We start from the raw sequence: 59,343 nt of genomic DNA on the forward strand, positions 1-59,343 counted from the left end.
TGCATAGGAACTACAGTTTGCAACCTGGACTTGCATATTCTACGGGTTCTCTTTCTGCTGGCCTCCAGAGTCTTGGGTTTCTTCCGGACACCAGAGAATGAGCCCCAGCCCCAAGGACAAGCCCCACCAGGGGATGTGGTCTCTGTTTCCATCAGAATCACTCTCTGTTAGGACATACATAGCTTCAGGGGCTTGTTCTGCATCCTCTCAGCTTTGAAACAGAATATCTCAGACAAACCGCTTTCCCTTTCATAGCATGTTTTTCATTGTGGAAACAGGTGTGAAGGGTTGGTCAGGATGCCTCCTTTGCCCTGCAGTGGAGGAACAGTGATTTCTCACTAAAATTAGCCACGAACTCTGACCTCTACCAACTCAGAGAAAATCCATGGTTCTTTACATGAAATTAGATGTTTGGAATAACGTTTTATCTTTTTATATGTTAGAGTTATGCTATTGAATACCAGAAGTTACAGACAAGGTCGAGTTTTCAACAGGAATTTCAGAATCCCATCAATACGCCTTGGGCTTCTGAGCCCAATAACGATGTTCTTTCCTACCCTAAAGGAGTTTTCTTGTTTATGGCCAAAGAAAATTAGAGCTAGAAGAGATCTTAAGAATCACCTACCAGTGAACAAAGATAATTTTAGGGATGGTAAAGATCTTAGAGGGCGGCTGGTCCAACCTCTTCATTTTCTAGACGAGGAAATAGAGGTCAAACCAGTAATGTGTTGGAGTCATCCGGTACTGGCTACCAGATGCAAGCTGGACCCAATGGTAGCTTGAAAGTGGGATAATATACACAGTAGAAACTGGCAAATACTAAAATCAGGGATTTTTACCCCCAAGAGTCAGTTTATCAACACTGGATGTAACATAGTTCGTAAGAGCGTTGCCTCTGAAACCAGCCTGTCTGGGCTTCAATCCTGCCTCCGACACCACCTGTGTTTTTCTAGTCGTTTAACTCAGTGCGTTAAAGTGCTTAGCACATGGCCTGGCACATACTACGTGTTCGATAAATGTTAATAACTATACTAATTATTAAGGTCTCAGAGATAATCTAAGTTTACAGATTATAAAACAGAAACTCAAGAGAGTTGCTACGAGTTGTCCAGGACATACAGCCGGTAGGTGGCTGAACAAGAGAGTTCCCTGGATTACTTCTCATGACCCCACACAACAAGTTTTGAAATTGCCTATGTGTTTCCCTTCTTCATACCTCATTTTTCTTCCTTCGTACATCTATCTTTATGTCACCTATGCTGTTTCATAGTAATAAAACGGTGTTTCTTTGCTTATAGCCTATAATTCACAAGGTCTAGCTGGCCTTCCATCCATATGACATAGCCTTTCCTGTATCTTCAGCTCACTGACAGGGTTTTCTCTGTCTACCCTCATTCTGTAGAGGATCCAAAGTCAGGAGGGGAGTAAGCTGTGCCTTCCTGAATAACATGGAGAAGAGGCAACTTCTGACGGGCAGACATTTCCAGAGAGAACGCCAGCCTCTCCTTGCCGAGGTCCTCTTTGTCTGGCTCTTACTCACCACTTAAAGACGAGGTTGAGCCAGTCTCCAATCACAGCTACCCAGAGGAGTTTGATGCCCACAGCTTCTCGGAGATGGAACCAGATGGGGAAGAGGACATAAAAGGCATTCCTGAGGTCTGCGATCACGGACACCAAGATGAACCAATCCTGGGAATTCTGATAATTCACCTGGAGGTAGTGCGTTGACTGGACCCCAAAATCGTGCAGAGCATTCATTCCCTCCTCCATCCTCACTCAGGAAGCCTTTGGCTGCGGCCTTGCAGTTATTTCAGACTTGGTGGTGATTGCTCTGCTATCAGCCTGTGTCTTGCCTCTGTTTTATACACTCTGTATCCAGTCTGCAGGTCAACCCAGCCCTGATCTTTGGACTCAAAAACCGCTTTTGTCTAAAATCTATTGATCAAAGGTGCATCACCAGTAGGTTGATGCAAACGTGTTCAGTGTGATTTACGTAAAATAGGAAAACAGGCACAGAAAAACAGCCTGATCGTCCGTGGGCTGGCACGGCCAATGATTAACTTTGGCATTGTTGCTTGACAGTGCAAGGGGCTGCCCTCCTGGTTCCGAAATCCGGCCAGAGACACAGGACAGAGTCTAAATCTGCCATGGTTCTTGCAAAGATGCCTGATTTCCTAAGTCTGCAACTGCACTTATTTTGGAACAAAGAGAAGTCTTGGTGCTCTAGCTACTCAACTTTTAATTTATTAATTTTAAAATATAGTAAGTTCTATTGTACTGGGAACTGCCATGTTGCTGGGCATTTCTTAACTGCATTAGGGTCTAGGAAATGCTTCTGATTTGCGAGATCAAACCTTCTTCACAGAATTGGCTCTATATCTCTTAGGGCCAGAAAATAATCATCTTTGAATGCACTGATTAATTTTGTTGTTGTTGTTTTTTTGGCAGTGCCACATGGCTTGTGGGATCTTAGTTCCCCGACCAGGGATCGAACCTGTGCCTCCTGCCGTGGCAGCACAGAGCGCTAACTACTGGACAGCCAGGGAATTCGCCCTTTGGGGTTTTAACACATAAGTTTAAGCAACAGAGTGAATGCATGTTCATGCAAAAACAATATGATGAATATGTGGTTCTAAATAAAAACACCAGCAAACTGGGGACTGGGGACTCTGGAAAGGGCTTTGTACTTCGAGCTTTCTTTCATTTGTACCTGGAGATTAGATACAGATATAGATATGATATAGATATAGATATAGATACAGATATATCAATATATACAAATAATCACCAGGAAGTAAATACAATGTTATTATAACCATGGATGTAGACAAGGAATAAAGTAACAAACACCAAGTTATGAGAAGCAATGCTGCCTGCTCACCCCTACAAACAGAAACCATCCTGCAGTCGCCTAGAGACCAAAACCTCACACTCAGATGACCTAGGACTGCGAAGGGAGCAGGGGCTGACTCAGGTGACAGACTGATGCATTTTCAAGAATAAGAGCCAGTGGGAATAAAACTTGTTAAAACCCACACGAATTCCCCATTAGGAAGTCCATGGTTGCTTTGTAAGGGGTAGTTTGGGGACAGGGAAAAGAAATTCAGAGCAAATGAGTTTGTAGCAAAGGTTGACCACATTCCGTGCTGGAAATGATTAAAACCTCGTCCAGGAGGTATGAGCTGGAGTCTCATCCCCACTCCACCCCCTGGGCTCCTACCCAGCTCAAGCAGAATCCAACTGCCCTTGACCACATTGTCTCTGCTGGTCCAAGCAACCCTCCCCTGCCATGCCTTACCTGGAGAGCAGGGATGATGGTGGTGGCGGCCTGGTGGGCTGCAAATGACACATGTACTCGTAGTGTTGAGGGGGAGGGTGTTCTGCATCATCGGGACTGCCTGGCCACAGGTAGTGGGCCCCGCAGAAGAGGTGACCCCTTCCCTCTATCCAGATAAGCCTTCCTAGAACGTATTGAGTAACTCTTGTGTGATCCCTGGGGACTGAAGTTTCTGTGGTCTGAGGTGAGTCAAGGGCAAATAGGCCAGATGCTCTGACACAATATTCAAAGGCCACTGTCTGGGTGTCCCCTGGGCTGCTAGGAGCCAGCGTGTCTGAGTTGGGCGGGGTGCCATCACGTGCTCAGCATATAGGGAGCCAGGGGTAAACCCTACCTTCTGGAGGAGACTCAGGGAGCATACTCGTGTTGATAAGGAGTCCAGATGGAGCTGATATCCCATTCTGGGCACACTGGGCAGTGGGGAATCCCTCTGGTAGGCTGCCCGCCAGGCAGGGGGACTCTCTTCATCAGAGCAATTGCATACATCATGAGACTACTTGCCAGTCTCTACCTTTCTAACTTCCACCCCCCGTCCTGCTGCCTCCAGCAAAATTTTATCGCGTGAGGAAAGAGGTGAGGCCCCAAAGGACTTGAGCCTACTAGAAAGCTGACTGAAGAGAGAAATGGTGGAACTCTAAGTCCTCAGAGGACTTGTGGATAGTTGTGGCGAATACAGTGGAAGAAGCATTTGAGTTGCTGGAGGTTTTGTTGAGAATTCTCTCATTTAAAGAACTATCTCCAGGACTTCCCTGGTGACGCAGTGGTTAAGAATCCGCCTGCCATTGCAGGGGACATGGGTTTGAGCCCTGGTCCGGCAAGATCCCACATGCCGCAGAGCAACTAAGCCTGTGCGCCACAGCTACTGAGCCTGCGCTCTAGAGCCTGCGCACCACAACTACTGAAGCCTGCGCGCCTAGAGCCCGCGCAGCCAAAATAAAGTTAAAAAAAAAAAAAAAAGAAGTTCCCCAATTTAATTCAACAAACATTTATTGAGCAAATCGCCTCGCTTGGCTCTCTGAGGAATTCAACGTTAAATCCCAGTCGTCCTTAGGGATTTCCACACCCTCTCTAGTTGGGCAGGGAAGCCATTTACTTAACTATGTGGACTGGGGGATCCTTCGATGGAAACAGAATCCATTTATACAAATACCAGTGAGCTCCCTATTATTTTGTCCTAATTGCAGATGACTCAAGACTTCTTAATGCCCTCTGGGGAAATGACAGCTGAGTCTAGGAATCAATGAAGATGGAAAATTATATGGGTCCCTCTTCACCAGGCACATTAGCTGGGCACTCCCCAGGCACTCTCTCCACAAACAGAAATTCAGAGGCTTGGGAATCTTGGTTTGGGAAGAACATGAAGGCAAGGTTCCAGAAAGTACAGTCTGGTCTGCCATTAACTAAGTGCAGCTGGTTCCAGTGTATCTGGCAACTTCTTCCCAGAGCAAGGTTGAATCATTCAATCAGACAAGCTTCTTTGCTGACAGGAAAGCAAAAGGGAGGGAGCTGTAATTGACCATGCACCTCATCCAAAAATTACATTTATTACCAAAAAGAAATTGTGACTTTATCTACAGCCAAATCCTCTATTCTGACTGGGGCTCTGGGTTCTATTGAGAGAGGAGCTGCCTTTCTGCTCAGTGATGATCACGAGAATGGGTCTTGTCTGCTCAAGGTAACAGGGAGGCCAAACCCAGCTTCAACCCAAGGCTTTGTCTGAGTAACAGCATAGATGTCTCTCAAGGGCGACGGGCTGAACTGCAAGATGTATAGTTTTATTTTTTGAAAAATTTATTTTCAGGTGCTTTTTTTTCCTACAAAGTGATCATTGGTGGGGTGGCGGGGGGGTGGTGTTTAGGGGTAGACAGAAATTGGCTGGATCAGCTGCTGTCACCTTTGACGTGAGTGACCCAGATCATTTTTCACAAAAACATGTTGGTAAAAACAGGTGGAGAGACAGGTGGATTAATCATTGTTAGCCAGTGAAAATGGCTGATTTATCTCCAGCGTGGTGGGAAAGTTCAACTGCAGGACCTTGAACTGTGCATCTATTGACCAGGTGGAAGGAGCGTGGTGCATGTCTCAAGATGAGCTGGACATTTTTTAAAAATTAATTAATTAATTAATTTTTGGCTGTGTTGGGTCTTCATTGTTGCGCGCGGGCTTTCTCTAGTTGCGGCGAGCGGGGGCTACTCTTCGTTGCGGTGCTCGGGTTTCTCATCGTGGTGGCTTCTCTTGTTGCAGAGCATGGGCTCTAGGCGTGCGGGCTTCCGTAGTTGCGGCACGCGGCCTCAGTAGTTGTGGCTCGCGGGCTCTAGAGCACAGGCTCAGTAGTTATGGTGCACAGGCTTAGTTGCCACGGCATGTGGGATCTTCCCGGATCAGGGCTCGAACCTGTGTCCCCTGCATTGGCAGGGGGATTCTTAACCACTGCACCACCAGGGAAGCCTGAGCTGGACATTTTGTCCACAGAAAAATGCTGGAGGGCATTTGCTTCATCGTAAACCGTTAAGAATTCTTGTCTCATTACCTTCCTCTTGTCACCCCAGGGTCTGCCTTCTACTGAAATCAAATGAATCATCCGAGCCATTATGGGAAGCACTGACCAACCATCTTCTTCCTCTCCTCCCTCTTCCTTAACCCCCTTCCCCAAAGAAGCTGTTTTTCCCTCCAGAGATTATCCTGTTTCCACAGACGGTCAACCAGTTCCCTCACGACCAGAGGGTAGACATTTCTACCACCCTCCATCAGCCCTTCGGGGGTGACAAACCACCCTAGCAGCTGGGACACATTCTTGCTGTCAAATTCGATTCTTCCTGCCAGGAGTTAAACTTTGCTGATGGTGCAGGGCAGAGGCAGAGGCAAAGGAAGGAAGCCTCCAAAAAAAGTGCTTAGGACTATTTGAAAAAAGCTCATTTTCTTCTTTGTCCTGGTCTGTACTCCAGAGACAAAGATGCACTAGCTAAGGAGAGACAGGAAGGTGACTCAAGCTAAGGATCCAGCCTCGACTGGCTGTTCCTCCTTGCTTCAACTCATGAATTCTTTGGAAGAACTGGAACAAACTAAAGGACGGGAGGAAACTGAGGGGTCATCAGTTGCACAGCGCTAGCTCAGCCTGTTGCGGGGGGGTGAAGTGAGGTGGGGATTGTTGAGTGGGAGGTGGGTGTGGGGCAGAAGGAGCATCTTGGTTTTCCTTAGAAGATTCAGAAATATCCTCAAGCTTCCAGCAGGCAACCCGGGAGACTGTCCCTCCTGCATTGCCATCACTAGGATTAAAAGGAAAAAAAAAAGAAGTTAAAGATCTGTGTGACCTTGGCCAAGTCACTAGACTCCTCTGGGTTTTACTCTTGTCAACTGTAAAACTGAGACTTGGTCACCCTCACCCACCATTCAGTTTTTTGGTTTGGGGTTTTTGTTTTTTTTTTTGAATTTTATTTTTTTATACAGGAGACTCTTATTAGTTATCTATTTTATGCATATTAGTGTATATATTTCAATCCCAATCTCCCAATTCATCCCACCACCACCCCACACCACCACCCCCGCCACTTTCCCCCCTTGGTGTCCATACGTTTGTGCTCTACATCTGTGTCTCTATTTCTTCCCTGCAAACCAGTTCATCTGTACCATTTTTCTAGGTTCCACATATATGCGTTGATATACAATATTTGTTTTTCTTTTTCTGACTTACTTCACTCTGTATGACAGTCTCTAGATCCATCCATTTGTCTCTACAAATGACCCAATTTCGTTCCTTTTTATGGCTGAGTAATATTCCATTGTATATATGTACCACAACTTCTTTATCCATTCATCTCTCAATGAACATTTAGGTTGCTTCCATGACCTATTGTAAATAGTGCTGCAATGAACATTGGGGTGCATGTGTCTTTTTTAAAAAAATTTGTTTATTTTATTTATTTATTTTTGGCTGCATTGGGTCTTCGTTGTTGCGCATGGGCTTTCTCTAGTTGCATCAAACAGGGGCTACTCTTCGGTGTGGTGTGGAGGCTTCTCTTTCTGGTGGCTTCTCTTGTTGTGGAGCACAGGCTCTAGGTGCATGGGCTTCAGTAGTTGTGGCACATGAGCTCAGTAGCTGTGGCTTGCGGGCTCTAGAGTGCAGGCTCAGTAGTTGTGGCGCACGGGCTTAGTTGTTCCACAGCACGTGGGATCTTCCCGGACCAGGGCTCGAACCTGTGTCCCCTGCATTGGCAGGCAGATTCTTAACCACTGCGCCACCAGGGAAGCCCTGCATGTGTCTTTTTGAATTATGGTTTTGAATGGGTATATGCCCAGTAGTGGGATTGCTGGGTCATATGGTAATTCTGTTTTTAGTTTTTTAAGGAACCTCCATACTGTTCTCCATAGTGGCTGTATCAATTTACATTCCCACCAATAGTGCAAGAGGGTTCCCTTTTCTCCACACTTTCTTCAGCATTTGTTGTTTGTAGATTTTCTGATGATGCCCATTCTAAGTGGTGTGAGGTGATACCTCGTTGTAGTTTTGATTTGCATTTCTCTAAAAATTAGTGATGTTGAGCAGCTTTTCATGTGCTTCTTGACCATCTCTTCTTTGGAGAAATGTCTATTTAGGTTTTCTGTCCATTTTTTGATTGGGTTGTTTGTTTTTTTAATATTGAGCTGTGTGAGCTGTTTATATATTTTGGAGATTAATCCTTTGTCCGCTGATTTGTTTGTAAATATTTTCTCCCATTCTGAGCGTTGTCTTTTCATCTTGTTTGTAGTTTCCTTTGCTTTGCAAAAGCTTTTAAGTTTCATTAGGTCCCATTTGTTTATTTTTATTTTTATTTCCATTACTCTAGGAGGTGGATCGAAAAAGTTCTTGCTGTGATTTATGTCAAAGAGTGTTCTTCCTATGTTTTCCTGTAAGAGTTTTATAGTGTCCAGTCTTACATTTAGGTCTCTAATCCATTTTTAGTTTATTTTTGTGTATGGTGTTAGGGACTGTTCTAATTTCATTCTTTTACATGTAGCTGTCCAGTTTTCCCAGCACCACTTATTGAAGAGACTGTCTTTTCTCCATTGTATATCTTTGCCTCCTTTGTCATAGATTAGCTGACCACAGGTGTGTGGGTTTATCTCTGGGCTTTCTATCCTGTTCCATTGATCTATATTTCTGTTTTTGTGCCAGTACCATATTGTCTTGATTACTGTAGCTTTGTAGTATAGTCTGAAGTCAGGGAGTCTGATTCCTCCAGCTCCGGTTTTTTCCCTCAAGACTGCTTTGGCCATTCAGGGTCTTTTGTGTCTACATACAAATTTTAAGATTTTTTGTTCTAGTTCTGTAAAAAATGCCACTGGTAATTTGATAAGGATTGCATTGAATCAGTAGATTGCTTTGGGTAATATAGTCATTTTCACAATATTGATTCTTCCAAACCAAGAACATGGTATATCTCTCCATCTGTTTGTGTCATCTTTGATTTCTTTCATCAGTATCTTATAGTTTTCTGAGTACAGGTGTTTTACCTCCTTAGGTAGGTTTATTCCTAGGTATTTTATTCTTTTTGTTGCAATGATGAATGGGATTGTTTCCTTAATTTCTCTTTCTGATATTTCGTTGTGAGTGTATAGGAATGCAAGAGATTTCTGTGCATAAATTTTGTATCCTGCAACTTTACCAAATTCATTGATCACCTCTAGTAGTTTTCTGGTGGCATCTTTACGATTCTATATGTATAATATCATGTCATCTGCAAAGAGTGACAGTTTTACATCTTATTTTCCAATTTCTATTCCTTTTATTTCTCTTTCTTCTCTGGTTGCTGTGACTAGGACTTCCAAAACTATGTTGAATAATAGTGGCGAGAGTGGACATCCTTGTCTTGTCCTGATCTTAGAGGAAATGCTTTCAGTTTTTCACCATTGAGAATGATGTTTGCTGCGGGTTTGTCCTGTATGGCCTTTATTATGTTGAGGTAGGTTCCCTCTATGCCCACTTTCTGGAGAGTTTTTATCATAAATCGGTGTTGAATTTTGTCAAAAGCCTTTTCTGCATCTATTGAGATGATCATATGGTTTTTATTCTTCAATTTGTTAATATGGTGTATCACATTGATTGATTTGTGTATATTGAAGAATCCTTGCATCCCTGGGATAAATCCCACATGATCATTTTATATGACCCTTTTAATGTGTTGTTGGATTCTGTTTGCTAGTATTTTGTTGAGGATTTTTGCATCTATATTCATCAGTGATATTGGTCTGTAATTTTCTTTTTTTGTAGTACATTTGTCTGGTTTTAGTATCAGGGTGATGGTGGCCTCATAGAATGAGTTTGGGAGAGTTCCTTCCTCTGCAATTTTTTGGAAGAGTTTGAGAAGGATGGGTGTTAGCTCTTCTCTAAATGTTTGATAGAATTCACCTGTGAAGCCATCTGGTCCTGGACTTTTGTTTGTTGGGAGATTTTTAATCACAGTTTCAATTTCATTACTTGTGATTTGTCTGTTCATATTTTCTATTTCTTCCTGGTTCAGTCTTGGAAGGTTATACCTTTCTAAGAATTTGTCCATTTCTTCCAGGTTGTCCATTTTATTGGCATAGAGTTGCTTGTAGTAGTCTCTCAGGATGCTTTGTATTTCTGCAGTGTCTGTTGTAACTTCTCCTTTTTCATTTCTAATTTTATTGATTTGAGTCCTCTCCCTCTTTTTCTTGATGAGTCTGGCTAATGGTTTATCAATTTTGTTTACCTTCTCAAAGAACCAGCTTTTAGTTTTATTGATCTTTGCTATTGTTTCCTTTGTTTCTATTTCATTTATTTCTGCTCTGATCTTTATGATTTCTTTCCTTCTGCTAACTCTGGGTTTTGTTTATTCTTCTTTCTCTAGTTCCTTTAGGTGTAAGGTTAGATTGTTTATTTGAGATTTTTCTTGTTTCTTGAAGTAGGCTTGTATTGCTATAAACTTCCCTCTTAAAACTGCTTTTGCTGTATGCCATAGGTTTTGGATCATCGTGTTTTTGTTGTAATTTGTGTCTAGGTATTTTTTAATTTCATCTTTGATTTCTTCAGTGATTTCTTGGTTATTTAGTAACGTATTGTCTAGTCTCCATGTGTTTGTGTTTTTTACATTTCTTCTCTTGTAATTGATTTCTAACCTCATAGCATGTGGTCAGAAAAAAATGCTTGATATGATTTCAATTTTCTTAAATTTACTGAGGCTTGATTTGTGACCCAAGATGTGATCTATCCTGGAGAATGTCCCTTGTGCACTTGAGAAGAAAGTGTAATTTGCTGTTTTTGGATGGAATGTCCTATAAGTATCAATTAAATCTATCTGGCCTATTGTGTCATTTAAAGCTTGTGTTTCCTTATTAATTTTCTCTTTGGATGATCTGTCCCTTGGTGTATGTGAGATGTTAAAGTCCCCCACTATTATTGTGTTACTGTCGATTTCCTCTTTTATAGATGTTAGCAGTTGCCTTATGTAATGAGGTGCTCCTATGTTGGGTGCATATATATTTATAATTGTTGTATCTTCTTCTTGGATTGATCCCTTGATCATTATGTAGTGTCCTTCCTTGTCTCTTGTAACATTCTTTATTTTAAAGTCTGTTTTATCTGATATGAGTATTGCTACTCCAGCTTTCTTTTGATTTCCATTTGCATGGAATACCTTTTTCCATCCCCTCACTTTCAGTCTGTATGTTTCCCTAGGTCTGAAGTGGGTCTCTTGTAGACAGCATATATATGGGTCTTGTTTTTGCATCCATTCAGCAAGACTGTGTCTTTTGGTTGGGGTATTTAATCCATTCACATTTAAGGTAATTATCAATTTGTATGTTCCTATTACCATTTTCTTAATTGTTAGGGTTTGTTTTTGTAGGTCCTTTCCTTCTCTTGCGTTTCCCACTTAGAGAAGTTCCTTTAGCATTTCTTGTAGAGCTGGTTGGGTGATGCTGAATTCTCTTAGCTTTTGCTTCTCTGTAAAGCTTTTGATTTCTCTGTAAAGCTTTTGATTTCTCTGTTGAATCTGAATGAGATCCTGCTGGGTAGAGTAATCTTGGTTGTAGGTTCTTCCCTTTCATCACTTTAAGTACATCATGCCACTCCCTTCTGGATTGTAGAGTTCTGCTGAGAAATCAGCTGTTAACCTCATGGGAGTTCCCTTATATGTTATTTGTCGTTTTTCCCTTGTTGCTTTCAATAATTTTTCTTTGTCTTTAATTTTTGTCAATTTAATTACTATGTGTCTCAGCATGTTTCTCCTTGGGTTTATCCTGCCTGGGACTCTCTGTGCTTCCTGGACTTGGGTGGCTATTTCCTTTCCCACGTTAGGGAAGTTTTTGACTATAATCTCTTCAAATATTTTCTCGGGTCCTTTCTCTCTCTCGTCTCCTTCTGGGACCCCTATAATGTGAATGTTGTGTTTAATGTTGTCCCAGAAGTCTCTTATGCAGTCTTCATTTCTTTTCATTCTTTTTTCTTTATTCTGTTCCATGGCAGTGAATTCCACCATTCTGTCCTCCAGGTCACTTATCCGTTCTTCTGCCTCAGTTATTTTGCTATTGATTCTTCTAGTGTAGTTTTCATATCAGTTATTGTATTGTTCATCTCTGTTTGTTCTTTAATTCTTCTAGGTCTTTGTTAAACATTTCTTGCATCTTCTTGATCTTTGCCTCCATTCTTTTTCCGAGGTCCTGGATCATCTTCACTATCATTATTCTGAATTCTTTTTCTGGAAGGTTGCCTATTTCCACTTCATTTAGTTGTTTTTCTGGGGTTTTATCTTGTTCCTTCATCTGTACAAAGCCCTCTGCCTTTTCATTTTGTCTATCTTTCTGTGAATGTGGTTTTCCTTCCACAGGCTGCAGAATTGTAGTTCTTCTTGCTTCTCCTGTCTGCCTTTTCCTGCCTTTCAGTTTTAACATTGTTTAAGTTTTTGGGTGCTCCTTTTAAAGTAGCTCCAATGATGTGGTGCCTGACTTTTAATGATTTAATAGAAGTAAATGATTCATTATTGCCAGAAGGAAAAAGATAAATGTGTTCATATCTTTTTTTAATTAAAAAAAATTTTTAGGGCTTCCCTGGTGGCGCAGTGGTTGAGAGTCCGCCTGCCGATGCAGGGGACACGGGTTCGTGCTTCAGTCCGGGAAGATCCCACATGCCACGGAGCGGCTGGGCCCATGAGCCATGGCCGCTGAGCCTGCGCGTCCGGAGCCTGTGCTCCACAATGGGAGAGGCCACAACAGTGAGAGGCCCGCGTACCGCAAAAAAAAAAAAAAAAAATTTAAATTGAAGTACAGTTGATTTATAATGTTTCAGGTGTACAGCAAAGTGATTCCGTTAAGAATATATATATATATTCTTTTTCAGATTCTCTTCCATTATAGGTTACTACAAGATATTGAATATAGTTCCCTGTGCTATACAGTGGGTCCTTGTTGTTTATCTATTTTGTATACAGTAGTGTGTATCTGCATATCTTTTTTAAAAATAAATTTATTTTATTTATTTATTTATTTTTGGCTGTATTGGGTCTTTGTTGCTGCGTGCAGGCTTTCTCTAGTTGCAGCGAGCAGGGGCTACTCTTCATTGCGGCGCACGGGCTTCTCATTGTGGTGGCTTCTCTTGTTGCAGAGCACGGACTCTAGGTGCTCAGGCTTTAGTAGTTGTGGCACGTGGGCTTCCGTAGTTGTGGCTCACGGGCTTAGTTGCTCCGCGACATGTGGGATCTTCCTTGGCCAGGGCTCAAACCCGTGTCCCCTGCATTGGCAGGTGGGTTCTCAACCACTGCACTACCAGGGAAGCCCACTGCATATCTTTTTAATTAAAATATTTTCATAAGTAATGTATCCACATGGTTAAAATAAAAATTCAGAGTTTGAAAGATCATTCAATGAAGTCAGTTCTTCCTTCCACCTCTGGGCATCTTCCAAACATGGGTGCTGCCAAGACCCAGCTGAGACCTGAGGTACACCAGGAGTCAGAGAAGCACCTCACAATTCTCAAGTGGAAGGCAGCTCCCTGCCCAGAGCCTGGCATCCAGCTGTGATCCAGATTGGGAGAGGGGGTCATCCCTTCCACCCTCTTCTGTTCCACCTACTGTTTTTCTCCCCCAGCTCTGCCCTGTAGTCCTTTAATCAACTCTTTAATTTTCAGAATTTTCATCCTAACCAAAACACCCATGTTGTATAGTCAGTTATTAGTCCTTTCCTCTTCCGGAGCCCAGTTGGGGGACATAATTAGGAAATTAGTAGTCTCGGACCCTGTTAACCTATACCTTACCCCCTCTGAGAGCTCCCAAATATGGACTGTGATGCAGAGAAAGAGGAAGAGGTGAGGCCCAGAATTGTCATGAAAACAAACAATGAGGTTTCCTCACCCTGCAAGAGCGCATTGGAGAGCGCCAAGGAACTATTCTGAGCTATGAAAACACAGCAGGGCTCTGCTAGGAAATAAACAGCTGTCTGTCCTGCCAACGCCTGTCTCTCTGGACTCGAGTCCTGACGGTGTCTGATCTCTAGCCAGCAAGTAGGAGAGACAGGGAAGAGGGCGAGGAGAGCATAGTGTGCCTCCCTCCTTTAGGATGGAAAGGAAAGCTTGTTTTATTTTTAAGATTTTAAAGATTTTCTTCACTTTAGTAGGTTGGAAGTGGAAGGAGGGAAGTGTCAGGGTCATGTAAGTCCAGGGGATCCCTCCAACCTTGAATTCCAGCGAGCAGGGTGTGAGCTGCTCCGTCCTCAGCCTTGTGCAACTTCAGCCTCCTCTGCTCTACTGGGAAGGAAACATGATCTTCTCGCTGGAAGGTCTGCTGGTTGACCTTTTCTCACCCTTCTTCTTTGTTAATTTTTGGCCACATCTGACACTTTCGACAGACGAAACACTCACCCTCACCCTCACTGTTTCCAGTGTCTCTCCACCAAGCTCTACTCTCCTTTCTCCCCTTCCTCCTCCCACCATCAGCATGATGTTAGGTGCCCCCTTGGCCACCACCTGGCTGCTGTATACATTCCCCAGATCTATGAGTTCCATCCAGACCAGTTGTTCCTCCAGACTTCCTTGCTTTGTAAATGCATCTCTTCCTCCTCTGCCATCCTACAGGCACCGAGCCTGGCAATCTTTGAGTCATCCTTGTTGCCTCCTCATCAGGTCTTGTTTGATTTTCTACTCTGGTGGCCACTCGTCAATCCCTCTGCCTAGACCTGCAAGTCCCTTTGTTACCTAATGATGGCCTATGCCCCTTCTCACTCCCCTACCTGAGCCATCCTACAGACCACTGGCAAAGGCAAAGGAGCCTTCTTTATTAAAAAAAATTTATTTATTTTTTAATTTTTGGCTGTGTGGGGTCTTCATTGCTGTGCGCGGGCTTTCTCTAGTTGTGGTGAGTGGGGGCTACTCTTCGTGGAGGTGCGCGGGCTTCTCACTGCGGTGGCTTCTCTTGTTGCGGAGCACGGGCTCTAGGCACACGGGCTTCAGTAGTTGTGGCATGCGGGCTTTGGTAGTTGTGGCTCGTGGGCTCTAGGGCACAGGCTCAGTAGTTGTGGCGCACGGGCTTAGTTGCTCTGCGACATGTGGGATCTTTCCAGACCAGGGGTCGAACCCATGTCCCCTGCATTGGCAGGTAGATTCTTAATCACTACGCTACCAGGGAAGCCCCCAAAGGAGCCTTCTTACAATACAGTTCTTTCCATTTATCACCCAGAAAACATCCCGTGACTCCCCACTGCCTTCAGAATGAAGTTCAAACTCAAGCTCACCCACAATCCGACCCCAGGTTATCTTTTCAGCCTTATGTCTTGCAGCTCCCCTTCATGGACCCCTCATTCCAGATACACTAATGGTCTTGGATTTCCCAAACATGCCTTGGTTTGCCTAACTTGGCTCTTTCCTCCAACTGGAATATAATTCCTCCCATCTCCACATGTCCAGGTTCTAAACATACTTCAAAGCCAAGCTAATAAAGCCTTCCCAACCCACTGATGCCCACCCCTCATCAGCTATAAAGGATCAGTCTGACCTGAGCTCCCCTAGCCCTTAACCATTCCTACCTTAGGTCACTCAGCACATTCAAACCTTGCATTACAGTTGTTTGCATATTTCTTAACCCTTTTCCTATTATCCTGAGCCCTGAGGGCCAAGAAATCATCCCTTCCAGCACCCAGAACAGAGTTCTGCTTGCATATCTGGGGCCAGTATGGTAGCTTGGTTAGATGCCTGCAGTGGTTCCTCCCATTGCTGATATATATCCCTTTGCACTGTGACTTTGACTCTTTTCCTGTGAAAACGTGACGTTTATGTCTCCATCCTTTGAATCTGGGGTTGATCTTGTACCTTGGCCAATGAGACATTAGCAGATGTGATGTAAGCAGAGACTTGAAAAGCATTCGTTCACTAGGATTTGTTCTCTTTGAGCTACAGTTGGAACCCTGGATCACAAAGGGAAGAAGTCCAGGCTGGTGTGCTGAAGACACACTGCTGTCATGTGTGGCATGTCTGACAACTGGCCCCAGCTCCAGACCTGTGAGTGAGGCCATCTTAGACCATCCAGCTCCAGTCCATCTGCCGGGTATCTGCAGCCACAAGAGTGAAACCAGGAGACTCCAGAAGAACTGCCGAATGAGCCCAGCTCAGAGCGCCGACCTACAGAGTAATGAGCAAATAAAATGGTCTGTTGTTTGAAGCCACTATTTTCCAGGGTGGCTTGCTGTGCAGTAACTGAAACACCCAATAGATGCTGGTTAATAAAATATCAAATAAGGGAAAATTCCCTGGCGGTCCAGTAGCTAAGACTCTGAGCTTCCATGGCAGGTGGCCGTGTGGTATGGCCAAAATAAAATAAAATAAATTATTAAAAATATCAAATAATAACTAACATTCAGTGAGCATTCACTATATGTCAAGAACTAGTCTTGGAAAATTACATGAACTGATTCATTTAATCCTCATAAAAATCCGGAGGTAGATTTTATTACTGTTCCCATTTTACAGGTGAGAAAAGTGAGGCACAGAGAGGTTATATAACTTGTCCAAGGTCACACCTGCCAAACCCCAGCAATCTAGCTCCAGAAACCATACTACAAAACACTATACCATGTTGCAGAATGAGGAAAACTTTAACTCATTGCTTTGCTGCCTCAGAAACACCCTTCCTTACATACATGCCGAATTCTATAGCATTTTGGGGTCCAACGTCCAGTCTATGCTTCAAACCCTCCCATACCACGCACCCTTGGGCCTACCCCAGGCTCTGGATCCTTCCTACCTGTTTCATGGAAAACCCAGTGTGGGGAACTAATTTACAGACCTGCCAATGTCTACCTACTCAGAAACTTTTCTGTCCCATCTCCTCCCTCCTGCAACCTTGGCTGGGCTGCTGGTTCCAGCAGTGCAGGTCTCATCTGGAAAGGAAATATTCAGGCTAGTGTGTCAGCGTTGCCCTTTGGCCCCGTGTCCCAGCTTAACCTGTGCAGCCAGGGTGATCATTCACTCAGGATCTTTGGGCTTCTTTAGATCTTCCTTTTTGAGGGAGTCAAAGGAGAAACTGGATATGAAATGTTTTTTTTACAAGACAAAGAAATACCTGAATATAACAACTGTCATTATTTCAACAAAGATGTATTTAAGCACCCACAATGGGCATGACACCATTCTGGGCATCAGGCCACCAAGGCCAACAGGACATGGTTCTTGCCCCAGGGAAGCGAGGGGAGGACACGTGTAGATGATGAACTAGAGTTCAGCGTGTGAACCTCCATTGCAGGGTTCTTTCCAAAGAACCAAGGGTGCAGGGAGAACAAAGCAACCAGCAGGGAAAATGGGACGGGGATGATGTTTGAGTTGGGTTTTAGAGGATGAATAAGCCTTCACCAGATGAAAAAGGGAGGAAGGGGAAAGAGGAAGGAACCAGAGGAGGGAAGGAGGGGAGCGCATGGGCAGAGGCATGAGTGGATGGGAACAGCCTGTTTGGGGAAGGTCCCATGGTTGGGGGCGTCTGGTGAGCAGGGCATCAGGATGGCAGGAGCTGCTGAACCTGGTCCGTGAATGGCCTAGTATGCTCTGGAGAGAGTGGGAAGCTCTGAAGATTTATAAAGGGCCGTTGGCCAAGGAAAACTATAGGAGGGGGACGGAAGGAAGGTAGGATTCCTGAGTCTGGGCTCAGGAATCTAGTTGCAGAGTCTGTGGCGAGGCTGGTGTGTGCTGTGTCAGGAGAGGCTTGCTGATGTCCCCCGGGACACCCCACGATGGTTTCCTGGTGAATTCACCACAGTCCAAGGGAGGGGGCCTAAGTCAGAAACCAGATTTGTCAGCTCACCAGGGGGGATGGTCTTTTAGGGAAGATCTAAATTTACCAGAGTAACACCTGGGAATTCCCTGGCAGTCCAGTGGTTAGGACTCCGTGCTTTCACTGCCGAGGACCCAGGTTCGATCCCTGGTCAGGGAACTAAGATCCCTCAAGCCTCACGGTGGGACCAAAAATTTTTTTTTAATAAATAAGTAAATAAATACATTTACCAGAGTAACACCTGAAGGCTACTCTCCATTTCCAGTAACTGCTAAAGCAAAAGCCATTATCAGAATACCAATTTACAGAAGATATATATATATATATCTCATATACCTATATCTATATCTATATAATCATTTACACAACAGCTGTAACGGACTTGCCCATTTTCTTTCCATGACTGAGATGTGGTGGGAAGCTGGCCCACTGAGCTGCGAATCAGAGGCAGCAGTTGGTCATGAGTCATGAGAGAGATTTGAGAGGGCCTGGAGCCCTCATCCACGTGGCTATTGTGCCTCCAGGGCTGGACAGTCCTGGCCTTGGGCCGGGTCCTCTGCTCCAGGCACGGGTCGATTGTCACTGCCGGGGCAGGCTCTGTAATGCCCCTTTTCTGTGCCATCTGACAGCCACCTTCTTTTTTAGTTTCTTGGTCAGTCTCCTCTGGCAGGTTTGGAACTGAACTGCTATCCCAGGGTTTTCTCAACCTTGGTTTCATGTTAGAATCAGCTGGGGGAAATTTCAAAGCTGCTAATGTCTGAGCGTCACCCCCAGAGATTCTAATTTTATTGGGCTAAAATGCGGCGTGGGTGTGTGGAGTTTTACAAGCTCCTCAGTGATTTCGGTGTCCTGTCAAGGTTGAGAGCCTTTGCTTTAAGGCAACTGCAGATCTCTGTTCTGGTCCACTGAACGCTGATTTTTCCCCTAGAGGGTCACTTACCATGGATCAGGTGCCAGGTACTTCTCAAGCATGACCTCGTTTAATTCTTTAACCCAGCTCTGCCTTCGCCCCATCCCCATCCGAGCACTTTTCACCATATGCTGCTGCCAGTCTCGATGGGAACGTGTCTCCTACTGCGTTTAGTCTTTAGGTGAAGGTCCCTTTGCCAGAACTCAATGCCTTCCCGGCTCACCTGGTTGAGCCTGGGTCCAGGCAGTTCCTGCAGGAAATGATGGGACTTCCGTGTGGTCTGAGCTTCCAGTTTCCCTCTGGTCACAAGCTGAGTTGGACCCAAGTCTCTGTTCCCTGAACTCCCCTCTGGCCAGGGCCTGCCCACTCAGTGTCCTTCCCTAGGGCTGGGTCTGTGGCCTGGGCTTCCAGCTGGGGAAGGAACCCCCTCTCTTCCTGACTTCACAGGTCCCTCTAGAAAAGACACTGACAGGATAGGTCAAACTATAGAAGTAGACACTGCACTCCACGTGGGTTCCCTTAGCCTGGAGGCACCTGAGAAAACTCGGTCTTTGAGGTCTACCTCCTCCCCACCCTACTCATGCTCCCACACTCCTTTCTGGAAAATGTCCCAGTTCTTATTTATAGCCATCCAAAGTCCATGCCCCAGGAGGGGCAACAGGGATGTGAGGCCCTGGAGGCTGTTGCCTGACTAGGCGGAGACTGTCCCCACTGGGACACACCTGGCTCCACAGTCCCCTGTATGCCCAAGGCTTCCCCATCCCAGGGACAGAGGAGGACACCAAAGCTGAGGGGATTTGGGGTGGGGGATTATAGGACCTGAGGGGACTTCCAGCAGGGACTTCCCCCCAGGACCTCAGAGGGAAATACCAGGGAGTGGAAGCTGAAGTAGCAAGAGGAGGGGAAGGACAAGGGGAAGAAAGGAGAGAGAAGGAGGAAGCTAGGGTGACAGGGAATTGAGGGAAGCACCTTCCTAAGATCTTGGACACAGGCCTCGTGGGGACCCTGTCCTGGGGCTCCAGAGAACAGCTAGTCTCTAGATGCCTCACCTTCATATTCAAGACCCAGGGCAAAGGAGGAGCTGGGGAGGCCCAAGAAACTTCTGAACGTACTTAAGGTAACTGAATTGTACATTTTAAAATGGCCAAAGAGTACATTTTATGTTGTGTATAAGTATGTTGCATAAAAGTTTAAGTAAAAGTTTTATGTTATGTTATGCAAAAAAAAAAAAAAAGAAAAGAAAGGAAATGGTACAGTTACTTTGGAATGGTGTCTGGCAGCTCCTCACAACGTTAACCATAGATTACCATATGACCCAGCAATTCAGCTCCCAGGTATATACCCAAGAGGAATGAAGGCATTTGTCCACATGAAAACTTGTATACAAATGTTCATAGCAGCACTATCCGGAACAACCAAAGAGTGGAAACGAAATACGGTCTATCCATACAATGGACTATTATTCGTCCATGAAGGAATGAAGTACTGATTCCTGCTACAACATGGGTGCCCCTCAAAAACGCTGCACTGAGTGAAAGAAGCCAACCTCAAAAGACCACTTATTGTATGAATATATTTATATGAAACTTCCAGAATCTAGGCAAATCTGTAGTGACAGAAAGGCTAGTGGTTGCCTAGAATTGGGAATGGGTTGGAGGGAAATAGGAAGTGACTACTAACAGATTTTGGAGTTTCTTTCTGGGGTGATGAAATTGTTCTGGAATTAGATAGTAGTCATGGTTGCACAACTTTATGAATATATTAAAACCCATTAAACCTGTACATGTTAAAAGGGCGAATTTTATGGTATATGAATTACATCTCATTTTAAAAATAAGATTAAAAAACTGTTAAAAAAAACAGGAGTCTTCTGGGAAAAGTATGGCCATCACTTTAGACTCCCGGCTGACCATTCCTCTCTACTCTGCGACAGGAACCCAGGAGGTTTGAGGTCAACAAAGGTAAGAACCCCCTGTGTCAGGCATCACAGACTCAGGATGCTCCCAGCAGGGAGGGGGAGGGAAGGGAGGATGGTGCGAGAGAGAGGACTGCCCCACCCAGTGCCCCTCCCCTCCCCTCCCCACACTCCCTGGCCCTGGGGCCCCAGCCACATTCCCCATCCATCTAGTTGTGGGAGAAGCCCGCGTGGGAGAAGGCAGGGAGGTGGGCGGCACAGCCTGGGGGAGGCAAGGCAGGCGGTTGACCTCACAGGCCCCAGCATCCTGGTCCTCCCGGAAGTAGACGGAGTCGGCAGAATCGATGGAGGGGTCCTGGTCAAAGAAGTTGTAGGGTCGGAGGAAGAAGCCCACGCTGTTCCCCACAGTCACTGTGTTGGGAATGTCCTCTGCATGGGAGGTGTGCAGGAAACCGGTTGTCACCCAGGCCACCAAGTCCTAAGGGGGCGAAGAAAGAGGATCGTGAGGTCTGGCTTTGCTACGGGCACGTCCGCCTCCCGCAGGGGCCTTGTATGGGAGGGCTGAGTTCAGCAGCCCAGGAAAAATGTGACATCATAGCGCTTTCTTCCTTAGTGGGTTCTAAAGACCTAGAGGAATCTGGCTTGGGAGAGAGTAAGGAGGTTCATCCTTGCTCCCCCGGCCTCCCCCCTCATGCCCACCCCCTCCCCCTCAACTCACCTGCCCAGCAATGGTCTCGTTGTTGAGGAAGTCAGTGAAGTCCCGGGTGGGGGGTCCAGGGGTCCTTCAAATTATAGATGCTGATGCTTCTGGGCTCCTCCTCCTTCCGCTGGGTCACAGCCAGCTGGTACCTGCAGGGGATTTGGATCAGACCCACAGGGTCATCGAGCCATCCTGCTGCCTGAAGCTGCACTGAAGAGAGGACACAAAGGGGAAACGAGCATAAAGGTCTTATGTTGTCCAGCCTCTTTATTGTTCTCTGTTCACTTCCCTCTCTCTCTCTCTCACACACAAAATTCCCGCATTTGCTCAATATCCTGTATCTCAAACATCTACCGGCCCATTGTTCAGACTTCAGGTGGGACTGTCGCTCACGCGTCCATGCAGATGGGAGTCAGGGCCTGGACGCATGTGCACAGACATGGCCTGATTCCCATCTTAGGTGAATTTCAGTATCCCATGTGCCTGCATTTTAGGGAATATTCCCTCAGATCTGTGCTGCTCTCTTTGTTTTCCCCTCCAACCTTGATTGTGAACACTTTAAACATACAGAAAAGTTAAAAGAATAGTCTAGTGAACATCCTAGATTCCACCTGGAGCATTTAGTCATATTTGATTCAGCACATATCTTTCCATTCATTCATCCACGCAGGAGGCTTCATTTTGAGCGGCGTAAGATTGTGGCTGCAGGAATGTGTGTGTGTGAATGTGTGATCGTGAGTGTGTATATGTACACACACCCATGGGAGGTGGGGGAACCTGGGTTCCCAGCAACATGGAGCCTTTTGTACAGTCTGCCTCCCTCAGTGCCTCTCTGACACCCCATCACCCACCTTGCCCAGCTCAAGGCTCTCTCCATGGAGCTGTTCTGGGGCAGAGGCTCCCCAGCAAAGCTGACTGTCTGGATGCGGTAGCCCCTCGGGTGCCCCCACTTGTTGCTGTGATTGCTGGCCAGGTACAGGTAGCGAGGGGAGGGACCTCCCAGGGGGAAGGCGGCCTGCTCCTCCGTTTCCAGCAGCTTCCGGGTCACCTGCAGCCTCTGTATCTGGTGCTTGGGGCTCCAGGGTACCGCCGTAGGGACAAAAGCCATGTCCTCAGCCCAGACCCAGTTCTCCAGTCCTGCAGGGGTGAAGTGGAGATGGTGGGGGGAAGGGGGGAGGGAGGGCTGGTCATGCAGCTGCTCCACCCCCTCTGGACTCTGTCCCCACCTGGCTTCAGAGTGGGGGCCAAAGAGAAAGCCAGACTGAGTGTGCCCCCTCTTCCCTCCCCTCTCCCCAAGATGTCCCTGATCCAGAGATTTGAAGGTCTTTCTTCTTGATATCATCACTGGTAATAATCCCAGATGCCTTGTGACTGGGCTTCCACTGACCTTCCCCCTCTGAGGAGCTGAAGGGAGGGGGGTTTACCTGAGGTTGGAGCAGTCTAGCAGGCAACGTGCAGGACCAGGTTCTTTCTGACCTGAGGAAAGGGTCTGCCCCTCATATCTGAAGCCCTCTGGTGTCACTAGAACTGCCTTCTCGTGAAAATAATCAGAGCAGTAGCTCATATTTTTTGAACTTGGAGGAGCTCTGCACAGGCAGTGTGTTGAGGGCTTTACATGGATTGATGCTTTACTTGCACAACAACCTGATGAAGGAGGAACTATAGTTGTCCCCATTGTACAGATGGGACAACTGAGGCTTAGAGAATTTAAATAATGTGCCCCGGTTTGTCACCAAGGGCACGTGGTTAGTTTCATGGCAGTGCTGGGGACCCAGGTCTCAGTCTGGCTCTACACTGCCTACACATCAGTACCCAGAGGAAACAAACACAAAGGGGCTCCACCACACACGGACAGCAGACACGCAGGTCAGAGGGAAGGAGAGTCAGAGCCCAGGCCCAACACTGCTGGAGCTTAGCGGTGTTTTCTATTGCTTGGGGATTGGCCAGGAATAAGGGGCAAGGCCAAAGACATAGTCTGTTGCCTGAATAGTTGGAGTTTTGAATGATTTTATTGGAGTCCAACTAGGTTCTATATTAGGACTCAACTTAAGTGATCTGAGACCAAAGAGCAGTAAACCAAAACATGCCGGAAGCTCCCTCCATACCTTCCAAAGATCAAAGAGAGCAGAGACTGATTAAGCAAACCCTCAGTTTCCCTTTGTGAATTACTGCTCCTAGCCCACACTCCACAGTTTCTACTTGTAGACGACAAAGGCCAAGAGTTCCTTTTCCGGTACATCCACACAAGCAGGCTCACGTGGATAATACTAACAATAATAACTAATACTTCTCTGTGTGTGTCAGGCACCGTTCCAAGTGCTTTAAGAGTTGTCATAGCTTAGATGTAGAGATAAAGAGAGATGTGTGCGTCAGTTAGAATACATACATGTATTTTCTAGCTAAGTCCGATGAGAGAGCCTAAAAGCAATGACATCCCAGTAATAATGAGCACACCTGGTACCCAGATCTTGGTTTCTAAATACTATTCTCCAATAAAAAGAACCAGAGATTCTTGGAGAAGTGGTTGATTTCCGGGCTGGAGCAGGGAAAATACAAGATGTAACTGGAATATCTTGTGGTGCCAGAAAGTAAAGAAGTGCTCAAAAAAGGATGGAGGCATGTCAGCAAGACACAGGAACCAACCTGAAGGCTCTCCCAATGGCCAAAGCTGAAACAATTTAAGGAACAAAATAAATGATAGTATGGGGTTATAACCCTTAGAATAAAATATCCATGAGTCCATACAGTTATGAATAAATAATTACATACATAAATAAAGTAAAAAGGAGGGATAACACTTTCTTAATGGAGAATTCCAATTAATAAATGTATAAAGAATAAGAGAAAAAATGTAAATGAGACAGCAATAATAATTGTTGCAGGAAAAATCCACCAATAGATGCTAAAATTCGTGGGCAAGAGTTTGAGAAGAAAAGAAATAGTATATTTGCATAGCATCAAAAATTTCCCCCAAATATTTATTAACTGAAAATGGAAAAACAGTAACTTTTGCAATGGAGGAAGCTGCTAAACACCACCTTAACCAAGTGCTTGAGGCCAATATCACTGGTAATAAGACATATGGACATCACATACCCCTTGATATGACGCTCTAAGAAGGGTATAAAGTCATTTCTGTGGTTTTCTTACCAAAAAAAACCTCCACAAAAACGAAAACACAAGCTCAACCCAATCATGAGAAAATATCAGAGAATCCCAAACTGAAAGACATTCTACAAAATGATTGACTAGTATCTTCTAAAGTGTCAGTTCCTGAAAGACAAGGAAAACCTAAAGACCTGCCAGACTGGAGGAGACCATAAGGAGATAGGACATCTAAGTGCAAGGTGGGTTGCTGGTTTAGATCCCGGAACAGAGAAAGGAAATCAGTAAAGAACTGATGAAATTCTCATAAAGTCTGTAGTTTATAGTATTGTAATAATGTTAATTTCCTGGTTGTGATTGTCCTGTGGTTATGCAAGATGTTAACATTAGGGGGAGCTGGTGATGGGTATGTGAGAACTCTATATAATGTCTGCAACTTTTCTGTAAGTCTAAAGTTATTTCAAAAGAAAAAAATGTTTTTAAATAATCATCATTAATTCTCACAACAGTCCTATGAGGAATGCACTGTTACACCATTTTTACACTTGAGTAAACTGAGATACAGAGAGGTTAAGCATAAAAATGTTTCAGGTGTGGAGAAAAGGGAACCGTTTTACATTGTTGGTGCGAATGTAAATTGGTGCAGCCACTGTGGAAAACAGTATGGAGGTTCCTTAAAAAACTAAAAATAGAGTTTCCATATGATCCAGAAATTCCACTCCTGGGCGTATAGCCAGACAAAACCGTAATTCAAAAAGATACATGCATCCCTGTGTTCAGAGCAGTACTATTTACAATAGCCAAAACCTGGAAGCAACCTAAGTGTCCATCAACAGATGATTAGATTAAGAAGATGTGATACACACATACATACATATATATATGTACATATACATACACACACAATGGAATACTACTCAGCCATAAAAATGAATGAAATAATGTCATTTACAGCAACATGGATGGACCTAGTGATTATCATACTAAGCGAAGTGAGTCAGAAAGAGAAAGGTAAATACTATATGATATCACTTATATGTGGAATCTAAAGAACGACACAAATGAACACATCTGTGAAACAGAAACAGACTTACAGATATAGAGAACCGACTTGTGATTGCCGGGCGGGAGGGATGGATTGGGAGTTTGAGGTTAGCAGATGCAAACTATTATATATAGAATGGATAAACAACAAGGTCCTACTGGATAGCACAGGGAAATATATTCAGTATCCTGTGATAAATCATAATGGGGGACTTCCCTGGTGGCGTGGTAGTTAAGAATCCACCTGCCAATGCAGGGGACACGGGTTCGAGCCCTGGTCCCACATGCCGCGGAGCAACAAAGCCCGTGTGCCACAACTACTGAGCCTGTGCTCTAGAGCCCATGTGCTACAACTACTGAAGCCCGTGTACTTAGAGCCCGTGCTCAGCAACAAGAGAAGCCCCTGCAATGAGAAGCCTGGGCACCGCAACGAAGAGTAGCCCCTGCTCACAGCAACTAGAGAAAGCCCGCACACAGCAACAAAGACCCAATGCAGCCAAAAATAAATAAATTAATTAATTAATAAAAAAATCATAATGGAAAAGAATATGAAAAAGAATATATATATGTATAACTGAATCACTTTGCTGTACAGCAGAAATTAACACAACATTGTTAAGTCAAGTAAACTTCAATTTAAAAAAAAATGTTTCTCTCACATTTTCCAGGAGCCCTCCACTGTGCTCTCCACTCCTCCATTACAACCTAAGCCTACTGAGAGCAGGGATATTGTTTCTTCTGTTACATTGTTTTAGTGCAGTGCTTGGCACAAATACGCATTCGTTCGGTAAATATTTGTTGTTTGCCTGAGTGTAATACGTTGTTATGTGAGAAATTAGAAGTGACACAATATATGTACATTATGATAGAAATTTGGTGGTAAAATTCTAAAAATGTATATCAGTATATCATATATACACAGTATACACTGTAATATATTCTAGAGTGCAGATGCACAATTTTAAAAAAGGAAAGACTTTTTTTAAGCATGAGAGAATAACCATCTAAGGGTGAAAATCTCTGAGGAATTTGATGACTTTCACATTTTCTTCTTATACTTTTACATTTTTGATGTTTCAATGACAATTTTTAAATCTAGGCATGGAGACGTCAGCCCCCTTTACTGGAATCCTGGCCTCCGCCAGGATGTCTTACCACCTGCGTCCAGATCCACCTTGAAGTGGGCACTGTGGGTGTGGTCAGGGGTGCGGCAGCGGCCCCACCAGCAGCTCAGTCACATTGGGCTGGGGTTGTCCGCCAAAGAAGACGATGGCCAGTGCCTCCTGGGCAGGCGGGGGGCTCCCCCTGTCCAGGTGGGCCAGGGCTGCAGCCTTGGGGGGCAGCTCCAGCTCTACCGAGAAGACGCAGTTGTCTGAGGGTTGGGCCTGAGCTGCATCCACCAGGCCTGGCCCCAGCTTCTGGGTCAGAAAGCTCATCACAGCCGTCAGCTCTTCTCGGCTCAGGTCTGCAAACAGCTGGCTCTGGCCAGGGTGTGTCCAGGGCTGGGCACTGTAGGATACAGAGGGGCAGAGGGGAGGCAGGCTGGGATGACACTCCTTCCCAATTCCTTCCTCACTCCCAGCACCACCTTCACCCATGCCCACCACCAGAACACTCCACAGGAACAGAAGAATAAAGACAGCCATAGCTAAAGCTCCTGGCTGCCTCCAGGCTCTTGCATCGGAATGCAAGATAGAAAGACAGACAGACAGACAGGACCTGGGTGCACGATGCCCCTTTCAGTCTCTGGAGGTTCCTGGCTCTGGGTGGGGCTTCTGGGCAATGGCAGAAGGTTGGCAGGGGGCGGAGGCTGGGGGAATCAGTGGTCAGGCCAGGCTCGGGAGGTGGGGCTGATGTAGGAATGTGGACTTTAAGTGACTCAAGTAAGCCTCTGTCCTCCTGTTCCAAAACAAACACACAGGTTCAAGGTTGTGGAACGAAGTGGGGGAGGGATCGGTTTGGGAGATACACCTGGAGAGAGGCAAGTGGAAGAAGTGACAGGGGCAGAAAGGGACTGTCCTTGGGCTCCTCCTCCACTCTCCAGATACGGCCTTTCTCCTGGCTACAAGGCCGCAAGCAAAACTCACCTGTGCATACCCCTCCAACCAGATTCCCTCCTTCCGTCCTCTAGCTGACGAAGCCCTCATCACAGTCTACGGCTCCCCCATCAACCAGAATCCTACTGGCACCCATAGGAGACTGGAGAGCCACGCTGAGAACATAAAGCACCTGGGAGGAGCTGGGGGGCTCAAGGGCTGACCCAGGTCAACACCTTGGAGGCCCTGAGCACCCTAAATCACTGGAGGGGAGCATGAGGGGGGCGTTGGAGGGGGTGGGGAGTTTCAGTGTAACAGAGATCCCTCCCCACTTGAGCAGGACTGATGGAGCACGGCAGAGGTCAGGGTGCCTGGAAACTGGCTGTGAACATAACCTAGCTGCCCACAACCCTCATTTCCAGGAAACCCGCCTCCAAAATACTGCAGAGGCAGAGAGCAAAGTGGCCTCCATTCTTGGGCAGGTGATGTGTGGGAGACTGCCATCCTCTGTGCAGCCAGGTCCTGAGGGGAACTAGGAGAGACTGACGGATCCAGAGAGAGGACATGCATCTCTTGTGAGCCTGGAGGAGAATCCTTTGCAACCTGGACATGTCCAAGAGCTCTTCCCCAGGAAGCCATGTTAGACCAACCTTGTAGACAGAGTGCGTGCGCCTGCAGGAGACTGGACAGGGCATTCAAGCCGAAGGGAACAGAAGCTGCAAAGGTACAGGAACTTGAAACAGCCTGGGCCTGGGCAGGGAACGGCCAAGGCCAGCTTAGGGGGTGTGAGGTGGGGATGGGAGGGGGGCGGGCAGAAGAGGTCAGGGCAGGGAGCCTTGTGAGGTGTGTGTCTAAGCAAAGTAGTAATTGCGGAAAGACAGTGAGAAATCTCAGAACATGTAAAACCAGGGAAATCAACACCAGAAAGGTCAGATTCTCCAAATATCATCTGGTTATGCAACCAGCTCTATTTTGATATGGGAATTCCACATAAGGGGTCATTTTATTACTGACCCGTGTCCTTGGACTCTTTAATCGATAGAATTGATAAGAAGCCAGAGGAGGAATTCAGGCAAGGCTTTACTGGGACTCATGCTGCAGCAGGAAGGAGTAAGAACAAAACACAAGTTCCCAGGACTTCCCTGGTGGCGCAGTGGTTGAGAATCCGCCTACCAGTGCAGGGGACACGGGTTCGACCCCTGATCCGGGAAGATCCCACATGCCGCAGAGCAGCTAAGCCCGTGAGCCACAACTACTGAGCCTGCGCCCTAGAGCCCATGAGCCACAACTACTGAGCCCATGTGCCACAACAACTGAAGCCCACGTGCCTAGAGCCCGTGCTCCACAACAAGAGAAGCCACTGCAATGAGAAGCCCACGCACTGCAATGAAGAGCAGCCCCCGCTCGCCTCAACTAGAGAAAGCCTGCACGCAGCAACGAAGACCCAACGCAGCCAAAACTAAATAACTAAATAAATTAATTAAAAACAAACAAACGCAAGTTCCCTTGCTTGCTCTCTGTGGAGGTTGGGCTGATTCCTTACGTGGGGTGAGGGTGAGGGTGAGGGTGAGGCTGGGGGCAGATCGGTGGGTCGGGCCCGAGGGGAGGCTGAGGTGTTTTGCCCACCCCCTTGGTGGTGCTGTGTGCAGGGGTCATGCCCAGTACCCTGCTTTTGCTCCCGGCACCTCAGAAGTGGCAGTTGGTTTGTGGCTTTTTTGTATCTTATGGTTCATAGTTGCCCCGATTGCCCATGCGTGCAGTTATTTTTAGTCCCTTGCAGTTTCTTTGTGATCTGTGGCTCCAGGAAACATTTGTCCAGGTACAAGTGCAAGCACTCCTGTAAAGGGTCCCAGGTCCCAGCCTGTCTCAATCTGAAATGGGCCATGTGGACTTTATAATAAGGGGGAGAAGAATCTAAGGTCAAACCCAGCCCTGGCCACAAGGCAGGTATTTCCAGCCTGGGAACTTCATTCTGGGCCCTTTCATAAGTTCCGGTTCTACCTCCCAGCTAAGAACACACCTTTAAGAGGACGGTTAATGTTTTATGTCCCGACCAGTGCTACCAAGCACAGGTCAAGAATGTCCACGCTGGTGGGGTATCCCCAGGCTCTCCTATGGGAGGTGGGTAATGATCAGGGAGTGGGAGGGAGAGCCTTTGCCTTGCCTGGTGGGGGAACAGGTTCAGAAGAAGGTGTCCCCTCTGCCCACCTTCCCTAAGTGTCTCACTGTCACATCGCTTCCTCTGATATCGTTTCATCCTCGGCTTCACAATCATCTTGTCAAACACCCTAAAAACGTGTTGAAAAGTTGTCCCTTTTGGAGAATCACTCAGAAGACAGGACCACACGTCCTGCTCCCCCCACTAGGTCTTATTTTCATTTGGACCAACTTGTCCCCAGCCTCTGTGAATGTGCTGAAGATGCGTTTATCCCTGGGAGCCAGAGCCCACCCCCCAGCCCACAGGCTGAGGACTGGGCCCCAGGACGTGGTGCCTGAGTCGAGCTGCTGCCCCAGAGGCCCTGTGTGGCCAGCGGGACCATCCCGGACACCCAGGTCAGTGCACTCTGATCTGCATTCTGGGGACATGGCTCTGGCTCCAGTGTGGAGTGGGGCTTGGGTGTGGGACAGACGTGGGGAGGACACTGGACAGGAAACAAAGGGCCAGGATGAGGCCGGTGACCTCGAGGACAGAGAGGAAGGGAGGGGTCTGAGCGATGTGGTGGGTGGAGTTGACAGGACTCGGTGTCTGATTGGGCGGATGAGTGAGAAAGGGCACAGCCTCTTAGGTGACACAAGGACACAAAGGTTGCACTGGGTGACTTGGGATGGTGGGAGACTTTCCTCAGAAGAAGGACATACAGGGGACTTCCCTGGCGGTCCAGTGCTTAAGATTCCACGCTTCTGCTGCAGGGGAACTAAATCTCGCATGCCAAAAAAAAAAAAAAAAGCAATGGTCTTCCGTTCAGGAGGTCAGGGGCTGAGGACCAGAGTCAGTGACCAGGCATCCTTTCTTACTTTCCCTGTGATCTCAGCACAAGTTGGGAGGTGGGAGGGGGGCATCCAGGATGGGGCTCTGATCAGGGCACTCTGCAAACAGGGCCTCCTTGGGCCACATTCTCACAGGAGTCCTCCCCCAGCCTCACCCTGAATTCAGGCCACCATCATTTCTTCCCCCGACCCACCTCCCTAAGCCTAAGCCTTCTGTCAACTCTATTCTTTGTATCTGGGCCAGAGGCAATGTCCTCAAAGGCAACACTGACCCTGTCACTCCCTTGCTTAGAATCCTTCCATGGCTCCCCATTTTCCTTACGGTAACTGTGGTTGCAAGGACCTGCCTCCTCTGCCCCCTGCTTGGCCCTCCAGGCTCTGCTCACAGCCCACACACATGTCAATGAACTTGGGTACTTGGATGGGGCCAGTTTGTCACCTCCTGGCTTCTGAATATGCTGTTCCCTCTTCCTGGAACCTTATCTCGCTCTCTTCCTTCTCCCTCGGCCAACTTCTACTCCTCTGCCAGGATCAGCTTAGACGTCAGGTCCCTCAGGAAGCCTCCTCAATCCCTAAGTCCGGGTTAGGAGCCCCTGCTATGTCCTCCTCCTACCTCCCCTGGCAAATTCCCTGATGTAATGGACCCTTTACTGGCCCCTCTCTTCCCTGAGGGTAGACATTGTGCATCTTATTCCATAACGTATCCTAGTGCCTTTCAAGGTACCTGGCATGTAGGAGGCACTGGGGAAATCTTTGTTGAATGCATGTAGGAATCCTTCTCCTGCACCCTCAGAGGGAGCCCTTCTCAGGGGGCTACAGGAGAGCAGAGGCAGGCGAGCATATCTTGTGCTCCTCACAGGGACTTCCCATGTCTACATTCCTGGAAGTCCAATTATGCCCCTGACCTAAGCCTCAGGCGTCCCCTTGTCCAGCCCCTCTTATAGGGCAATGGGCCCAAGTCCTAAAGATCTTGGCCTTGGGGACACCAGTTATTTCAGAACCTGACATCCTGGGTTACTCTTCCCTCCTACGGCTGGACCAGAAGTCTGAGGCGAACGATCCAGCCAGCCTCAGGGGTTTAGGAAGAGAGCGGGTGGGGTAGGGGCTGGAGGTCCACCTTGCAGCCCTCCTGACCCCAGCCGGGCTGATGAGCTTACGACCCACGTGTCCACGGATGCCTGGGCCAGAGCTGTCATCTCCATGTCATCTCCACGGAGGGCTGTCATCTCTATGACGTGACTGAGAGACACACCACCGTCCCTTCTTCAGATCAAAGCTCGTGAGCGAGCATTCACACACACACGCACACTCACCGCTTGCAAACACTCACACTCTTGGTCTGGAGATGGGTTTCAAGGCCATGAGTGTCATGTTATAATAACAGGATGGGATGAGGGGTGGACACCAGCCTTCCTTTATTCCTTTTCCCTCCAACACTGACTGTTGTGCAACTGACCATGAACAGGAGCCAGCAGGAGGTGGAGACAAAATCATAAGCATGTCACGGAGAAGTGAAGTTACTCAGGTCAGAGAAAACAACAGAAGCATAAACTCAGTATCAGAGCCACGGTGGCCACAACATGCCTTTTTCCCCTCGGTCTCAGTCTTCAGTCTCTCCTTGTCCTCAATCTCTCTCTGTCCTCTGTCACCCTGGCTTCCACCCCAGCCTGTGTTATAAATTCATCCAGCCATCACTGGCCCTCCCTCCTGACTGAAGTCTTTCTCTCTGTTCTTTGGAACCTAGTTTCTCTCCAGCTCACTAACTCGTCTCCATCCGCTGTTCTACTGACCCAGAAGTGAACCTGGGCTTGGGGCAGGACAGAAGGTAGCAGAAGCTTCTGTGTTGGCTGTGCTCCCTGGATATGATCTCCCTCTGGTCAGAAGCTGAGCAGCGTCTGAAATCTGTTTCCTGCATTTCACCTCCTAGCCTGGCCTGGGCTTCCAGCAGGCAGAAGTCACCCCTCCCCTGTGCTTCTCATCGCCCCCACTTCTGAGAGAGAGAGAGAGACAGGGAGAGGGAGTGAGAGACAGCAAAAGAGACATTGACTGAGGTTTAACATTTTCTTGGAGATGTACAGGCAAGAGGAGGCAAAGCAGTTACCAGAGGCCACACCCATTTCTCTGGGTCTCAAATACTTGAGAAAATTGAGTCCCTGGGGCTATCTCTTAACTCACTCTACCCTTCCCCCCTACCCCAACCCCTTCCTAAAAGACAAGTCAGTTTAAAAAAAGAAGTCAGGGGCTTCCCTGGTGGCGCAGTGGTTGGGAGTCCGCCTGCCGATGCAGGGGACGCGGGTTCGTGCCCCGGTCCGGGAAGATCCCACATGCCACGGAGCGGCTGGGCCCGTGAGCCATGGCCGCTGAGCCTGCGCGTCCGGAGCCTGTGCTCCGCAGCGGGAGAGGCCACAACAGTGAGAGGCCCACGTACCGCAAAAAAAAAAAAAAAAAAAAAAGAAGTCAGGTGTTGTTTGGGCCCATTTATTATTTGAATAATAATAAATGAATAGGTAATACAGTCTCATGGTTCAAAATTCAAACGTACAAAAGGGTGTATAGTACTAAGTCTCCTCCCTCCTCTGTCCCAGCTTCCTGGTTCCCCTCCACAGAGGCAACCAGTGTTACCCGTGTCTTCCGAATATGCATCTATAAGATATGAAAATATGTATTTATATGATCCTTCCCTGTAAAACACAAATGGAAGTGCCCTATACACACTTCTGTGCCTCTCCTTGTTCATTGGAAGATTATTCCCTATAAAGAGATATAATTAGTTTTACAGCTGTGTAGTATTGCTTTGTAAGGCTGCATCAGAATTTATTTAATCAGTCTTTGAGGGACGACAGTTCTGCTGCTTCCCATCTCTGGCTCTTTGTAGAGGGACCCCCAATCCAGACTGCTCCCACCCACCCCTCCACACGGACAACCTGCCGGGGAGGCTCCACCCCCAGAGGCCTTGGCTCATTTGCATGCTCACACGTGATTGGGCCCCCGGCGCTATGACTGGAGTCCCTGGTCTTCCTGCTTCTCATCCTTGGTGTCCACCCAGCCTCCCATATTGGCTACTGCAGAGGACAGAGGGCACTGGTCACGCACAGACTTGGCACAAAATGACCACTCCTCATTACCACTGCACCCGCAAAGCCATCTAACGTGCTAACTTGAGCTGCTGCTGTCTCCATGACCATCCTCTGCCAGAGAATGCAAGGCAGGCCTATACAAATGGGCAGAAAGAACTGTGGGGAAACACATCCTGCCCCAGGACTGGGGGTGGGGGCAGCTCCCAGACACAGGGACACAGACGGGGACTGTCCTCTCAAACTAGATGTCCCTTGCATTTTGAGACTTCCACAGGCCTAGAACCAGGAGAGGAGACCAGAGGTGAGAAATGAGGGCTGGGTAACATCCCCTCAGGGCTGGGAGGGAAATCCCAGGATATAAGAACAGGTGGGAACTGGAGGAGGCTAGGCAAGAGGGGAGAGAGAGAGAAGGAAACATGGGCCAAAGAGCCCCTTCCAGCTTGATTCCTAGATTCACGGGCCTGGCAGGAACCCTGCCCCATGGCCTCCTGGTGCCTATCCCCATAGCAGAGCCCCCCATCCTCACCTCCCAAGTGAGGACTCAGGAGTCTCAAGAGAAACCTGGGATGGCTAAGAAGATTTGGGAAACCCAGAAAGCAAAAATAAAAGGAAACAAAACAAAAAACACCCAAAACAGGAGTCTTCTGGAAAGTTTAACCATGACTCCAAGCTCCTGGCTGGCCATTCCTTTCCTCTCTGCAAGAGGAACTTAGCAGGTCTGGGGTCAACAGAGCTGAGAGCCCCCTGTGTCGGGCATCACAGACTCAGGATGCTTCCAGAAGGAAGGGGGAGGGAAGGGAGGGCGATGGGAGAAAGAAGACCCCCAAGATGTGATGAGGGAGAAGACATAGGCTGCCCTGCCCAGTACCCATCCCCTCCCCCTCCCCACACTCCCTGGCACTGGGGTCCCAACCACATTCCCCATCCACCTAGTTGTGGGAGAAGCCCACGTGAGAGAAGGCAGGGAGGTGGGGGGCACAGGCCGCAGCCTGGGGGAGGCAAGCCAGGCGGTTGACCTCACAGGCCCCAGCATCCTGGTCCTCCCGGAAGTAGACGGAGTCAGCAGAATCGAAGGAGGGGTCCTGGTCAAAGAAGTTGTAGGGTTGGAGGAAGAAGCCCACGCTGTTCCCCACAGTCACTGTGTTGGGAATGTCCTCTGCATGGGGGATGTGCAGGAAACCGGTTGTCACCCAGGCCACCAAGTCCTAAGGGGGCGAAGAAAGAGGATCGTGAGGTCTGGCTTTGCTAAGGGCACGTCCGCCTCCCCCAGGATTCACTTTGGCAGCCCACCTTTGCTCAGGAGGATTTTAAGTCTTCAAACATTTTTCCTACTAGTCCAGAAATCAACGCATAAATGGTCGATTTCATATTCGGAGCAACACCTGCCCCCCATCCCAGCCCGTACCCTCCATCATCTGACATTCCCCATGACATCACCATCAGCCTACACACCCCCAGAGGAATGATGATACCCACGGGCAACTTCAGCTTTTTTCCCCTGACTCAACGAGAGCTCCCAAACTCTGAGAGAAGGAGGATGAGGAGGGAAGATCAGGGTTTGGGAGGCAGAAATTAACTTGGAAATTAATCCTTTAATGGTCAAGCCAGCAACAGAGAAGCTTTAGATATAAGAGATGTGGTCTTCCCTGGTCACTTCCAGCCCTCCTGAGTCCTGGGGCCCTTAAAGGACTCAGTCCACGACACTGAGACTTAGAGAGCTGTAGAGTCTTGAGGATAGGCTCAGCCACTGTGTGCAAATGAACTTCCAGCTTGGGAAGATTCCCTCAGCAGGTAATGATCAGATCCACAAAAGCACAGAAGGCAGGAGTCAGCTCCGTCCTTGAGGAGATGGTTTTCAGGGACCTCCCCAAGAGGAGGTGGGGCTCATCTCTGTGTCCCCGAACCCCTCCCTCAGCCTCCCACAGCCAGCTGACCTCTCCAACTATGGTCTCGTTGTTGATGAAGTCAGCAAAGTCCACGGTGGGGGCCCAGGGGTCATTCTGATTGAAGATGCTGCTGCTGCGGGGCTCTGCCTCCTTCCGCTGGGTCACAGCCAGCTGGTACCTAGAGATGCTCTGGTCAGGCCTCCATGGTCACTAAGTCCATCCTGCTGCCTGATCATCATGGAAGGGAGCCGAGCCCATGGACCTCAGCATTCCCATCTCATTCACACAGTCACTCTGACGCCACCCTGGTGGGTGGCCCGAAATCATTCCGTGTCCTCCTGTTCATCCCTTGCCATTTCACAATATGCCCCCTCCCAAACAGAAAAGACTTTTCCCACCTGGGCTTTAGCCTTCCAAGGGGACCATGTATCCACTGTGGGCCTTTGGATAACCAGGAAATCCTTTTTGAGCTCTTACCTCACTCACCTCGTGTACAGTCTGAACTGAGTTCCCAGTTGCCCCTCCCAACACTCCCTTCTCACTCTCATCCCCTCCCCAACCCCATACGCATACCGCACCCCATCACCCACCTTGCCCAGCTCAAGGCTCTCTCCATGGAGCTGTTCTGGGGCAGAGGCTCCCCAGCAAAGCTGACTGTCTGGATGCGGTAGCCCCTCGGGTGCCCCCACTTGTTGCTGTGATTGCTGGCCAGGTACAGGTAGCGAGGGGTGGGACCTCCCAGGGGGAAGGCGGCCTGCTCCTCCGTCTCCAGCAGCTTCCGGGTCACCTGCAGCCTCTGTATCTGGTGCTTGGGGCTCCAGGGTACCGCCGTAGGGACAAAAGCCATGTCCTCAGCCCAGACCCAGTTCTCCAGTCCTGCAGGGGTAGAGTGTAGGTGGGGGGAAGGGGGGGAGGGGGGGAGGGAGGGCTGGTCATGCAGCTGCCCCCCGCCGCCCCCGGACTCTGTCCCCACCTGGCTTCAGAGTGGGGGCCAAAGAGAAAGCCAGACTGAGTGTGCCCCCTCTTCTCTCCCCTCTCCCCAAGATGTCCCAATCTTTCAGCCAAACCTGTTGACCTGTGAAATATTTCTTCAAGGATTTCATTCCTTCATCCTTTCACACTCATTAGTGGAGAGGCCTGTGCTCAGCACTGGGGACACACTGATGAATGAAACAACATCCTTACCCTCCTGCTCTCACAGAAGCCCCAGAGAGGCCAAGCCCTGAAGGGACTGTAGTGTGAGAGGAGCCCATTCCAGATTGAAGGTTAGAGGAACACAGGTACAGGCAAGAATAGAGGGCTTCCTGGGCCACCTTTCAGCCTGGCCTTAGAGGATGTCACCAGCAGAGGTGACATGGCAGGGCATTCTAGACAGGGGCAAAACAGGAGCAAAAGCAAAGAAGCGTGACTGTCACATGTGGTGCGCGTGTCCAGGGACAGGGCGGGTGTGTGTCTTAAGCAGCGCGGGGAAGAAGGTGAAAGGCAGGCAGTAGCTGTCCTCTGAAGGGAAGGGCCTTGTAGGTCCTTCTGTGGACAGGATCCTATAGGTGATGGGGAAAGTGGGAAGTGTGTAAGGGAGCAGGCTGGCATGGCCTGGTAGGTCCCTCTGAGCACAGGGTGAACCATGGATCTGAGAGGAAGAAGAGTCGAAGCAGCAGAGAGAGGGCTGGCGCCCACAGGGGGCCGGTAGCGGGGCCAAGCGAGGGGTTGGAGATATTTCAGAGGCAGAAAAAAATCTGGTGATGAACTCAGTGTGGGGAACGACAGTAAAATGACCAAGACTCCGAGGCATCATGTAACCCTTGTCTCTCTGTGACCACCAACTCCAGGAACTATCTGGAATATTCCACAGTATCCACTCTACCCCTCACACTTAAGTGTATTGTGCCCAGAGATGGAAATTCAGGGAGGAGAAAGGTCCACCTCCCAGGGAAATGTATCCCCCGGGGGCGTTCCACGATTGGCCTGCAGGTGCCAGGGACTCCGCAGAATGCAAACAGATCCTCCCCAAAACCTACACTGCAGGCCAGACACAGATAAGCTGAAAAGCAAATGGCTGCCTCACTGAAGTGGGGCCCATATAAGTGCCAGAGAGGGAAGAGGGCAAAGGGGACCCTTAGCCTGGATCCTGCCTCTTCTCTGAGCTTAGCTGTTTCCCAAGATTTTCTGATGAGGTCATGTGGAGGGTGGGTGGCAGCTCTGTACCCAGCCAATGAGCTAAGATCTCAGTAAAATTCAGCAGCCAACTCTCTCCCATCCAGCAAAAGAGGAAGCATGAAACTCCAAAACATATACTCATGCTCAGATCTTCCTTTCCTGGCAAACCTCCAACAAACACAAAGCAAACAAAGACAGCCCTTCAGCCCCCTATCTGGGATCCTGGCCTCCGCCAGGATGTCTTACCTCCCACGTCCAGATCCACCTTGTAGTGGGCACTGTGGGTGTGGACGGTGCCCAGCGTGTGCTTCCCAACCTGGTTTCCATATCTTCGGGCAGCTCCAAAGAGGAACGCTGAGCTGATGTAGCCTGTGGCATGGAATTTGACTTCGATGGCCCCATTGGGGTGGAAGACCATATCCCACACATAGTCGTAGTTGAGCAAGGTCGACACAGATCTGAAGACCAGCACTGTCTCCACAAGGCCCCCAAAATAGTGGGAGTGAAAAGCTGAGTGGTGTCGCCTCAGGGGCAGGCCCTGGTTCTGCTCAAACACACAAAAGGCATCAGGTAGTGTCTTGGGGGCTTGGGACTCCAAAAGGAAGTACCAGTCCACGTAGGTGGCCAGATAGGGGCAGTCCACCCCACGGGTCAGGGGTGTGGCGTACTTGCCCATACCAAAGCTGCCGTCCATGTAGTGGGTCAGCATTGCCGCCGGGGAATTTCCACCATAGACAGCCAAGGCCTCTTGGAGGCTGATCTCGTAAGCCAGCCGTTCTCCCTGGAATCGGATGTCAAAGATCCTTGGACCACTGAAAGCTCCGAGGCCAAAGGAGAAAGTCCACAGTGAGGAGGCCACTCGACTCCCCTGGACACTGAAGCGGGGGCCCTGGGGATGGAACTGCAGAGGGGGAGCCGGACCCGGAGGCGCCTTGGACTTCAGGGACCAGGACCCACCTGTGCCATTGTCTGGGATCACCACCACATTCACCAGGCCGGCCTCAAACTGCTCCTCCAGGTGGGCCAGACTCTCATAGTAGCGGCCTTGAAAGAACACCTTCTGGATGGTCCAGCGAGCAGGGTCCAGAGCCTTGTGGTCTACCAGAAGCTCCAAACCTATGGGGTGCAGGAAGAACCCAGCCCCTGAGATGTTGTAGTAGAGGCCAAACCAGGTGGCCCTGTCCCCTGATTGCAAGCCACGGGGGGCTGTGGTCATGGTCACCAGGTTCCCTCCTTGGTGCTTGTAGAAGCAGCAGTGGTGGAGGAGACCAGCAGCCTGGGGCAGCTCTGTGTTGAAGATCATCTGGTCTATGTCCAGGTACTCTCGCATGAGCACGGGGCGTCGGTGATAGGGCAGGGGGCCCCCGTGACGCTCCACAGTCACGTCCTGCAGGTAGGAGGGGTGCGGCAGTGGCCCCACCAGCAGCTCAGTCACATTGGGCTGGGGTTGTCCGCCAAAGAAGACGATGGCCAGTGCCTCCCGGGCAGGCGGGGGGCTCCCCCTGTCCAGGTGGGCCAGGGCTGCAGCCTTGGGGGGCAGCTCCAGCTCCACCGAGAAGACGCAGTTGTCTGAGGGTTGGGCCTGAGCTGCATCCACCAGGCCTGGCCCCAGCTTCTGGGTCAGAAAGCTCATCACAGCTGTCAGCTCTTCTCGGCTCAGGTCTGCAAACAGCTGGCTCTGGCCAGGGTGTGTCCACGGCTGGGCACTTGGTGATACGGAGGGGCAGAGGGGAGGCAGGCTGTGTTCACCACCATCTCCTCCCCTGCCAGCTAGCAAGACACACACCAGGGCAAAGATGGTGATGACAGCCAGAGCGAGGAGCACCAGGGTGGTCTTCTGGTTCATTGTCCCATGAACGTAGAGACAGAGGATTGAACCAAAGTGGAGACTTGTATTCTCAGTCCAGCAGAAGAGGGTCTCTTTTGCTCCCTGTACTGGGGGCTCCTAGACTCTGGCTGAGGTTCTCAGTATTGCGACGCAATGGAGACTGAGGATGGGAAGAGCATGGGAAGGCTGGGGAGGGGGGTGGAGCGGGCTGGGGTTGGGAGGCGGGCCTAAGGCAGGGCAGCAGTGATTTCCACAGACCTTACATGGCTTTGTGTTCCAGGCTCCAGCTCACATTCTGCTCTCTGGGTCAGGGTTGGGACAGGGGAACGCTGGGTTAGGAGGAAGGGGTGGTGGGGATTTCAAACGAATGCAGCTGACCAGCCTGAGCACAGACATGCGCTGACATGCACAGAAATGCCGGGGAGGAGGCAGCCCCTCTTTCCCCTCCGCCCCACTTCTTTCCCCAGCGCCCATTTCTCAGGGCCAGATGTTCCCTTTCCTGCAACTTGGAACTATTGTCCTCCTTCCAAGGAAACCCCACCCCCAGCTCTTCAGCTTCCCAAGCAGCATTTCTTGGCCAGGTCTGTCCCCCTTGCCCCCTCTCCTCCATGGCTAATTTCCTTGGCCAGAGTCCTTAATATCTCTGGGGGATTCTAGATACTTCCAAAAGTCAAAGAGAAGAAATCCAAGTAAAAGTCTTGTAATACTTTTTATTATAAATTACACACACCATCAGTTCTTACAAAATTCTATCTATTCTTCCACTTCAATGCACATGCATTAAAGAAATGTCTGGTATAACATTCACCAAATGTGAATGCTCTTTCTGAGTGGTAGGATTTGTGGTGTTTTAGCTTTTTTAATATCAACGTCATTTGTATAAATTCATCATTTTTAAAAAATGAACTGGAAATAAGAATTAACCAAAGGATATATGGGGGTTTACGTGGTAGGAGGCGGTTTCCCAAGCGTCGAGTGTCAGGGGAGCAGGAAGTGGGAACAGAGAGAGGAACGTACATGTCTTGGCACCCCCTCTCCGCCCTGCCCATGTCCCACCACACACTCAGGGCTACAAGTCTTGGTAAGAGAAAGGCGGCAGGTCCGGGACACAGGCCGCCAGGTGGGGGATGCAGGCCACATGATTGACACTGCAGAGCCCAGCATCCTGGCCCTTCTCAAAGTAGACGCTGCCAGGGGAGAAGATGGAGGGGTCCTCATCAAAGAAGTTATAGGGTCGGAGCAAGAAGCCAACTCTGTTCCCCAGAGTCACTGTGTTGGGGACATCCTCAGCGTGAGGGATGTGCAGGAAGCTGGCTGTAACCCAAGCCACCAGGTCCTGCAGGAAGAGGAAGAACTGGAGACTCTGGAGGTGAGACCCAGAGAACCCCCCCTCAGCCACAATCCCCAATCTCCAGTCTCAGCCCTGCTTCCACCTCTGCCCAGCCGCAGGCCCAAATAACAGGCGTGGTAATCCATGTGAGAAGCTGTAGGGTGGTCCCAGGGCTAATCTCACCCCCAGGAGGGATGACCCATGTTGGTCATCAGGGAACTCCCTGGCTGGCCCCTAATCTAAGAACTGGAAATCTACCATTCCCTCCATCCTACAGCCAGGGGCCGGGCAGCCAAGACACCAGGCTTAGGGGAGCTCCTTTCCTCTGCCCCTAGGGCTACCAACCTCTCCTAACAGGGTCTCATTGTTGATGAAGTCAGCAAAGGCTGTAGTGGGTGTCCAGATGTCATTCTGGTAATAGATGCTGCTGCTCTGTGACTCCTCCTCCTTCCTCCGGGTCACCACAAGCTGGTATCTGACCAGGAATGTTGTAGGAAGGTGGTGTCAGAAAACGTCAAAGGCCTTTCAGCCCAGAAATCCTTTGGATCAGATTCTGTGTGAGACCATTCCCGTCCCATATCTACTTGGATCTGAGAAGAGGTCCAGGGGTGAATGATCGAGGTTAGTGAGTTGGGGTCTTCAGGAGCTGGGATGGGAAGGGGACCAGTCCTTCCCTACCACCCAGTGCCCAGGGCCCTCCTCACCTCCCCCAGCTGAGGGCCCTCTCCATGTCGCTGTCCAGGGGCATGTGTATGCCAAGAGGGCTGTGGATCTGGATTCGGTACCCGCGCTGGTGACCCCAGGAATTAGTCTGGTTGCTAGCCAAGTAAAGGTAGCGGGGAAGGGGGTCCCCCAAGAAAAAAGCTGTCAGGTCCTCCCTTCCCAGGACCTGCCGAGTCAGCTGTGGGCGCTGCAGTTGGTGCTCCGGACTCCAAGGGGCTGCCACAGGTTTAAACACCACGTCTTCAGCTACCACCCAGTTTTTCAGCCCTGCCAGGGTGAGGGGAGGGAGAGGAGTGCCACAGCAGGTGAGACAGGTCCCTTGTTTTCTCCGTGATGCCCCCTGCACTGGCCTGACAAAGGAGAGCAGAGCTCATCAGAGCTCTGCTCACCACAGCAGAGCTCATCAGCTCTGCGCTGGGAGCCAGGTCTGGACTTGAGAGCTAGCCCGCCTTCTTTGAACTTGCCCTGTCCAACACAGTTACCACCGGCCACAAGTGGCTCTTTCAATTTAAAAATTCAGTTCCTCAGTCACACTATCTACATTCCAAGTGCTCAACAGCTACATGTGGCTAGCGGCTAACATATTGGACAAGGCAGACATGTAACATTCCATCATTACAGAAAGTTCTATTGGCGCTGGTCTACCCAATACACTTTGGACCAATTGTTCGCTTCTCTGATTCTCACTCGGTGAATCGCTACAATGGGCATAAGAAAAGCTGTTCTGTGGCTGAGCTCTATAAATGTGAAAGCACACACAGGTGGCTAATAACATTCTTCTAACTATGAAAGGGATATTTGTCTTGGAGAAGCCGGATGGAAAAACCCAGTCCCCTTCCGTGGTGCCCTGCATACTCCTCCTGGCTCTGAGACTTTGATTTTTTTTCTCAATATGGCAGGTATCACTTTGTCTTTTTTACAAGGAAGTAGATTTATATCTTTAAATTGTCTGGGAGATCCCTGGAACACTTATACTCTTTCTGCAGGTTCGGACTGCTAGTTCCTTTTGGCATGACTCATATGAATGTGCTGGCACACAGGGAACTCTCCTGAAGCCAGTGCCCCTGCCAGTTGTCCTGTGTGCAGGGGCCTGACACAGACTCTCTGGCCCACAGCACCAGCCTGTGCTGCACGCTGGTCCAATAAATGTGATTTGATTTTATGTCCTAAGACAAGGCTCTTCAATGCCAAAATGCTGGAAAGAAAACTTCAAGTCAGAAAATAGTCATATTCCAAATATGTCCAAGAATAACCTAGTTAAAATGCATGATTTAAAATAGCATTTCAATCATGCTGTTTTCTTAGCTCTCTCCCCTCCACCCGCACAGTGCACACACACAGATGCACACACACGCCATCTTTATACTCAAGAGAATATGGAAATGTTTCACAAGAAATATGCTGAGCTACAGTGCATTATACTTGGACAGCCACTTCCTGACCCATCTCCCCCCACCCTCCTTAGTTCCCGTAACTGAAAAATGGAGAGGGTCTGATGGATTCCTAATTTTCTTTCTGGGCCTAATAGTCTAACTTGATAAGTTAATTATTTTGTTCTGGACAAAAATCTGTCAGGAGCTTTAGGTCCCCTTTGTGCTTAGAGCCCTACTTGAGAAATCCCTTTCTACACTTGCAGCAAGCCTATTGCATGCCTGCCATGTCACCAGAGAGCCCACTGCAATGACACGTGCTGGCAGGAATGGGATGGTCCTCCCCAGGAGGTGGATGGGCCCCTGTCTTGTAATCTCAGTTGCCTGAAATCCTGCGGAGCAGCCCCCAGTTAGCACCTCCTTTTCTCAGGCCCCAGGACCACCTCCACTCTCAGGAAGCTCTTTACACAGACTACTCCCTATCTCTGTTCAGGCCCCAGCTTCCCCCACCTCCATTGACTCTCAGAATGAGGAAGAACTCAGAGCCCCAGCTCCAGCCGTGTCCAGCCTCAGACAGGCAGGGCAAGGGCAAGTTCACCACCCACAGACAGGCTAAGGCAGCCAGCTAGTACAGCGCAGCCATTACATCTGGTTTCACAATTGCAGCGGGTCAGAGGGGCTGGGCGGGGGAACACTCTCTACCTTTTGCCAAATACCCAATAAGCCCAGTATTTAGGCTGACTGCAGTTGAATACAGTCAGATCAGTCCCTGCTGTTGCCACAATAAATTGTGGTGCTGGAACGCCACCCTCTTGCCTCTTCCGGCTTGATGTGGCTTGATGTGCGGGTCTCCCTTCCCTCTGGCCCACCCCAATGCTCAATCCTCATCCCCTGGGCACTCACCTGCCACATCCAGGTCCAGCTTGAAGTGGAAGGCATGCGTGTGCACCGCCCCCAGCACTCTCTCCCCAACGCGGTTCCCAAAGAGGAGGCTCTCCTCGCCCCCGCTCAGGAAAGCTGTGTTGATGTAGCCCGTGGCATGGACCCGCCCTTCAAGCGCCCCATTTGGGTGCAATACAAAGTCCCAAATGTAGTCATAGTTGCCTACAGAGGACACAGACCTGACTACAAGGGCCGAGCCAGCCAAACCACCATAGAAATGACTCTGAAGGTGACCGTGGTGCCTGCGGAGGGGTAGTCCCTGGGCCTCCTCAAACACACACACAGCCCCTGGGAGCAGCTGGACTGCCCCTTTGCCCACTAATACGTGGATGTCCACCATGGTAGACTGATAGGGGCAGTCCACTCCCCGCACCAAGCCCCGGCTGTGATGGCCAAGTCCATAGCTGCTATCCAGGTATCGGGTCATCATTGTCTTGGGTGAATCGGCACCATAGATAGAAACACACTCCTGGACACTGACTTCATAGGCCACTCGCTCACCCTTGAACCGAACATCAAAAATCCTCATGCCACTGAACACCCCATGGCCAAAGGTAAACGTCCAAAGGGAGGACGCCACTAGGTTCCCTTGCACACTGTACCGGGAGCCCTGAGGTGAGAACTGAAGAGGGGGAAGAGGACCTGGGGAGACCCGCGATCGCAGCGATGAGGCCCCATCTGGCAGGGGTAGAGGAACTCTAACCACTTCCAGCCGGCCAGCCTTAAACTCCCATTCCAGCTGACCCAAGTCTGCATAGTAGTGCCCAAGGTAGAAGACCTGCTGGACAGCCCAGCGGGCAGGGTCCAAGGCCCTGTGGTCCAGCAGTAGCTCGAGCCCCACAGGGTGAAGGAAAATCCCAACACCTGAGATGTTATGGTAGAGGGCTATCCAGGTAGCACGGTCCCCTGAGCGCAAGCCACGAGGGGTGGCGTGCAGAGCGGCCAAAGTGGAACCATTGTAGTTGAAGACAGAAGCCAGGAAGACTGGTGCCTTGGGGAGCTCCACCTCTTTCAAATGTTTCCACATCTGGGCAGACTCAGTTCCCAGCACGGGGCGTCGGTGATAGGGCAGGGGGCCCCCGTGACGCTCCACAGTCACGTCCCGCAGGTAGGAGGGGTGCGGCAGTGGCCCCACCAGCAGCTCAGTCACATTGGGCTGGGGTTGTCCACCAAAGAAGACGATGGCCAGTGCTTCCCGGGCAGGCGGGGGGCTCCCCCTGTCCAGGTGGGCCAGGGCTGCAGCCTTGGGGGGCAGCTCCAGCTCTACCGAGAAGATGCAGTTGTCTGAGGGTTGGGCCTGAGCTGCATCCACCAGGCCTGGCCCTAGCTTCTGGGTCAGAAAGCTCATCACAGCCGTCAGCTCTTCTCGGCTCAGGTCTGCAAACAGCTGGCTCTGGCCAGGGTGTGTCCAGGGCTGGGCACTGTAGGATACAGAGGGGCAGCGGGGAGGCTGGCTGGAGCTACGTTGGCTGGTCAGCAAGACATAGGCCAGGGCAAAGACAGTAATGAGGGACAGTGCCAGGAACACGAGGACTACCTTGAGATTCATGGTGACTGCTGAGAGCTGAAATGAGAGTCCCGCCAGCTGCTCCTTCTGCTTACTGACATCAAATCAGGGTTTATATTCAGTAGGATGGATAGGAATAGTGAAAACTCCACCCTGTGGGTTGGACGGGAAATTTCTGACCTTGATTTATATAATTCTGCTCCAATTTTCTGTTCTGTGGTTTGGCTCAAGGTACTACTTCCACGTGCATAGCCTCTCCCCATCCCTGAACTCCTCCCAGCAGCACGGTCAGTACCCACTACCGATCTCCATCATTTAGACCAGATTAGAGGGCATTTGTATATACACTAGACTCTACCTTCCACCCAGAATGGGTCTGAGGAAGTATGCAAATCTCAGACGCCCAATCAAGTCCCATGTACTACATGCAGCCACTCTAACTGTCCACTTTCCTACCTCCTGGCAGGCACTCCCCTCCAGTATTTCCAGGATCCACTGCCCAGCTCAGCAGTAAGCACTGTGTTCTGCCACATGCCTAAGACCAAGCCCTTGATCTGTAGTCTCAGGCCTCTTCCGTCTAGTCGGTGAGAAAGGAGTGGTGAGGGCCTGGGCGCAGCAGTCAGATTTGTACACCAATCGCAGGTCCCTAAGCTGTGTGACCTGAGGGGAGTTACTTATCGTAAGTCTCAGTGTCCTCACCTATAAAGAAGGGATAAAACTACCCCAGAGATTCACGGAGAGTAAATGAGATCAGGCGCGTAAAGTGCTTAACAGCCTGGCACGGGCAGGCATTCAAAAATTGTCAGCTACTGGTAAGGATCTCTGAAACAGAATAGGGCAGATGTTCCTCCATTGTTCAAGACCTTAAATCCCTTTCTGCAGAGACAACAGATACCAGATCATTGGATACCAGAATGCTCCTCTGCAAGGTGGAAGTTAAGGAAACTTTATTTCAGAGGGAGCTAAGGTCCTAGATAGCCCTCCAATTCATTTGAAAACCAAAAACCAGGGGTCCCTGGCATCTCCGCAAGAAACTTAAGACATTATTCAGAAGGAACTTTTAGTATAGAGCAAAGAAAATGACGGGGTCGGGTGTGCCTTGAACCAGGTGATTCCCCACACACGGAACTAGAGCGGCCTCTACTGGCAGTTCATGGGTATCACTGGGGAGGGAAGGAAGGAAGGAGCTGGGATCTTGTGAGGGTAGAAGGCAGCTTAGCTTTGGAAAGAGCTAACTTTCATTTAATTCAGACTGAAGACAAATGAAGGACCCACCCTTGCCTCTTGATAGGCAGAAGCCTCAGCCTTTCCATTATTCCAGAGAAAAGAGGCAGCTCAGTTGGTATAAAGACACCCAATAGGGTGGCTGGAGGTATATGAGGAGGTGGGTATCCCAATGTGCACACACGTAAGTGTGGGTATGTTCCTGGACACCAGAGCATCGCATCAGGGTCTGCAGCTTTAGAAAGAGGTCAAAGTACCTGTATTTTTAATAATTTCTTGACATGGTAAAAGAATTTTACATTACGATCCAAGGGTGGTAAGGTGAGGAGGAGGGACATGGGAACAATCCAACAAACAAAAAGGGAAACTGAGAAACACATGGTGGGAGGACGGAACATTTTAGCTGGAAGGGGTCTGAGGGTGGGTAGGGGCATTGCCCAACTAAAATGCAATTGGTTTGTTACTGAGTACTATTCATGGGAAGACAGCATCCTAACTCCTTCTCTAGAGCACACTGGGAGGAAAAATGATGCATCCAGATGGAAATATGATTGGGGGCTGCAAGACAGAGACGGGGGTAGAATAAAAGTCAGCAACAGACACAGAGAATCACCAGCAGACTCTCCAGTAGTGGTAGAATAGAAGTGGGGGTTGATGAGGGCTAACACAAAAGCTGTGACAAGTGACATCTCTGGAAGATTTGAGAGATAAGAGGCAACTCTTCTATGGTTTTGACTTGCCCAGCAGATTTCCACATACACACAATGTGTACATGCATGTGTGTGCATGCACACACATACACACACAAGTGACCGCTTTCCCTGGAAGCACAATACTATAAATAAGAAAACATTTTTCCCAAAGGGAAAACCCAGTAGGAGCAGCAGCATCTGGCCTCACAGCTGCAGACACCCCCACCCCAATTTACAACTGGCCTGGGAAGAGGAAACCGGGATTCAGAGGACCAGCCTTTGCAAAAATGCCCCAAAGGACCCGAATCACAGAGGAAGGGGAACCCACTACCCCTGCTTCTCATCTTTCAGTTGTCCTCCAACTCACCAGCCTCGGGCACCAAGAGGCTACAATACCAGGAGACAATGGGCCCTGGTGGATGAGAAGTAAGACACCTAACACCTTCTGAACAGGGGTGGGTGTGTGTGTGTGTGTGTGTGTGTGTGTGTGTGTGTGTGTGTGTGCGCGCGCGTGTGTGTGTGTGTGTGTGTGTGTGTGTGTGTGTGTGTGTGTGTGTGTGTGTGTGTGTGTGTGTGTCAGAGACAGGGTTTGGGGGGGTGGGTAGGGCTGGGGGGAGGGGGGCATCAAGTAACAGAGTAGGAAGGCATGTGTGTGCTGCATGTGTGTACGTGTGTGTATATGACACACATATGTGTATGTGAAAATCCTAGTTATAAAAACATCTGAAGCAGCTAGGGACTTGGCAGAAGGTCTAAGGTGTTTCTTGTCATGATCAGGTTCAAGGTGCAATGTATATAGATGGGAAACCCGAAGTCATCACCAGGGCAACTGTGGCAGGGAGGATGCAACGTCTCACTGTCAAGGGACACTAACCTCCCATCAGGAAGAAAGGAGCTGGTCCCCCACACTCTGCCCCAGTTCCTACAAAACACCTAGCACTCTCCTTCCAGTTCCCTCAGTTTCTAACCAACTGATCATCAAGAGGAAGAATATACAAAGCCCAAGACACAGGAGAAAGCCAGGGAGAAAAAACACAAGTATTCTTGTGCCAATATCCTGCGTACATAAACCTGGAGGTCTCCAGAAATTAGGACAGGGGGGCGTGGGGTACTAGGGAAGGAAATAGAAGAGTTCCTGAGGCCTGAAAAAGAGGTAAACACGTCACAGAACTACATGAGAGTTTCATTAGGCTCTAACTAAAAACAGAGAGAGGGGTGATTACTACTTCCAGCCAGTTTCCCCATCACGATAGTCATGTAACAAACCAAGGCAATGTCGGTCTTGAGCCAGACTCACAGAGTCCCCTGGCCCTGGCCCTGGCCTCAGTACAGTGTCTCTGCATTGCTGCTCCGGGGCCGTTTGATCTTCTCGATATTTTTCAGGATCATGTCATGTAGAGTGACCTGGGAGAAGAGGAATCATGGACTCACATGTCTGTTGTACCCCTACCTCACTAGGAAAATAAGACACCGCCACAAACTCCCAAGCAATCACTCACATAACCTGGATCTCACTCACCTGAATCTGAATTCAGCATGGCTGCCCTACTACCAGGGCACACCTGGGTATATCCAGGGCCCAAGGTGTGCCCTACCCCAGGCACACCTGGGTATATCCAGGGCCCAAGAGTCTAATAAATTACATTTACTGAGTACTTAACATACCAAGAATTGCACTGGGTCCTTTAATGTGTTAACTGAAGTTTGAGGTTAAACTTGCCCAAGGCCACACATTACAGGTAGGATTGGTTCTAAACCTAAGCCTGACTCTAACACCCACATCTTCACCCCTATTCTATGTTGTGCCCTTTCCCATCCAGGTAGAAAGAAGGGAGATGCCCAGCTAGATACCTTCAATGACCTCATAGCTCTCAACACTTGGCTAATGGGCAGAATTTGTTCCACTCATTTTACCTCCACCCCCGCCCTCCATCTCAACCTCCAGAGAGTGGCAAGAAAATGGTCACCAGAACTAAGAGAAGCCAGAGCAACTGTGGGCAGGGACCAAGGTTACTTACATATTGATTCCTTAGCTCTGATATGATGAGCCGAAGGCTGATATATTCTTTCTCATCAATCTCTGTCACGGTGCGGCGATAGTCCTCCTGAGAGCGGGGTGGAGAAAAGGCTAGTTCCCAAAGCCTGACTGTCCCCACATGGCTCCTCCCAGGAACAGCCACTCCTCCCGGTCCTACCACTTCCACCCTCGGCCCACAAAACCCTTACTTACCACATGGGGATATTTAGCTATTTTAGAAACCAATTTGGCTCTTGTAATATAATATCTGGAAGGAGAGAGAAGAGGAGGAAGCTGCAGGAGACCCTGGACAGTGCTTACCACCTCATCAGCCCCCAATTCCCGGGCCAAGCCCAAGCAGCCCTACCTAGATATCTGGTCCAGATAAGATGCAGCTTCACTCTCAACAGTTCTTAGTTCTGCAACTGTCTCCTCCTGAAAAAACAACTGAGTCAAAAGTCACTTCCATATCACCCCAAGGCAGACCAAAGAGAAAGGGAAAACAGAAAAGCAGGGGAGATGAGATTACCTCCCAAACCTTCCTCTCCAGTTTCTAATGCAAGCACATTACCTGAATGGACACCCCAAAGTTGTTCCCATCTTCTATCCTAGGAATCAGGAGTTGTACCCACATTTTGACCTGGAGGGTGAGGAGACCAAAATATACATATGAGGACCTTGGCCTTTTCTACTGAAGCCACGAAGTATACAATTCATGCTGCTGGGGCCAGATGTCAGGAGCACAGGAGCCAAAATAGACTTCCAATTCCCACATCATCTCCACGCCTCCAGCCCCATATCCATCATCTTGCATAGTTCAAGCCAGGCTATTTGGGGTCAGCCCCTGCCTCACCGTGTTGCATTTCTCGATCAGCAGCCGGATCTCAGGCTTCACTTTTTCAATAATGTCCACCAGCTGCTGGTTGCTTTTTAGCATCCCATTGGGCATCACGAACACCTTGGTTCCTGGCAGGGACATGAAGAAGGTTAAATGATTTGGATGGAAGGCAGGACATAGCACTCCACCCCTTTCTCTCTTTCCCAGACCCATGAGATGCTATGACCTCTGCCTTTTATCTGTCACAACTCTATCTATAAACCTTGACACCCCCAACGAAATCAAAAAGAGAACGCATGGATTAGCAAATGGGTGTCTAAAGTATCCCAAAACTCTGAAGAATAAAAAAATTAAAACATGCTCTATAGACTTAATGTACCAACTATTACTGAAGAGGAAAAAATGATATGGAACTGTGACTTCTGTGAAAAATCTGTGATGTGTAGCCACTTCCAACCTCTCTCCCTTGGCAGTCCACACTAAGACAAACCCTCCCTATTAACTGGAAAATTAGGTTTACAGTGCTAAATAATGACAATGCTTGGAGGACTTGGGAATGCTAACGTCTGGGAAATAAATTCAGATCCTGCTTCCTGGCCAGGAGAACACAAGATTCATCCTGCATCTCAGGGCTGCAGGCCACGAAAGGCTGGGGTGGGGTACAGTGAAGGGAGCTCTTACCCTGGAAGGCCTCTTCACATTCATCCAATCTTCGCTTCTTGTAAGTGGGCTAAAGATACAAAAAGATGGGAATTAGCCTGCTTGACACCTACATCCCCATCATAAGCTACCCTTCGAGCAAGTTTAATCCCCTCCTCGACCCCATTATTAATTTACACACAATTTACTAAGCACATACAAGGCTTTAAGAGAAGATTCTTGGGGGCTCCCTGATGGCGCAGTGGTTAAGAATCCGCCTGCTAATACAGGGGACACGGGTTCCAGCCATGGTCTGGAAAGATCCCACATGCCAGCGAGCAACTAAGCCTGTGTGCCACAACTCCTGCACTCTAGAGCCCACGAGTCACAACTACTGAGCCCACGTGCCACAACTACTGAAGCCCACATGCCTAGAGCCCATGCTCTGCAACAAAAGAAGCCACCACAATGAGAAGCCCATGCACCGCAAAGAAGAGTAGCCCTCGCTCGGCACAACTATAGAAAGCCCGCATGCAGCAACGAAGGCCCAACGCAGCCATTAATTAATTAATTAAAAAGATTCTTGCCACAAAGCAACTTAAACTCTAGTTGGGAAGACCAACCTTTCAAGAAATATAACAAATTAAGCAATTAGGTGTAATTCCCTGGTGGTCCAGTGGTTAGGGCTTGGCACTTTCACTGCCAGAGGCCTGGGTTCCATCCCTGGTTGGGGAACTAAGATCCCACAAGCCGTGCGACATGGCCAAATAAGTAAATTTAAAAAAATTTAAAAATTAAGCAATTGGGCAGGGGGATACTATAAAAAACAGGAAAAATGAAGCACTGAATGCAGAGTTAGGATAATTAAGGGAATAAATACAAATCTGCTGGTTCCACAATGAAATGCGATATTCAATCAACAAACATGTATTTAGCACCTGCTATGTACCAGGAACAATGCTAGGTGCTGGGGATACAAAGATAATTAAGATAGTTTCTGCTCTCCAGAATTGCAAGTTCTATCAATGAGACAGTAATGCAGACAAAGAACAATACAGTACAGTGTCATCAGTGTTATAATAAAATGTGGATATATAGCTGATAAAAACTAGGCACTAAAGATACACAAAGACTAGGACTGCAGTTACATAGCAAGAAGAACTGTTCATTCCATAACAACACTCAAGACACTGAAACGGGTAAGAAAAGTCTTGCCTAGAGTCTTGGGGACAGACCAGATCACCTGAGGGAACCTGTAGCTATTTGTCCTATTTTTAAACTCACTCTAACAGAGTAACATTAACATATTCACTTCATGCTACAAATGAAAATCAGGATCTAAAGGGGGTGTACTTCAGTCATAACATCTGTAAGAATCCTCATTCCCAGATCCAAATCCCACTGTCCCCTCTATATATGTTCACACTGAGCAGGGAATAATGAACAGAGAACCTACTGCTTCCGAACACAAAGATAAATATACGACACTTACACCGTCCAGTCCATCATGGCTATTGGTGAGAAGAATGGGGTCAGGGACTGGGAGATTCATGTCTGAGTGGATCTGAGTTAGGTCATGGATGTTTAGGATTGGTTCCTGAAAGAGAGAAGCCCACCCCGAAAACATTAGTTTTTTTCCAAGATGAACAAAGAAGTATTTCATTTAAAGGGCAAGAAATGAGAGCGCTTTACAGTACAAAACAAAACAGAATTAACACGTGACTTGTCCCATTTGACAGAAAGACCGGGGGCAAAAAAATGGGGGAATCTGAGAAAAAGAAAAGCGTCTCTCACCTTCAAAAAACTATCAAGTTCTAACAATTTCTTTGGGAAAAAATTTGCCACCAAGTCTTCTGCCTAAAGATGAGGGAAAATACAACCGAATTAGTAACTGTGGGAAAGTCTGTCTCTACAGGTATCTCTCCTCTGGGGAACTCCCGACTATTAACCAACATTCATTTTTCTATTTATTTCACTCACCTCACTTGTGATCCGTTCCCTGAAAGAATCTACCTAAAATTAATAAAGAAAACAATTCACTAAGAGTAAGTCAGTACCTGGCAACAGAAGTATGGGCAGGATGGGGAAACCCAAATCCAACTGTCTTCCCCTCACCTTGTAATCGTAATGAGAAGCTGAGAGGCCCCCAGACTGCAAATACTTTTTTTCTGAGGATCCATTTCTCCATCTCAGGAGAGGGAAGCCGGGCTTGAGGGCAACACCCGCCTGTCTTCCCTCCCTCCCTCCCTGTTCTGAAGCTGTCTGACTTTAAGAGCAGACAAAAGACAGGTAGGTGGGGGAGGTGTGAGCTCACAAACGTTGTCAACCACCATCCAAATCTGGCCCAGGATACGAGGCAGGCCTGATGCCAAGGGCAGGGGCAGCAGCAGCGTCCGGAGGCGGGGACGCTGCTGGGCTGGGGGACTTCCAGCTGTCACTGGCCTAAAGAACTTAAGTCCACCATGTGTCCGCAGAGGTCTCCCCGGGCTCTCCACTATTAGACGGGGTACAGAAGGCCATCCCATATTATCCTCTCCCCCGATGCTGTCCCGGGAGTGGGGGGCTGGGCTGAGCCGAGCGGAAGCTCAGGGCTGGTGTCCCCAGGGAGACAAAGACGCCGTGGGGAGTGGGGAGCCGGTCAGACTGCTCGGGGATCGAAGCGAGGGGTAAGGAGGCCCGGGCCGGTGCCGTTACCTTGAGCTTCACTTCCTGATCCACCTTCAGCAACGAGGCCATGGCCGGGCCGGGCCGTGTCCGCTCCGCTGGAGACCGGAGGCGCTGTGGGCTCCGGGGAGGGGGTCAGAGGGAGGCGGGAATGTCGGCTGCTTTCGGGACGCGGCCGCCCTCGCTGGCTCACTCACTGCTCTCTCGCTCCCTCCCTTCGTGCCGTCCGCCCGCCCGCCCGCCTGCTGCCTGTGCCTTCTGCCTGCTCCCTCTCTCGCTCGCCCTCCCGGCTTTCGCCGCTCACGCCGGAAGTTACGTCACAGACAACCGCCGGGATTTCGGCGAGGATGCGCACAAGCCCTGCGCAGCCGCGCTGAGGTTCGGCTCTGGACATTCTTATTTCCTGGCTCCTCTCCGCTCTACGGGTGAAATAAAAGGGAGTGCGGCCAAGGGTGGTTTAGTGAGATCTGAGGCTCAAAGAGACTCGGGGATTACTTGCTTCTCTGTTATCCCGGCACTCGCCTTCTCCGAAGGGACCTTCGGAGCCGCTACCGCCTCGAGCGGGGACCCGACCGACGACGCCGTCGCGCCCCAGTGACGCCGTCGCGCCTCGACCTGAGGAAGCCGACGGTCCCCGCGCTGGGTTTGGGGCGTCTAGTCTGTGATTTCTGCCGCCTCCTTCTCTTGGCCGGAGCTCTAGTGTTAGGCTGGAGCCTAACAGAAGACAAGTCCTGTTGCACCAGGCTTCCCAACCTTTCTCTGCCATGTAGCCACTTAATCTCATACACTTTCACCTCAGTGATCAACTGCCTGATGGATGGGCAAATTGATGCCTGGAGGCCGGTAGTGCTTGTCCAAGGCTGCACAGTGTTTCCAGAAAATCCAAGACCAGAACTCAGATCTCCTAACTTCTAGGGCAATGCTGTATCCATTTTCCTCATGGAAGGCAGAGTCTCTAACCCTTAATTCACCCACTCATGGTCTCTTAACATTGGTTATTTCGCTCTAAAATGGACTAGGCTCTGAGACAGCAGTGTCTCAGAGGCTAGAAATAATGTGTCACTTATGTAAGTTAAAATCTAGCAGCCACATTAAAAAGTGAAACAGGTGAAATTAGTTTTAATCATATATTTAACCCAGTTTAACCAAATATTATCATTTCATCATGTAATCAATATAAAAAATATTAATGAGATCTTGTACATTCTTTTCTCATACCAAGTCTTTGAAATCCAGTATGAATTTTACACTTACTTGCACATCTCAGTTAAGAGGAACCACATTTGCAGTACTCAGTAACCATATGTGGTTAGTGGCTCCTGTATTGAACAGCACAGTTCTGGGAAATCAAAGGTAAACAAGACTCAAGTTCTCTGGTCTCCTGGGACTTAATACTTGGGAAAGACACCAGAAAGTAAACGACAACATAATTGCAAAATCTGATAAATGTTAGGGAAAAAATGACTGACATAGAGAATGCCAGGGGTCTATTTTAGTTAAAATGGCCAAGAAAGGCCGATCAGATGAAGTGACAGGCTAAAAGGGTGTAAAAGGGTTAGCTTGGGAAGAGTGAGGGGAAGAGCCTTCAAAGGTATGGGTGCAGCACAGGGAAATGCCCTGGGGAAGGAAAGTGGTTGTCCAGTTGAAGAAATTATTTTAAAGAGCATATTTATTTATTTATTGGCTGCACTGCCACCAGGAATCAAACCCGTGACTCCTGCAGTGGAAGCGTGGAGTATTAACTTCTGGACCACCAGGGAAGTCTCCGTTGAAGAAATTGAAAGACTAGTTAGTTAGTTGGGGGTGGGAGTGGGCTGGGGAGGGTTGTTAGGAAACAATTTGGATTAAGTGCAAAGGAAGGTCATCTGATTTACATTTTATCTTGAGCACACCTCTGTGTTAAGAGCAAGGGAGGGACTTCCCTGTGGCGCAGTGGTTGGGAATCCGCCTGCCAATGCAGGGGAGACGGGTTCAAGCCCTGGTCCAGGAAGATCCCACATGCCACGGAGCAACAAAGCCTGTGCGCCACAACTACTGAGGCTGCGCTCTAGAGCCCACGAGCCACAACTACAGAGCCCGCGTGCCTAGAGCCCATGCTCCCCAACAAGAGAAGCCACCGCAATTAGAGGCCTGCGCACCGCAAAGAGGAGTGGCCCCTGCTCTCCTCAACTGGAGGAAGCCTGTGCGCAGCAACGAAGACCCAACGCAGCCAAAAATAAATAAATTTATTTTTTTAAAAAAAAGAGCAAGGGAGGTGGTTAAATGAAGTGTGACTGACTATGGCCTCTGGAATCAGAGAAACCTGCCTTCAAATCCCACCTCAGCTCCTTACTAACTGTGATATCTTGGGAAAATTACTGAAATGCTGAGTCTCAGTTCCCTCATCTGTAAAATGGAATTTCAATTATTATTAACAAATAGTATGCAATTTTGTAGCGTTGTTAGGAATACTGGAAATCACATATATGTAAAAGAACTAGTACAGTGCCTGGATACAAGGCAGGCACTAGATAAACAGTAGCCATTATCAGACAAGCTACCTGTTCATGCTTAGCATGAACTTACCTCATGCTTACCTTAAACTATATAATTATTATCAGCCCCATTTTCAGACTCAAAGTTCTTTTCCACTTATTCAAGACCACATACAACATAGCCCATACTACCCATCTCGTGCATTAACATCTAACGGTTTTCTGCCTTTTACCCCTGCTTTCTGTTACACTTGTCCCTAGTAACTTTTCAACTCTGATCTGGAACTTAACTTCAGGAATGCTTTCCCAAATTAACTACATCCTATTTTAAGTGTGCCATTACCCTGCATTTCTTTCAGAATTGATAACTTCAGCTTGAAAACTTAATGTGTTTCTGCTTGTTGAGATATGGCTTTGTTCTCAAATAATTGTATTTTGTCTTCTTCAAGTAGGGTTGTAAGAAGACAGATACACATTCCTTTTTTATTTCCCTTTCTCCTCCCTTATCCAAGTGTTTTATGTAATGTGCACTCATTTGTTTATTTATTCAGTGAACAATTGCTGAGGGCACTGCTACATTTAACAAACTATTCATTCCTGGGTGCTTATGAATCAAACATGATCACTGATGACTGGTCTTATTTTAAATTCATGTCCACAACATTCAAATGGGTGCTCCTGGGAGTCTCAGGTGTTCCTTGGCTTGGAGACAACCATCTTCTCCCTGTGTCTCTTCACATGTCTTCCCTCTGTTCATGTCCACCTTTGTGTCCAAATTGCCCCTTATTATAAGGACAACCAGTCATACTGGATTAATGACTTAATGGCCTCATTAACTTGATCATCTGCAAAGACCCTATTTCCAAACAAGGTCCCACTCACAGGTACTGGGGGTTAGGACTTCAACATCTCCTGGGAGAACGTAATTCAACTCATAACACCTACCATTATCTGAAATCACCTTATTCATTTGTTTATAGGTTTATTGTCAAATTCTCTCCTCAAGAATATAAACTATTAGAGCAGCTCACCAGTGTATCCTCCCAGACCTAGACGAGTGACTGGCACATAGCAGGTCTTCAATAAATATTTGTTGAATTGATGACAATATGTTGATTATTCACAATCCCTCAGGCACTACACATACTGATTGTCATATATTCTCTAAGCAGCAGAGCACACGGAGAGTTTACTACGTGCCGGACATTGCTCTTTGTGCTTCATATTATTAGTTCATTTAATCATCACACTACCCTATGTGACGTACACTATTATCCTTATTTTAATCTTTTCTCTTTTTTTTTCTTTCTTTGGCCGTGCCGCACAGCATGTGGGATCTTGGTTCCCCAACCAAGGATCGAACCCATGTCTCCTGAAGTGGAAGCACGGAGTCCTAACCACTGGACCACCAGGGAATTCCCTATTAATCTCATTTTACAAATATGAAAACAAGGTACAGAGTGGTTGAATAACTTGCTCAAGGTCAGGGTTGGTAAATGACAAAGACAGACTTCCAAACACACAGTTGTCATCTCTATAGGCCCTACCTCTCCAGAAGCCCTTTACGTCTCCCCGCCTTTCTGAGATGGTGTTAGTGGCAGCCACACAGGAAGAAATGTGGGACTATGAATCCGCCACACGAGGCCTAAGTGAAAATTCTTTGAGGATGATTCCACCCATCTCCTCTAGAGGGGGTCTCATGCTGAAAGATCCGAGAGGAATAAGGGTTGTAAAGACCATCTCTAATTAGCAATACCAGGAGAAAATCAATCTAGTCCCACATATTACATGTGATGCTAATTATAGGAGGATCGTACACATTTAATATATTAATAGGAAAGTCACTTCTGGAAGTGGGAACAACTTTCTAAGCAATATAAGTCATCAAGAAAAAAAAGCAGATTTGAATTCATAAAAACATAAAACGTCTGCACATCTGGAAAACACCTTAGTTAAACAGACCATTCATACAAATTAATGAAACATACTGAGAAAAATACTAAGAACCTAATAGACAAACAAGCAAAGGACACAAACGAATTTCACAAAAGAGGAAAACCTTCACAAAAGAGTCCATATTTACAAGGAACCAATGATATATCAACTAAAATAACAAGGAAGAGCAATTTTTTTGCCCTCGTCCCTCAACTATATGATATCTAATACTGGCCAAGGCATCGTGAAATAGGCTCTCTCATACATTACTGGAGGTACAATATAATTATGTGCAACCACTTTGGAAAACAATTGCTAACGTTAATCAAGAGACCTGAAATAGCCAAACTCGGTAATCCCAGTTGTGAGGTTCTATCATTAGGAAACAGTAAGCTCTTCACTGCAGCATTATTGTAATCACCAAAACTGGAAGCAATGGAAATTTCCAGCAACTAAGAAACACATTAAGGTAGCGCACTTGATGCAGTGTAATGCAGTCATGAGAATGACAATTACAAAAACTGTATAGCAACATGGGAAAATATTTATTATGTAATGTTAAAGTTTAAAAGCAGGATACAAAAACTGCACATAGATTACAAACATAAATACAACCTTGTTAAAATACATAGGGAAAAAAACATCATAATGGAAAACATAAAAATTATAGTGTGGTGAGATTATGGGTAATTTCCTGACACTATTGCCCTAACTTCCTGTATTGTTGTATTTTCTTTCTGTAAAAAGTTTAATTTTGCTGTAAATGAATTATAGGCTTATTGTTTAAAAAAATCTCACAGTACAAACTTGTATGAAGTAGAAGTCTCTGTCCCGTTGTTCGGTGAAGGACACTGCTTGCTGTACATCATTTCATATAACATAACATTTAACATGTCATGTTATATACCACATATGTTACGTTGTTTTCTGTACAAATGGAATCGTATCGTGTTTACTGCCTATAACTTTTCTTATTTCAATTGATAATCATCTCTTGCCTCAATTCATGCAAAACCTGCCAACTGGTCTCCCTGCTTCTACCCTTGCCCTCCTTCAGACCATTCTCAAAGTAGTCAAATGAACCAAGTAAAAAGCAAGTTACTTCATTCTTTCTAATGGTTGCATAGTATTCTGCTGAATGAACAACACCATGATTTATTTAAACAATCCCTATTACTGAAGGAAATTTAGCCGTGAACTTTCTTGTACATCTATATTTGATCACTTGCATATCTATGAGGACAATTCCTAGAAAGAAATTTTATGAATCAAAGACTATGAACATTTAAATTTTTGAAAGACATTCCCAAACTGACCTCCAAAAAGATTATGCTAGTTTACGCATGGAGTTCCCCAACTGCTCATGAACACTCGATGTTATCAACTGGTTCAGCCTGTACAATCTCATAAGTGAGAAATGCTGCCTGACTTGTTTGATTTTCACTGACTTAAGTACAAGTAAAATCAAATATCTTTTAATTTTTTCAATCAACCATTTGTTTTTCTGTGAGCTTTTTCATATTCTTTGCCCATTTCATTACTGGCCTATTGGTATTTTTATTGATTGAATAGACTTCTGTATATTAAGAAAATTTACCTTCTTTCTTATGAGCTGCAACTATTTTCCATATTTTTCTTTCGTAACTTTATTTTACAGTGTCTTTGATAGTTCAGAAAGTTTTAATTTTTGAGTACAATTCAGTATTTTCCTTTTCAGCTTCTGATTTTCATGTCATGCTTAGACAGACCTTCTCTACTTCAA

The 59,343-nt window shown here is 48.0% G+C and overlaps 4 protein-coding genes across 7 annotated transcripts in view; all 4 read right to left on the minus strand.

Annotated features, from left to right (window-relative positions):
- Positions 1-2,021, minus strand: part of G6PC1 (glucose-6-phosphatase catalytic subunit 1) — an 11,761-nt gene extending 9,740 nt beyond the window's left edge. Inside the window, exon 1 of the mRNA XM_004282844.4 lies at positions 1,541-2,021. Within this exon, the coding sequence (XP_004282892.1) occupies positions 1,541-1,770 (230 nt within the window). The 5' untranslated portion in view covers positions 1,771-2,021. The remainder of the gene's footprint in view (positions 1-1,540) is intronic.
- An 18,460-nt stretch (positions 2,022-20,481) lies between these two features.
- Positions 20,482-39,402, minus strand: AOC3 (amine oxidase copper containing 3). The gene is given in 6 exon segments (XM_049701788.1): positions 20,482-20,667; positions 20,670-20,883; positions 21,124-21,174; positions 21,176-21,254; positions 21,957-22,242; positions 37,645-39,402. Coding segments are annotated over 6 exon segments (2,283 nt in total). The 5' UTR covers positions 39,245-39,402; the 3' UTR covers positions 20,482-20,614.
- Positions 39,403-39,916: 514 nt separating this feature from the next.
- On the minus strand, positions 39,917-46,405 carry AOC2 (amine oxidase copper containing 2). 3 transcript variants are annotated; one of them, XM_049701690.1, is made up of 5 exons: positions 45,555-46,405; positions 43,553-45,251; positions 41,261-41,546; positions 40,902-41,031; positions 39,917-40,562 (listed from the first exon to the last, which is right to left on the minus strand). In XM_049701690.1, exons 2-5 carry the CDS (start codon positions 45,138-45,140, stop codon positions 40,296-40,298), a joined length of 2,271 nt encoding a protein of 756 aa, XP_049557647.1. In that variant the 5' UTR covers positions 45,141-45,251; positions 45,555-46,405; the 3' UTR covers positions 39,917-40,295. The 3 variants fall into 3 exon arrangements, 2 of the variants coding, with proteins under 2 accessions (XP_049557647.1, XP_049557648.1); XM_049701691.1 differs by having other exon boundaries at positions 43,553-45,012; positions 45,129-46,405; XR_007473349.1 differs by having other exon boundaries at positions 40,546-40,562; positions 40,902-41,146; positions 43,553-46,405.
- A 153-nt stretch (positions 46,406-46,558) lies between these two features.
- Positions 46,559-53,548, minus strand: PSME3 (proteasome activator subunit 3). Of its 2 annotated transcripts, XM_004282843.3 has the most exons (11): positions 53,203-53,548; positions 52,489-52,521; positions 52,303-52,365; positions 52,001-52,105; positions 50,551-50,599; positions 49,885-49,997; positions 49,603-49,671; positions 49,399-49,466; positions 49,245-49,299; positions 49,033-49,119; positions 46,559-48,418 (listed from the first exon to the last, which is right to left on the minus strand). In XM_004282843.3, the coding sequence occupies exons 1-11, from the start codon at positions 53,242-53,244 to the stop codon at positions 48,338-48,340; spliced, it is 765 nt and encodes a 254-aa protein (XP_004282891.1). In that variant the 5' UTR covers positions 53,245-53,548; the 3' UTR covers positions 46,559-48,337. The 2 variants fall into 2 exon arrangements, with proteins under 2 accessions (XP_004282891.1, XP_033266655.1); XM_033410764.2 differs by lacking the exon at positions 52,303-52,365.
- Positions 53,549-59,343: the final 5,795 nt, after the last annotated feature.

This window comes from Orcinus orca, chromosome 19 (assembly GCF_937001465.1).
Source record: "Orcinus orca chromosome 19, mOrcOrc1.1, whole genome shotgun sequence".
Lineage (NCBI taxonomy): Eukaryota > Metazoa > Chordata > Mammalia > Artiodactyla > Delphinidae > Orcinus > Orcinus orca.

Excerpts from the sequence above, each read along its gene's own strand:
- AOC2 (XM_049701690.1), bottom strand. The coding sequence starts at position 45,140 with ATGAATCTCAAGGTAGTCCTCGTGTTCCTGGCACTGTCCCTCATTACT. Across the intron at positions 41,547-43,552 it reads GCTGGACCTGGATGTGGCAG|GGCTGAAAAACTGGGTGGTA; the intron begins GTGAGTGCCCAG and ends TCACCCTGGCAG. Across the intron at positions 41,032-41,260 it reads AGGGCCCTCAGCTGGGGGAG|ATACCAGCTTGTGGTGACCC; the intron begins GTGAGGAGGGCC and ends ATTCCTGGTCAG.
- PSME3 (XM_004282843.3), bottom strand. The coding sequence starts at position 53,244 with ATGGCCTCGTTGCTGAAGGTGGATCAGGAAGTGAAGCTCAAG. Across the intron at positions 52,106-52,302 it reads AACTTGATAGTTTTTTGAAG|GAACCAATCCTAAACATCCA; the intron begins GTGAGAGACGCT and ends TCTCTCTTTCAG. Across the intron at positions 50,600-52,000 it reads GCCATGATGGACTGGACGGT|CCCACTTACAAGAAGCGAAG; the intron begins GTAAGTGTCGTA and ends TTGTATCTTTAG.